The sequence below is a fragment of the Mercenaria mercenaria genome, unplaced genomic scaffold (assembly GCF_021730395.1).
Source record: "Mercenaria mercenaria strain notata unplaced genomic scaffold, MADL_Memer_1 contig_3237, whole genome shotgun sequence".
NCBI lineage: Eukaryota > Metazoa > Mollusca > Bivalvia > Venerida > Veneridae > Mercenaria > Mercenaria mercenaria.
Window position 1 is genome coordinate 1 of NW_026461358.1, and position 63952 is coordinate 63952.

The following is a 63952-nucleotide window of genomic DNA, read 5'->3' on the forward strand; positions in this document are numbered from 1 at the left end:
AATAGAAAAATACAGTCTCTATCGCATACAAGGTTTTCTTTGATTTGACCTAGTGACCTACGTTTTGACCCCAGATAATCTTTATTCAAGCTCGACCTAGATTACAGCAAGGCAATAATTCTGATCAAATGTCATGAAGACCAATTGAAAAATACAGTCTCCATCGCATACACAAAGTTTTTCTTTGATTTGATCTAGTGACCTAGTTATTGACCTCATACGATCCATGTTCAAACTCGACCTAAATTTCATCCAGGCAAATATACTGACGAAATCTTATGAAGATTAAATGAAAATTACAGCCTCTTTCGCATACAAAAGCTAAATATTGACTGACAGACGACAGACAAACGACAGACGCCGGACATCGAGCGATCACAAAAACTCACCTGAGCATTGCTCAGGTGAGCTAACAAGAACACCGCAATGCAGAGCAAAATACATACAAAACAAAGTCATATGAACTTTGACCCCCAAGAATGACCTTGAACTTGTAGACATGCGTCCTGCACGTCCCCTCGATGTGAAGTACACTTGTGCCAAGTCCCTTTGAAATCCTTCAAGCAGTTCAAGAGATACAGAACGACCAAGAAACAAACTCATATGACATTTGACCCCAAAGTGTGACCTTGACCTTGAAGCAAGCCATCAGAAACAAGCGCTCTGCACGTCATCTTGATGTGGTGAACATTTGTGTCAAGATTCTTCGAAATCCTTCAAGGGATTCAAGAGTTACAGAGCGGACACGAAATTGCTTACGGACGGACGGACAGACGGACACCGGGGGTATAACATAATACGTCCCGTCGAGCATATAAAACACTTTAAAATCCGCGTTTTACTTTTAAAATTGAAGTAAGAACAGATTAAGTGGACACACAAAATACATATAGATTAACTGGACATATTAGTTTGTATATTTGTAATTTATCGGAATGTCATTCACAGAACGAATATCAAAATACAGTGGCGCCTGCGTGTTTGTTCCCCGAGTTTGCGTGATAACGCGAGCAACTCGCGTGTTGAAGGCGAAACGTGAAACGTGTTGCACGGTTAGAAACGCGTGCATAAACGAGAAATAGTTATTGCGCATGCTCAGCGTGCAGCGTGCGCTGCCGCGCAAATAATGTCTCCTGCGCATGCCCAGCGTGCCAAACCGAGAATGTTAAATGCGCATGCCCAGCGTGCAAAACCGAGCAGGTTAAATGCGCATGCTCAGCGTGCAATGGATTTAAGTGTTTTAAAAAGTATATGGATTCATCGTCTTACGGTTCTAGTTTGAAAGATGATATTTCTTTCAAATTTTATTTTTGATCTGAAATTTAACTTTTTGATCATTTCCGTAAAACATTTTTTTGTAAACAGTATAGGCCCTGCCAGTAAAGTAGTGTAGACAGGATCTAGTAGATGTTGTCTACGTCATAAAAAGACGACAGTTTCACTGCATATCAAAGCGGCGACACTGAAATTCTATATCGCCAAGACTTTGGATTCGCCTTCCATCAGTAAGTGTTGAAATGTTACTATAGTTACGCTTGATTTTATTGAGCACTATGTACAGTATGATAAACACAAATGTAAAATATTCTTCAGTGTATCTCTCATAATTTCGCGTATTTGAAAGATGCGCAAATGTAATTACAATCAAATTGACTAACAGTGGTGACTTCCCTTTAATAATTTTACACCATTTGCTGTCAACGAAGGTGTTGTCATCAGCTGTTGAAAATATGAAATATTCATGTTGGTTCTACGGTAGGTACTGTACCTCATTTTACTTTTTCAATGTGTGTATTCCATCCGTCATGATGCTAAGCCTCCTAATAGTAATACCAGTGCTAACAGGGGCGTAGATATTACTCTAAAGTGTCAAGGGAATCTGTTTTACAGAACTTCACCAAGTAGAGCACAGTGACACACAGTAATTAACAGATCATATATAAATCAGTATATCGCCTGTAAATTCATATATCTACACATCTTTTAATCAATATTTCGGTAAGAAAAATTGTTTACAGGGCTCCAGATAAGATGTGTATTAGCGTAAATTACGCCACGTTTCATCATGTTCCTGTCCAGCAAGTTTGATGAAGAATGAAAATATAACACTGGAAAAAAATTATATAATGAAAGAATTACATGTTAGTAAAAAAGAATGTTAAGGTCTACTTGCATCATGTTGAGCATCTTTATATAAACAAGTTTTACATCTATCACTGATATTCGACGAAGCCTTTCTTACTAGATTATTACAATTGTTTAATTTCCCTTCCATGTCTTTTGCTATTGACAAGATCGGAAGTAAACAGTGTATATTTTTCGGATCACATTCATACGTTTTGCAACAATACGCTAGAAAACAGAAGTGGTATAAGCACTGAGTCTTATCTATGAAGTCGAAAAACTTAAAAAGCGAATGTATAATACCGATAAATGATATCAGCACGTAATACTTCAAACGTAAACAACCTAAATTGAGGCCGCAGTTAGCTCTACATATAAGGCGGTAAGAAATCGCAAAATAAACCCTGTAAGATGTCTTCTTTATATTGCACTTTGTATTATGTTCGTTATATATTACATTTTCCCATCAGAATCGTAATTATTTCAAATATATGTTATAGACATTTGTTAGCACGCATATTTCATCACTCACTTATTTGCATGTCTTGAGATGGGGTATCGATATATAACAATGCCCCGGAAATTTCTCTTAATTCATGGTTTCTCAGCTGAATCAATTGGACCGGATTTTCAGTCTCGTACATAACAACAGCAGTATTTGATTGAACATTCAAAAACGTAACTTTCTCCAAAAATGTCGTACATATAATTTGTTTCTATCTATGTACAATAACTGTATTTGTTTGAAATATTCTATAGTAATATCTATTAAATTACAAGGAAAGAGGATATCGAAAACATTGAAAAGTTATCAACTTCAAACTTCCAGAATCTAGTAATTCTTGAAATGAATATCAATGAAAACTGCAAAAAATAACAACACTTGTACAGAGAGTTCTCTAGTATCACACCATATTATAAGGTTATTGCGAACTAAGGCGTATTATTCCGGCATTCAATTAAAGCGATTTAAAAAAAAAACAAAACGGTTACCTCTGTTTACTTGGTAAGATCATTAAATTATAGAAATGTAAGCTTGGTCCAAAGGTTAACTTAATTTTAGCTAGTATATAAAACAAATTCCAAATTAATACTTATCATTTGAATTAAAATAACATCATACAAAAAGTTGAAGAAAGACTACCAATAAAATTATTAACTCAACATTTTCTTTAGAGTTTCTGATATGAGTTATTTCCGACAGAAATTCGGTAATCTCTTAATATGTTGGCGTTATTCTAGGTCTATATTGAAAGTATGAAATATAAGACAATTCATGCACTTTTCTTTCACTTAACAGCTACAATAAAGGGTTCTAAATTAAATGGAAATTATTTTGGAAGTAATTTATTTACTTATATCTAATTGCTCCACGTTTTAGATTTGTACAGGAATTTGACATTAATGTGATGAAATCAAGTTACTTTTGATAACGTACATAATTTGAAAATTCGGATTTGTGGGTCTTTTAATGTTAACGCTACATACCCCGTTGCATATATACGACTGCGACTTGATTGAACGTTTAATACTAGATCTAGGTTTCCTTTACTTTCAAAAATAGTGTGCATTTATTAAACAACCATGTACGTTTATCTTTTTAATCTTATGCGTAACGCCCTTAACCTTCGCGTATACTATTTAAATCTTGCGCCTTTACTGATCTAACTTTGTGCGCATTCAAATCTTTTAAAGGTAAAGGTAAATTTTATTTACCGTCGCTTTGTTAAACAATGAACATAAGCTTTGTAGAGCTTTTGAGCAACCTTATTTTAAGAACAGTTAAAACCAATTATACCTTACCCCTAGCAATTTGCTGGTACCCATTTATAGCTGGGTCGACTAGAGCAATCATGATAAAATGCCTTGCCCAAGGACATGTCGCAATGGGAATAGCCAGGAATCTAACCCGGGGCCTTCACCTCCGTAGGAAAACGCCTTAGCCCTCTCGACCAATGCGTTAATTTTATTACGAGATATAGACCAGGTGCGTTTAGTACTTATATCTTGTTAAAGGTTTGGACAGGCTTTAGTCTAAAGAAATAATCCGGTGACACTAATTTCAAGGATTGGGAAAATCAAAAGGTAAGATTAGACTTCCTGGAAGCAGTGAGCACATCAAACAAATAATGCGATATTCGAGGGGCAGTCACTAAGTCCCCAGACTGTCAGTTTTAAAACAAAAAATATAAAGCATACGCAAAAGTACAGTCATATTTATGTTTGAACTATCGAGTTTGATTTCATATCTTTTATACAAAATACGTGAAATAAGTTATGTTGCAATAACGACAGAGCACTTTGCAAATTACATTTAATAAATAATATCTCTAACTGTCGATAGGTCTAATTTTCTTCACCGAAATTCAAACAGTTCATGTAAGACGCACTTTTAATATTTAGTCTAAGATATCATACCAGGACAGCATGCAGTTCAGTAACATTTGTAAGACACCATGCACTGCAGACACAACCAAATCATTTAGAAGCATCAGGTTTTTTTTCTTTTAGTTTTATTTCGAAGGAGATCAACGATCAACGATCAAAGACGAAGGATGATTAATTTATACGTGGTTTTCTAGCAGTATGGCGCATGTTAATGCAGTCCAATGTGAACATGGTGAAGAAGTAAGTCCGCAATGCAAGTCATATTGCGACTTCACGGTTTTACACGATGGAAAAAGATAACAGATACGCTTGATGTACAATTCAACATCAGTCAAAGTAAATATCTGCTGTTGTCTAGACCATATCATTAGAGAAGGTTATCCTTTATGTATATAAGGATTTCTATCATTTTTTTTTAAAATATGAGTTTGCTTTAGGAAAGTGTGAAGAGTAGATCAAACAAGGATAACCATGAGAGTTGTACGAGGGGCGGTCGGAAAATATCCGGATTTTTCATCCTCCTGTCTTAATTTTATCGCCTATAAATCGGTTAGTTTATTTTTAATGAGAAGTTTGTATACACTAAGTTTGATCATTTAAACAGGATTGGTGCTAGGACCACTATGGAATCTAAGCTGGAGAGACATGAATCTGTAATAAAATTCTTACTTTAAGAGGGTGAAAAAAATGGCACATTTTACAAAGGGGCAGACAAGATTTTCTAAAGACTTCATATCCCGTTCAACCTTTTATAGATGGATTTCATAGTTTAGGGAGTGATGATTAGCCTAGGCCAGGGAAGCCCGCTGAGGTAGCGGCCCCTACACTTATGGCAAATGTTGAGGATTTTTCAACAAAGATCACAGTGTGACATAGCAGGAGGTAGCTACTCAGTTTAGGGGCGGTAAAGCGTCGGCATATCAGATTTTACACGCAAAATTATATGTGCGCTGATGTCTTACTATACCATTCAATCTGTTATTCAATTAACTATTTTATCAAATCTGTAATTCAGTTTAGCAATTAACCAGTAAACAAAACTATTTTAAGGACTGGTCAATTGTTTCTAATAATAGATAGATTTTGTTAGCGATAAGGGGAGAATTGTAGTATAGATGTAATGCTAGATTAGTTTTTCTGCAAACAAGTAGTTCCATTAACTGACATCAAAATGTTAACATGAACTCTTCATGAATAGACATTTACGTGCAACTGTTGTGGGACTAATTTGCATACTCAACACATTGTTAATTTCCCTTATTCGTGCAGTAGACACTGCCATCACATATGTTGAGTTATATTTTTCTTTTTCTCCTAAATTTTTCTTGTACAAAATTTGTATTTTAATAGTTAAAAATTATATATTTTGCTTGTAAAATGAGCAAAAATCGTTTAAAAATGCAATAATACTAAAATTACATTTTTTTCTCAGAGGGTAGAACGTAACTGGTGTCTTTCAGTGGACTACGTGAGAAAATTGTGTTTATCGGGTAAATATGGCGGATTTTGTTGACAAATAGTCACCCGAGGGAGGATATTTTGCAAGGTGTGTGAGTTTTTCTTTTACTTTGAAAACATTGCACGCGTGCATTCTGTGTCCACGCTATTTATCTTCTCTCAACAATTTACCCTGAGTCTGTACCTGGCGCCGTAAAAATGTTATTGAACGCTTTCTACGGAAATAAATAGTTCAAGTCCTGTTCAAGTCCACTTTTCCAATGATTTTTATAAAAAACAGTACAGGTTCGACCAAATTTATGATAACCAAGGCTTTAGAATTATTAATTCTTAGTCACAGCTACATAGCACAAGTGCAACAACCTTTTATTGCCGATGTTTTCTTGTTGAAGCCGATTTCAGTATCTTACGGGGAATTCTAAAACAATTTGGTATCTATTCGGGTCACTCTGTACTGCGTTAGGGTTACTGTATGATACCATTCCAATGTACAAGGAAAGTCATCACAAAACATTTCAATAGCCGAACTGATTTCAATTGTGACATTTTATATTTGCAAGCTGGCAGTTCATAAGACAATTTAACAAAGGGTGATTTATTTTATTGTGTTGTATTGAATTATGTGCGTCAATGTAAGTACATGCTAAATGCAAATAGTAATTGTGAATAGAGGTTCAATGTTATAAGCTGGAAAATGACACTTAAATATATGTTTCCGACAGAACATCACGGTCGCGTAATCACATTTTACTATTCTAACGTGTACTTCACAATTACCGATTGCATTTAGCATGTACTTACATTTACGCACACTTTATGTATTCTGTACAACACAATAAAAAATAATCCTTTGTTAACTTGTCTTATGAATTGTTAGCTTGCAAATATGAAACGTCGCAATTGAAAACGTCAATATCTTTGCTTTGATTATATAATCATGGAACTAAGTCGAAAGAATATGACTGTAAGTATAAATATACAGTTTTGGAAGTAGCAATTTATACCCCCATCACACCAAGCTCGTTTACAGTACGTTCTAAGAAATGTAGCCGAACGGGCTCAAACTGTGTGGCAACGGAGCAGACGTAGTAGCGACGTTCTACTGTCTGTCTAAGAACTTTATGGACTGGCTCGGACGGAGCTGAACGGGAATGGTGTTCCAGAACTTTGAGCCTACTCAAAAATTTCTGCCGATCATTCCGTCCTACAGTTAGACGGACTGACAACGTGATGCGATCGGGGGTCAATTTAAGTATGTGTGCACACCGACCGGATCCGTTTGTAACTCGTTTAACCCGTTCACAGAAAGACTTTACTCGACCGCATTACATCCTTAGTGCGTCGTTATTCCATCTGAATACGATCAAAATAAAATACTATGTTTGCAATACGTTTCAAAACAGTTCTAAGAGTTTACAATACGTTCTCAGTACGCTCCGCACGTTTTTAGTACGTTTAGTACGTTTATTCACAGTTCCTACAACGTCGATCCCGTCTGTAGTACAACTACACAAGTTAGGGTATAAATACATGCCGTTGTCGTACAGATTCAAGATTTGGGCACACGGTTTAGCCAAGTTTATGCCTTTTGGTTTCTGACTCTGTCCTTCATCCTCGGACTTGGAGACAGAGTCGTCAGAAGGTGCAGGGAATATATATATCGACACTCATCCTCTCGGCTTTCACGTTCAGGGGCTGACTCAGGAGACTGTATCGGCATTGGTCTTTTACTGCTTTAACACTTTACACCCTATCTCTGTTTGGCTTCACTTTTCTTTGGAGTCATATTGATACTTGCCTATTGCTGTAGATTTTTTTGTCTTGAGAGGTTGAAGAGACAAACAAGAATGAGAACTGGGCGAAACGTGATGGCTTTTAATAGTCATCGGGCCAGAACGTGATTGCAATTTATGTTCTGAACGTACTAGGGAGAGATTAGGACGTAACCAGAACGAGTTAAACTGTCTGTGAACGAGTTGGTCGAGTTAACAACTAGTTAGAACGTATTTCGACGTGCTCTGAACGAAGTAGGACTAGTTACAAACTTCTTTAATCTGACTACAGACGGACTTGGACTGCCTACAAACGGTGTTCACATGAGGTGAACGGGCATTATTTCCGACCTGAACTTACTATAAACGTACTTCAGACGGGATAAAGACGCAATGGACGTATCGAGAACTGTTTAAGAACTAACTATGATCGCGTTATGGATATTTTCCGGCCAAATTTCAAGCGTTCTAGCCAGATCGCAGCCCGTTTTACAATATTTTAGGACGGGTTGGAACGTTTTGAGAACTAGTTTGGTGTGATGGGGGCTTTACAGTCATTTTGCACAACTGCTGTGTTTCACTATTTCCTACTCGAGGTAAATGCAATGCCTTTATCCAGGCTATCCATTTGTCAAAAAGGTTGTGACGTGCATGTATAACAGTTGCTTGTCAGAATCTTTAATAAAGTGTTTAACAACATGTTTTCCAGGGATTCCAGAAACGAAAAGAAAACAACAATGTTAAATATTATTCAACTGTTTATATTATACTAGTTATTAAATGTATCATTTACTTTATCTATGTAACATGCATTACAAAAAAAAATTGAATAGCTAGAAAGGCTAACTAATGTCTTTTAAAGTAGCTTATAGCACTTTATGAAAACTTATGCGAGATTTGCTTTTAAGATATGTAAACCTACACATTTATAAGACAAAACTGGTAACAATTATCGTTGCTACAAAATAATAAAGGTCACTAAATGGAATAAAGTGTCTGCCCATCTTCAATATGTGGTCAAGTGTTTCAGCTAATGGAGATCATATATATATAAAAGTGTTACTGTATTTTATGCAGTATTCAGTATTCCCAGCTTGAAAGTTACTTAATTGTGATATCCATCTTCAAATCAATTTAATGTCCCATTATGTGTTGTCAAAGAGGTTTAACCCTATAACCATATGAAAATGTCGTGGAATTAAACAAAAACCAACAATTTGTGACATGGTTCTATCAAGCAAGGAACAGTGTATAGATCTAATGCAGTAAATTTATGGGTACGGGAAGGTACCCATACTAGAAGCTTTGTCCAAAAACGTATAATGGGTAAGACATTTAATTTCTTTCAGTGACATATATCTTTTTCTATGTAAAAGCTATGATAAATTTTGTTTGTTTAAAATACCGTTTCAAAGATGTATAGGTTAATGTATTTTCTTAACATAACAAAACAGATTTTAACGTTTAAAGATTTGGCGAAAACAATTCATTTAGCGTTATACACGACCTTGGAAAAGGAAAAAGCTGATATAAAATAATAACATATAAATACAAATATTAAATGTACGACTGCATTTTCAACATTTACTTGTTTGAAAATATTTGAACATAAATGTATATAACATGTGCAAAAATTAAGTATTCTATTAGTTGTCAAAATAAAGCAGATACATAGTATTAAGTGGATGTCCTTTTTAAGTACACAACATTTGACATTGCAGTTTAAATAGTTTACATTTCTCTGCAACATACAAATTCTAAATAAGCAATATCAATTAGTCATGCTCATATGGCTTTCGACAGGAATAATATCTCGTATGCATAATTGTTAGTACGATACACACATTTTGAGAATTCAATCCAGAAACTAAAAAAATAGTGTTTGTAACTGAAATAGATACTTTGACATATTTTCGTATGAAAATTGTGTAAAAAATTCTATTCCCTTTTTTAAAACCGAAGCTTTTTTTGTATATTTTTTGCATGCACATTACTTGAGACATTACTCAAGACTGTCTACTAGCCTGTCTCAACCATTATATCATCATAAATCATAATATCAATCAGTCTTCAAATGTCATTCGTTGAACATATCCACATGCTAAATGAAACTGCTGATTTAGAACCTAAACAGTTGAAATTCTACAAACTGGTGTTGCTATGACACTACAGAAAACACATCAAACAAAAACGCGATAGACATAAAACGAAAAGTCATAACCTTATGGCAATCGCATAGCAGTTATGAATCAAACATTAAAACACGCTTCCTATTGTCAATGCAATAGTACATTACTGATAAAGTCATCGTCAATGTTCCTTACAAACATGCATCATTGCAGACTCAAGAAAGGTAAACGATAATGAATAGCATTCCAGCAATGATAGTTACTTGCCTTACGTATTTTCCAATGTTATATTTATGTTTTATGCTATGGAGCTTTGTTGTAAAAACAATATCAAAATCTTTTTACTGTCCGTAGCAGTATTTGCATTTTTTTCATGTAATAATTGATAAAAATTGCAAAACTGCTAAACTGTGAAATAAATACACCGTTAAACAGTCCATATATCAATTTCTCTAACAACCAAGGAATGCTGAAAATTATACGTATACTATACGTTCCATTTCATGCATAACTGTGCTACACATGCTTTCTTCATGAAAAGATACACTAAACCAAAATGTCGTATTTTTAGTACCGAATTTTTTTCTCATACATAGTTTAATTAAACATACAAACAACAGGTTTGTATGACATTGTATTATCAGTACCATGCAATATGTTTAAAATAGTATACACATGATAGATATATGGCTAAACCCAGTACAAATAGGTACTACAACTAAACAAGAGCGCCGCAGTTCGGAGCAATATACGCCCGAAGGTATTTAAATCATGCGCTCTAGACATCGTCTTGATATGGTAAACGTTTTGTGCCAAGTTTCTTTAACATCCTTCAAGCAGTTCAAGAGCTACTGAGCGGACACGAAGCAGTCATATGACTTTTGACCCTACGTGTGACCTTGACATTGAACAGAGCCATCGAAAACATGCGATTTGCACGTCGTCTCGATGTGGTGAACAGTTTTTTCGACATCCTTCAAAGTGTTCAAGAGTTACAGAGCGGACACGAAATCGCAAACGAACGGACGGACGGGCAGACAGACACCGGCGTCATAAAATAATACGTCCCTTCGGGCGTATAAAAACTGGAACTGTTTTTATAATCAACTTATCTTTTTATATACAATTATTTGATATAATTGGTTTAAACCTATCTATTTATCAAGATATACGTGGCATATAATATTCATACGTATACGTATAACATTCATACAATACAAATATCAAGACAAGTGGATTTAATTCAAAACTGCTAGACAGCTTACAGTAATTCTCTCCACTTGATTTATTTGTAAAATTAAATCAAATAAAACATGAGGATTTGCTAAATTTGAATTAAATATATAATGATAAGATATTTTAGTGAAATATGGATATTGAATATCTTTAATGCTTATTTCAATAATGGTATGTCAAAATATTTCATTTAACACTCTCAGATTCTAACTATCAGAAAATACAAATGTATATTTTACTCTGTATATCCAAATAAGTATTTTTCTCTTTAGTATACCACTACAAGAATAAAGTTACATCACAACAAAGAAATATTCATCAATGACATTGAAAACGTAGTATGCAGTTATATTTATTTCATGCAAAAATATTGTACATAACAAATGACATTATTTACTAAATCTAACGTTGCTCATCGTGGGTTCAGGATACGTAGGTTTGGACATATTTGTTATTTAATTTTCATTGTTCGTACGTGTGGTTATTTCGTTTCCTGACGGCGGGTTTATTGGTATGCTAATTGTTTTTCGCGTGTTGGTCATGGAGCAAGTCACGTGACAGGTTTTCGATCCTGTACAGATTTTTTTATTCGTAGATGCGTGATACACTAATACTTTATTTAAATGATAAATCATCTATTTATATTTATATATTTTATTATTTAAAAAAAAAATAAGAAAAAATACTTGGGTCACGTGTCAAGTTTCGGCCATTTTCGTAACACACCGTAAGTTACGACCTTTTCGGGTGACCGTGACCTAATTCACACGATCCTTTTGTTTACATTTTTATTTCTACAGTTTTCGCCTTTCATGTGGTACATTTGACTTAGATACAAGTATTTTATAATTTGGTGGTGATGAAGGATTACCACGATTATCGGAGATTTGTGGAATTATGTTTTTTTCTTGATATTAAATTGTAAAAACAGGTTGATGTGTATGACCTCATCAATATCTGCGTACATAACATGTAAACAATTAACCAGCTGTTAAGTGAGATGATAACCTTTGATATATAGAGATATGTAAAGTTTGTTTCTTCTGGTTAGGAAAGTGTGGTTAGTTTGCATAAACTATAGATATTAGAATTTTTTAGGATATAATTTAATATATTTAGATTGCCATGACCTGTAGATGACCCAAATTGTTTTTGAGATCATTAGCTCACAAAATATTGCTCACAATAAAAAAGGCATTCATTATGACTGATCTGAAAATACATTTTTGGCGGCGGGAAAACTTTTGACTTATTCTAGTAAATGGCTTACTACAGAAAACCTAAGTGTGACTGTTCTAAATTCAAACAGTGGTAACATGTTCGAAATTGAAAGCCAAGTTTGTATAAATGTTTATAATGTTTATAATTTCGTTGAGTTAAATATGTTAACTGGTATACATTAATTATATGCTATCAGTTTAATCAGAAATATGACTTCACGAGGCAAAACTTAAAAACATAAATGGGATATAATATTTAACAAAATGATACATTGTGAATACAAAATGAAACTACATGAAATATCTATTCTTTATACAAAAGAGACTCGATATAAAATCTTTTCTTATGTATACACAAATACGTAGCATACTTTCATCTTTTGTGATCTAGTAAAATTGTAAATTGACTTTTCTATATCTTTCTATTATCTGCTGTAAAATTCATTACTTAAACATATGATTGGTTCAGCATATCTAAATATGTCTCTGTGGACTCAAAGGATATGCTTATTTGAAAAAGAGCTTTGTATCTGAAATAAAAAGACATCAAGTTTGCTGAGGAATGCATATCTTATAATTAGTTTACACAAAAAGTTGAATTAATTTTTTGTGTTCCGTACTTTGGTTTCATGTTTAGTAGTCAGTCTGATAAAGTCAAAAATGATAATAACCAGAAAATGTTTTGATGAAAAACACTATCGTTATTGAGTGTAAAATATATACATGTTATATATCAAACGAAATTCAAAAGTGTGCACAATAAGATAACTCTGTCTGATAACATTTCATCTAGCCTCCTACAAGTTTCTTTCATTTCTATTGGTCAATAGACGTCACGTGGAGACAGGATATATTCCATATCCTGCTAGTACATTTCAGATATGAATTTTGATTAAAAAATGGCTGCCGCTTTGTTAATTTACAAAGTATTAGATTATAGTATGTAAGTAAAGGGAAGTCGGCAAGATAAAATCGTTACACAGCTTGTTGGTGACAGGATACGGGAAATACGTTGTCGAGGAAAGCCATATCAGGCGATTTCCACGACAGCGTATATCCCGTATCCTGTCACCAACAAGCTGTGTAACTAATAATTTTTACAGATGTGTATAGACAATATAGGTATACAAAATGGTAACTCATATTTTGTGACACCTTGTATATGACGTTTCCCGGAATCCGTTTTATTCTTATTCCTAAAACGCCACTATATGCACTAAGACCTCGTTCACCCTCAACCCTCGAATAAGCTCCTCTTTTCGGCATTGTGATATATTATTATTTACATAATTATACAATACATATCTGTATATTAATAGTAATAGAATCTGATTATTAATGAACATTTTTATAAACTGTCAGCCATAAGGCAATACTCGCCAAAAGAAAAAAACAAATCGTTAGTATAAACACTATTGTCTTATGGCGGACAACATCGAATTCTCCTTGTCTTTAATACGTATGTTGCCATGACATTATACATATCATGTCATATTACTACAAATTATGTATCCATAAAAAGTTGACGATGTTTGTTAGTTTCCGTGGTGTGTTTATTAATTTAACATTATAAGAACGAATTTAGCACGCAGATTGAAAATATCTGTCATTTTTATGGAAGACTTGACAGAACGGACTATATCGATTCTGAGAATGTACAATTTAAAATGAAACAAAACATACCAAGTCTAATGCACAAAACATGTTTATTGTTGTGTTTCCTTAGAATGTAGCAAACAACAAGGAATATACCATGTATACTGATATCGATACTGATATTCAACATGGTAGCCACTGTAAATTGTCATTATTGTATACGTGTGTTAGCTCTGCGGTCAATAATTAAAATTAATATTGGCTAGCAAAGCAGCAAAATGGGAATAATCGGCGCATGATAAATTGAGAAAATGTCACATTTGTGAAACTACTTTTAACAAAAAAGGTATTAAAGTACTTTTAAAGAGAGGCCAATCATTTATGTCAAATGTAACATATTACTATATTGTTTATACAAAACGTACAACACAAATATTTTCGATTTAAAGGCATTCTATTTAACATTGAGTGGCACCACTTTGTTTTGGATTTAAAATGATATAATATATTAATATAAAATTATATACAACAGTATCATTTTTAAACAATGGGTAACATTTACTTTTTCAATTCTAAAAATAATTATAAAAATAAGAACAATCGTCTACCAATGAAGGTTTTGAAATTTGGATTCGATATGATATATTTATCCACTTACAGCATTTCTATGAAAACTTTAGTACTATATCATCTAGCGGTGTCTTGCATACTTCTTGTCTAAATACATTCATTGCAATGATCAACGACAATAAGTTTTAGGGCATAATAAAATAAAGTTCTTCAATAAATTCAAAAAATCAAAGTATTGTAATTTCAATATCATGAGATATTCTTTTTGACAAATTTTTACCTTCAAAGATATAGATGTTTTTCCTGTATGACAGTTCCATGTTTCTTCTTCTGAATCATCTATTTCTACATACAGTGTGGAATACATACAAATTAGTAGACCTGTAATGACACTCGGCAATTTCTGTGCGATTATGTATTTTCGTTACGTAATTCGGTATTCTTTAGGCGTAAAATAAATACCATTTCGTAAAATCCCGAAAAATGCCGCTTTGAAATACAGAAAATACGTTTTTGCTGATTGTCATTACGGGTTCACTACCTTGGGAATATTTATATTACTACTACTATGGTGGCTGCTACCTAATCTGCAAGCATATTCTACATGTGATCAGTGGAACTACAGTTTGATTAGAAAAAAAAAGGCATGTATACATTCCATATAGTGTACAGACCAAACATTGGTGCAGGTTCCTATAAAAAAGTGGCCGTGCCTTTTGATAAAAATGTAAGATTTCATCATACGACATGTCTGCTTTCAAGGCAACATTTTCTTTCAGGACTTAAACGGTAATTCCTGCTGATATAAGAAAGAATGATGTTTCATGATTTCGACATAGTTTTACCTTGTGGAGTTTTGTAATCAATATCAGGTTGCTAATTTAAAGAGCAGTCTTTCAAATAGATTCTGTTTCAATTTCGAAAACTTACATTTAATCAAACGTACAGTGTTCCTTGACGCGTTGCACGGTTGCATATGCACACAAATTATTTTGAAAGAAAAGAAAGAAATGTTTGAATATCATGTGCATGTGCATATTTGATATCTATTTAGTTATATAATACTCTACACTGTATTGTTTTCTGTCGTTGTCTTTACATAGTCTATCAGTTTGTCTGTATCCTTAATATAGGTGTTCATTTGTTCATCTAGAAATTTGCTGATTGCTTTGAATGCAATTTTCTGCTGTCCAGTGAAAAATAACTTCGTTTTACCAAGAGGTTTCTTGCCTTCTTTTTCAAGGTAATATCTGTACTTTTCTAATAAAATGTTACTTATTTCTGAGTCAGACAAGACTGGTGCATTCAATTCAACTGTTCTCCTCAGGTCTTGAACGGTAACTCCCGCTCTACAAGCAACCGTGTTTAGGCCAGTATCATCCAAAGAGAGTTGTTCCTTGTAGAATTCCAATTCGGCATTGATAGAAGGAAGCCTGGTACTTACGATCTTTAAACCACTGGGGGTTTCGGGCATGCAACTGCACGCTTGTAGTGCAACTTTCTTCCGCCGGTCACTAAGTACCCGTCTCTTGTAATCCAGTAACGGCTGTGCCAAGCTGTTCATTCCAAAAGCTAATGAAAACCTTTTCTCGGCAAGTGCATCCACAACTAACTTCACTTGAAGGTTTTGGAATTCGTATCTATTTGGGAAATGGCTTGATAAAAGAAATAATTGAAAGGGTGTACTATCGCCCAATGCCTTAAACATATCGGCTTTGACTACTACTTGAAAGTCTTGAAATGCCTGCCTTTCATCAAATATTTCGTTTTGTAGCATTGCTCTTCTTCTACGACTGGCCATATCAATGTCGACTTTGGACCTGATGAAGTAGCATCTGTCTCTCTTCCCTTTCTCCATTAGTTCCTTTGCCAGCCAAATGTCCGCTTCAAGGAATCTTTCAGAAGAAACAATAAGAAAATAATCGTAATACCTATAATTGATTTGTTGCAAATATTTCTTCTTTTCAAAAGTTTCTTTACTGCATCCTGGAATATCCCAATACATAATATTATTATATTTAGGATGGCTATACGGGGTGCATTTTCTGGTTGTTTCCTGCTCTCCGACTGCAGCTGCATCTTTATCTGCTTCAGTTAAACCTCTGAGTGCATTGATAAGACTTGATTTCCCTTTCCCGCTTTGCCCAATGACAGCTATATTTACCGACTTTCTTTTCCATGCTTCAAGGCTGTCGTCTAAAAGGGATGCGATGTTTCTTGTACCATGTCGAGATAGATGATCCCGAAGAGCCTGGTCTAAGAAAACATACATATATTTGAATACCGGGAAAGGTAATTTTAAACGAAAATATTACGTTACATTTAGTAAAACCACATAAACTAACATATCAATTTAAACAGAGCTCACGTACAAGATATATAAATCTTTAAAGTCAAAACCATGTCCCATCGTTATTGATGGAATTCAAGAATTTAATACGATTTAAGAGCTTTCGAAGTAAAGAACAAAACCAAGTAATGTAAAAGCAATTCGGTTTACTGGAGTCTGTTAATGAGAGAAAAAAACGGACGTTTAATGAACAAACAATGAAAACCATGATCTCAAAGATCCAGGCATATAATACATTTTTGTTTATCTATTAGGTTTAAAAAGAGAGAATTTTGACGGTAACTTCTCAGAGGTTACACTGTTAAAATATTTAGATATACTGCTGGTTGTTTCTTGAAAATCATTTTATGACAGATCAATGACTACTCATTATATGCTATAACTTTCGTGTAAGAAAACGTTTAAAATAAAGATTTCAAGAACAAAAACAAACGCAAGCAAACTATGATTATGAATAAAATCTGTGAAAAGATGATCATTTGGAAGCATGGAACGCAACCAAAGAACATACTAGCATATTCGGTTTGATTGGGTCTGATATATACATGTATATGATATATATGCAACACCGCTCACGCTGATTTCTTTTTATAGTAAAGTGAATGTACTCAATGATCCCGAATAATGAGAATTTAACAATACTAGCCATATTTTCAATAAGTGACAAGCAGAAACCTTTCTATTTCATCTTGATTTACATTGACAGTTTTACGTTTTACATTTAAACCATAACAAAAAAAAATATTAGAACTATCAACTTATGTATGCTCCCCGACTATATCATGGACACTGAAAGTAAAACAGCATTTGCTTATAGGACATGAAAACGGAAGATTTATGATTCTTTATGCTTCTCAAAGTTATGACTTAGACAAGCCCTGAAATGACATCTGACCTTGAACCTAAGATTTACGCGCGACACTCCGTGTCATTGAGTTAAACATTTCTGTCGGATAAAAGGTGTTTTTCATGCATCTCACAGTTACTACCAGGACAAGCTCTAAATGACACTTTCAAATAAGTGTGACTTGACCTTTTAAATCTTTGGTTTGCAGCGAGTCTCCGTCTAATTAAGGTTGACATTTTTGCTAAAGGCAAGAACGACAGCTCAGTGCATCAAAGTTTCAGCCTAGACATGTTCTCAAGTGACTTTTGACCCATACGTGTGACCTTGAAGCACGGAGATTGCGCTTGACACTCTGTCTCATTGAGATAAACATCTATGCCAACTAAAAACAGATAGCCCCATGCATGTCAAAGTTTCGGCCCGGAGTGCAAGCTATCGTAAATGGTCCTTGGATCCTAAGTAAGTCCTTTGAGATATTGGTCTGGGGTTTTTGTGTAGCTATATGTCTCTTAAAGCAAACATTTATTCATAATAATTAAAGACAGCCAAATACATGACACTTTTATGACACGGAGCAAACTATTAAATACCATTCGATCTCTTGAAGTTTTAGATAGGACACTGTGGTCTGGGTTATTTCGGCAAACATTTCTGTCAAATGGAAATGAGGTTACCCTATGCCAGTCAAAGTCTAATATGACACTTGACCTTTTTAAAGTGTGACATTTTACTTTCATATAGTGATCTGGGATCTCTCCGTCTCGATAAGGTAACTATTTATGTCAAATACCAAAAAAAAAAGATTGTTCCATGTATGTTGAAGCTGTTGTCCGGACACAATTTGAGGAAATCACAAAAGCACTAATGCACATATACTAATAGAATTTTGACAACTTTGTCGGGCTCACTAGTAGAAGGGAGGATGCGTTAATTAATTTAAGTTCGAGCGTTTATACTAGGTAAATGTTAATGCATGTATATCCGGACAGTATGCGTAAGTTCATTTAATGGGGATTCAGTTCTGTTGTTTGGGATAAGGCCTTTGAATACTGATACAGGGGTTATTTGTATAAATGAATATTCAAAGGGACATAATTCTTAATCAGTCAAGGTACTTGTCCTGACAATATGTGGAAGTTCACACCGTAGTGATTCTAGTAAGTTTGGACATACGGCATTTATTGCCATCCCAACTCCAAAAAAAGAAATCGGGAGCATAATATTTGCAATGTCTAAAGAGTGTGTTTTCATTTGAATGCAAAACAAATAATAGTATGAATTTGAAACGGTATCATATTAGTAAAAATAACGTTTCGCAGTATGAAAAGCATACTCCAAATTCTTGCTATTATAATCACTAAATGATTAAAATAAATAGCCACATGTGTGAAAATTATTAGATATTTCTTAATCTATAAATCACCGGTCCGTAGTGTGTGCTATTGACAGGTCCACAGTTCGACACTGAATTTTGTTGGTCTTTAGTCAAAAAATAAAGATGCAAAAATTTAATTCTGATATAATAATAAAGCACTTCTTGAATGGCGTCACATTCGGTCCTTGGCAGTTAGCTTGGCTGTTGACTGGCACATACACTTATATACTTGATTTTTGACATGTTTAATACTGAACATTTGTTTATATTAGGAACTGTTTATGTGTTTATTACAAAATAATATCCAACAAATATAAAAAATGTCCAAAAATGTTTTCAACAATTTAATATGGATTAGGAACTATCACCTTTCCATACTTTATGTTTATCGGGTATAGCAGCATTTTTGTTAACCACCTAAACGTATCAGACAAATTGAAAATAAAGGTAAATATATCAAAGAATGGAAGCCGCTGTTATTCTTCAACAGAGAAATATTTGACTGTCTGATGTTACAAAGACTAACAAATATACAGTATTTTAAACTGAATATCAACAGTTTGCTTACCATCGTTCCATTCGAACCAAAGGATATCTTCTATGTATTCATCACTTCCAATACTGGTATCGGCCGACATAAAGCTCTCTGGAAAAATACATAGTTTTTGCAATGTTTCAAGGCAGCGAGTAGAATACGTAAGTGACTCATACATATGACACAATTAAACATCATATTATGTAAGAGAAACCTATTAGCTAGCTTTTTGAATACAAAGAATTGGTAAACCCAAATGATGCTCCCCGATGCATGTGTTTGTCCCAATATGGGGAATTTAAAAACTAGGAAAGGTAGAGTTATGGTTCTTTGACACTGCACTTTCCGTCAATGGCCTGTATCATTTTGTGAAATTTCAATGAAATGCTATTAATACTTTTCAAGTAATGCTCCGGGCAAGCCTTATTTTGTATAATAAAGGAAGATAATGCAAAAACTAGGTAAAGTAGAGTTACGGTTATGGCTGTGAAGTTTCAATCAAATGTCATTAATACTTTTCAAGAAATGCTCCGGATAAGCCTTTTAAAGGGAGATAATTAAAAAACTAGGCAAAGTAGAGTTATGATTCTTTGACATTGCACTTTGTCTCTATGGCATCTATGTGTATGTGAAGTTTCAATCAAATGCCTTTAATACTTTTCAAGTTATATTCCGGACAAATCTTATTTTGTATAATGAAGGGTGATAATTCAAAAACTAGGTAAAATAGAGTTATGGTTCTTTGACACTGCACTTTCCGTCAATGGCCTCTATCATTTTATGAAGTTTCAATCAAATGCCATTAATACTTTTCAAGTTATACTCCGGACAAAAGTGTGTCGGACAGACGGACGGAAGGACGGACAAAGCGGCAACTATATGCTTGCCCTTCGGGGAGTATAAAAATGCATAATGCAGTAGTATAAGCAATAGATGTAACAAAGTGTCACAAACAAGTGCAATATTTAAATACGAGTATTTCGGGTTTAATAACCAAACTGTTCCTATATACATCGTAATTAAAACAAGCCGAAAAATCATAAAACTTGCACTTAGCCTAAGTACAGCATAAAATTTTGTGAAAATAGTTTTGGGTAGTCTAGTCATGCGACTGTTTATTTGGTAATAACTGATTCTACTTACGACTGTCTTCACTTGATTCCGTAGTGCTCAGTCGTTGTGTTTTGGCAATAATGTCTGACATACTTTGATCCGCACCTGTTATAACTAAATGATAAATGATAAATACACTGTAATAACTCAGTCCTTACTTGTATACTTCGTGAAAGATCTGCTAGATTATAGATACAATTTATTAAGTTCAAATATCTATATTTACGGCTGTTTTAAGAGTGCATATAACCTACAATGTTCTATATTATTAGACATTTTCGAATTAAGACGAAGTGGAATGTGAACACCTAGGACGATCGATTTTTTATGGGGGCCATCTCAACATAATTTGATAATGTTATGTGCGATAGGAAAAATACATATAACAGATTGACTTGGCTTTTTATGCCACCACTTTGCGGCGGGGATATAGATTTGGCTTTTTTTCTGTTCGTCTATCCGTCAGAAAAAAAGTGTTACACATATCGCAAAAAGTATTAACGACCGTCATGAAATCGTATAGGAATGTTATTCAACATTAGGAGTTGCGCCCTCGAGTTTTCAGCACGCCTTGGCACTAAGTGCTCCAAGTGAGCCTGTATTGTAGCACTGTGTTCGTCGTCCGTCTTCGTCTCTAGTTCACATTTTCAAATTTCATTGTAACACTGTAGAGGTTACAATTTTAGTAATGAAACGTAGAGTGTTATATTAAGAAAATGCTGGCTAATTTTGAAAATGTGTCATCTTAGCTCAAACACCATGTGACAAGGACAAATCGTAAAAACAAACCATGTTAACATTCTAGATTCCATTTTTACTATCGGATCAATACTAGACCTTTTCAGAATATTTGTCTAATAAAATGTACATCAAGGCTGAAACTGAATTATCTAGGGTCAAAATTAATATCACTAGGTGCAGCTCTAGAAAAACATTGTTAACAAACTAGATGCCTTATTTTCGATCATTGTAACATGGTCGCTAGGTTAAAACATAGAAAAACTTTGTTAACCATATAGAGACGTAAGAGCCTACTTTTGTCTCGTTTTCGAGCTCGTTCAATATTTGTTAAGACAAATATTCAACCAAGTTGTCATACGACTCGACCATAATTGTGATCTCTGGAGTTTTCAACACTGGATGATAAAGAATGACGATTGGCACTGGGAGATCACAGTAGGTCACCTTGACAACCATGCCTCAGATGCATAACTTCAAATGTTGAAGAACATTTCAGTAAAGTGTAATGACGGTGGGTACAAAGGTTTTGGCTGTATGTATAACACAAATTTTCTGACGAACAAACGGATGGACGGACAGACAGACCATATCGTATTATCTGTAATAAACGCGACTGCTGATAAGCCTTAACTGAAAAGGCGAAAATATTGTAACATTGCTCGTCAACTTCCGTAAATTTACGTCCATCCCCAAAATTTAGCGGAGACCCATTTACTATGTTTTCAATAAAATCGATATTTAAATTGCCTTAAGCTATATTTAATTAATGAGAGCAGTGGTCCAGTGGTAACACTGTTTGACTAGTTTGACTGTCAAGCCCCCGCTTCTCCAACTAAAAATTACTTATATTGGGACAAAAGTCTCGTGTTAGGGACTTTACATCTGACACGATAAAGAACCAGGGAAGCTTCTGGAATTGGAGCGTCTACTGTATCTTGCAATAAGAAACAAATTTAATTAATGGCTTAATGGACAATATTGATTTTACTACTATGAACTGCTAGTGGTGGTACAAATGTAGGAAAATGTCAATGAATATCTAATAATTATATAATATTTGTTCAAATTTAATTAAATTAATTTAATGCCGAATCATATTGATTCGTTGTTTTTATATGTTTACTTTATAAAACAATAATTATTGGGTCGACTTTTTGAATCCACTGTTAATTTTTACAGTATAACTAAAATAACTAGATATTAACATTTCTTCTTCTTAATGCTGGTTTAAAACACGTCATCCACCTATCACATTTTTTTCTTATTTGTAAAGAAATGCAGTCCCTTCTACCTGAATAATTCTTCTTTTTTTTGTTTTTGATTGATAAAATCACATAAACTGTCTGCGTGAAAAAAGATGAAGGTTTATCACGTTCTAGTTTTTGCACAAAATAAAGTAAGTAATAAAATTGTAGCGTCTAGCGCACAATGCACATCAGAAAACAAACTACAAAATTCATGGACTTTAAAGTCAATGATGTTTTTAAAAACATATGATAATGACAGAAAATTATTCACTGTACTTGAATTCTAACAATTAGATTTTGGACTTAAACTATTGTCTCCAATTCTACCGTTCCATAGAAACATATTGCTTTTTACACAGACCAATCAATTGATTTTCATAATGGTTAACAATAGTATTAGAACTATTTCTATTCAAGGGAATGTCATATAAACAGAAATTTTTCATAACCCAACTGTTCTCGTTTTGTAGATCTTGTAATCATACAACTCTGATATAAATGGATCAACATTTATATAATCTGCAAGATTACTACAACGAGCATTATAATCTCCAAACAACAAATAATCTTTGCTATTTAAGAAATATCTGAACATTTCTTTTTGAATCTGAAACAATGGATCATTATGTGCAAAATAGAGCCCGAGGTCGGTATATATACAATTCCTCATTTCAAATCTTCGCCATATGAACTATTATCCAAGCTGTATAATTCTTTAGATATAGTAAAACATTTTACTAGACTACATTCATTATTGTCATCAACTCTGATATATTGAGCTATTTTATCTTAAATTAAAAGTGCTATACCGTCTGATAGGTAATTTGTTAGCACATATAATCAACGAAGCCAGGTACACGAATTTCGCCGGTTGTCAGAACAATTTGTATATCTGATATATTGATAACGTAATACATAAGCACAGATAGTGCTTGACCCCCTTTTTCATGTTATCACTGCTATAATTATTGTTGAATTGCTGTTAAGAATAGGATTTGGGTCATTGGTGGCTGATTTGGGTTCATTATGTTGATAGCTGGATCCCAGCATCACACATTATGTCATATACAATAGCTAAAGGGAACCAGATATTTGTTAGAGCAAGTACTCGTTGTAAAATAATATGTATAAATTTGGACCAATCAGATACAAGTTCTATAAATAGCACCAATCAAAGCTTACGTCTGCTAAAGTATAAATAGGTAGATGGATGACAGAGAGATTATTCTGTATCCAGCGATAGAAGAAGACACATCGAGGATTCAACTAATAATTTATCCCAGTACCTTGATGAGGAAGTTATTGCAACTACACAGGGCGGATTAATTATTAAAAAGAAGACGTTTGAAGTTCATAGACTGAAGAAGAGTTGCAGGATTTCAACAAGGTCTCGAGCTATAGGGCCAGCGCATAGGAGTTTTACCTTAAGGGTAGTTGAATGCTATAGACGATAGCAAATATAGGCTGAGCATCGGAAAGCTGAGGCAAAGACATGGGATTTGGGTGATCTACTGAGAAAGTAGTAGAGTTCTAGCTTATAGACTAGGTTCAGCGTTATTGGCGAAGTACAGCCAAGGCATCAGTGTTATACCTATATGGTAGTTGAAAGCAATAAGTGATAGCATATAGGCGCTGAGCACCCAGGGCAATCTTATTGAGTTGCAGCTTTAATTCAGAGAACATAGGCTGAACATCTATGCGATAGGACTCGTACGTTTTTGTTCAAAGACATTGTCTGAAGGGAACTTCGACACAAAGACCAGTCAAGTATAGTATCTCAAGCCTATATGAGTTTAAGCTGCTGATTTTGAGTTGAAGGTTGATAGTTGAAACATTGAATGATTTTTGCCTGATCCCTGAAATTGTCTAGCTCATAACTGAAATCATTTACGAATCATTGGTACACGAATCATTTAGGCAAGGTGGCCGGAGGAAAATTTTATATATTCGAGATATACGGTCTCACCAGCTATACGTTTTAACAAAGGACAATCTACATGGTTTGTCAGCTAGTCTAAGACATAGTCACCTTAGCGATAGGACCCATTTCATTGTTCAAGATACTAAAGGCGTAGGCACTTCCCTGAGTCATATAACTCATATCCTGACACCGGTATCATCTGTATTGGTTTCCTGTCACCCTATAATATTATAATTGCTAATAAAAGAAATAAATTCAGGGCATCTTAACTTAGAGACAATTCCACAAACTTTCAATCATGACAAAATTTTTAATTGTTATTTGCAAATATTCTATCATGATTTGGGCAGTCAAAACTGTCCGTGTCATCAAAACCGTTTCCTTATACACGCAAATCCCATTCACGGCTGACCTGTTGATCACCCCCCGCATTTACACGTGGAGAACGGGATACATGATCATTATTGCTGTCAATAGAGATTTAATCATCATGTATCCCGTTCTCCACGTGCAAATGCGTGGGTGATCACGTTACTAGTATCCTGAATTTCCTTCAAATCATTTCTTAACTGTTCAAGCTTTTCAATGTTTTTCATTTGGTTCAGTTTCCTCTTAATTCTGAATTTGTGACTAAATTCAAGTTTCATTTCAACTATTTGATTTGTTCTTATATGAACTATATGATATACATTTCCCTCTTATTTCCATTTATAATAATATATTCATTTTTGTTTTGAAAAGGCTGTTTTAAAACCAAACTTTTGTAAATTTTCAGTGAGTCTCTTCTTGGGAACAGATGAGCAAATTTTTAATTTAAGCTGGCATAACCGGAACGAGAGTCATCTGGTTTAACTCACCAAAAAGGCCAGACCGGTGTACAAGAAATTGACATCTTGTTATTTTATTTTAGGTTATGGCGATCTCAGATATTTGTCACATGTTTGATTAACATTTAAGTTGAAAGTATTATGCAATCCATTCATTTAGAAAACCGCCCTCCCTCGGGACCCAAAGAAAAGTCCGGTTTTTCGAAGTTTCCGTATTTAGAAATACGAAGTGATTTGGACAAGTACAACGGCATACCATAAGCCGGTTATGTTCAGATTCGCGAATTTTTTAATTGTGTTATGTAGAAATAGATCAGTTGTATGACGTTTCAACGGTGTCTTACTCATTTTCATTCGTAAAATGACGTTCGTTTTAAGGATTTACTTTTATTTACTTACCTGCATCCAGTTTGAAGTTGCGACAATTTATGAAACTGTTTGGCCAAATACGATCTCAATTCATTGTCAGAAATGAAATCTTTAATCAGGTTAATTAAGTGCATGCACGCTTTTGATGATACCGCAGTTGTTAAAAGTCTTGAAAATGTTTAATGTAAACATAAAAGTTGCATGCGCTAATAATTTCTTTACTGATAGACCATTATCAAATTATCACGATTTCCGCTGTTTTGAGCCTTTGAGAAGTTTTTCGAATGCATGTTAAAATAATCGGTCACTTGTAAACAATGAAATCATAGATCCAATTTTCTCCAAGAGGTCGGAGACATATCTACTTGTTGGTGTTGGCGGTATTTTGGAAGTCAATTTGTATTGAAATATTAATCAAATTTTCCAAGATATCGTTCGGTGTTCAGAATTTTCAGAGTTCCACTGTCATACGATAAGAGATGATATGCTTGGCTTAATATATCGAAACAGTACAATTACTGTAAAACTGTAAGACAAAATTTTATCTTCCTTTGGGGTTAACGCTTTCTCTCAAGAATAATTAGGTTCTGGTATAACCTCTGATAAGGACGCCTCTGAGGAACAAAAACATCACTATAAAATAAGATTATTTTAATAGTAGCTCGATCTGGGATGCTGTATTCGGCTTGAGTGGATTATACCTCCACCTTTTTGTTTGTTGTTTTGCTATTGAACAAAATCTTTAATGTTTATCGATGTTAAAATGGAACTTTGTGAAGTTTGTATAAGCGCTATTTATAGAACTGTGTCAGGTAATGCATTTTAATGAAGGTAGTCCGGCAACATACAATACAAAAGGTACAATACGGATTTGTTTCTGTGTGTTCATATTTACTTGTGAAATACATAAGAATTAATCTACATAGGCATATAATAAAGACAAACATTTTCTTTTTCAGTCGAAGTAATTAATTGTAAATTAAGTTCTCAAGAGCAAAAACCTCTGTACAACAAATTTCTGTCTTCTTAGTGGTGTACGCTCAAGCGAGATTGCATTGTACATACATCGTAATGAACAACATCTCGATGTTTTGATGGGTTTAATCAAAGCATGTTCTTTTTATACATTGGATGTTAAGTGAACGTTAACAGTTTTGTTGGAGTCCTAACCCTAAGTTACCAGAATCCTACCAGTATCAGCAGCTACTGTATATGTTATTCTTTATTCTCTGTAAGTTCCGAGCATGAATCAGAGGTGAAGGACGAATGAGCACAGACACGAAACATGATATATGATATTGTCTTCAATATAAATCACCATGTAGACCATACGTCTCGACCGAGATCTAAAGTTTCAACTTCCTGGTTTTAAGTATTTTCTTTTTTTCCTACTAAGCCAGTAATGATAAAACACCACTTAACCATTTATTTAGAACGGATATGGTATTATTTCCATTGTTTCATGTTTCTTATCCGAAGCATGAAAACATAGTTCAGATACGCCGTATAACTTTGATAAGGTGGTTCATTAAAATGTAAGCACAAAATACATCGAATAGAAACTAAGTATTAAAAAGTAACTGTGTTTGATTTGAATGAATATAAACTGTTGAGCAAAGTATGTGATGTATCTCTTCCAAAGTTCTGCATACCTGCAGGAGATAATCCCTTCAAACTGGAAATGTTTATGTGCATGTGAAAATTATGTGAGAAAGAAGAGAATGAAAACCTCCTGTGAAGGTACCTTTATATTGTCACTGTCGTTGGAGTCTGCAAACAACTCATTTTTGTGAACGAACTGCCTCGGTAGCCTAGTGGTAGAGCGCCCGCTTCGAGTGCGGGAGGTCGTGGGTTCAGCACGATAGGGACAGTACTAGGACTGGTCAGCCCGGTTTCATTATAATTTGACTGGATGGGATATGTGTTTACGGAGTGATATTCCAGTGAGGCAGTACTACACAGTTGGGCATTGCGCTCACTGCTACAAGTAGACACCATTGTTTATATGTTTGAAAATATTGTTGAAAAAAAACACACGCTTATCCTGAACACACACACAATTTTGTGAACAGAAAAGCCCGGTTATCATACTTTACTTGAATAGTCTTTTGTTCCCAAAGTCGTTTGGACATGAAAACGAGAAACATTTATTTATGTAAGGAAATGCCATCGCAATAACTAACAGACGTTGTTTCAAATATGATAAAGATAGATGTAGTAGCCCTGCATTTTCTGGGGAAAAAAAAGCGACGGCTTTTTATAGTTTGCACTATCAACCCGATGATCCTTTTTGATGTGAAAGTTACAAAGTCATATTGTATACAAAAAGAGAGTTAAATTTATTAAGCCTTTTCATTTCATCATTTAAAAACTATTTTTCTTCACATATGCGCCATTTTCGAACATTTTCTATGAAAATAGAGAAATACATACTATTTTTATAAAAGTATATGTGGATCTTACTTTGCAGATTTTTTTCTGTGCTTCATTGCGCAAGCGCACTTTCGTTCTGTCTAAGAATGTTTAACTTCATGCGCCATTTTTATTCATTTTTCGTCTCATAAAATGTATACATGTGCTGATATCATTTTAGTTGATTATTTATAAAAATGATTATATCAATAAGCCTTTGTTTGCCTAATTCTTCGGAAAACAGTGTTATAACTTGGGTAAGTCACGGTCACGTATTTGAAGCTGAAAACAATACTATATTTAATAAACACGAAATACAGGGTATGATAGACTTAAGGTTAGGATAAAAGTCAAATGAAAAATAAGGTTTCATATTAAAGTGCTTATTACTTGCTCTACAATGTATTACCCCAAAAGTCACAACAGTTGTTAACCCTAAGACAGGTTTCCAAAGAGTGAGCATAAAATAGGCAGGACGAATTATGGTTCTTATACATAGCACTTCCTGTCAATGCCCTCTATGCAGATTGAATAAATTCCCTTCACTATTTTTGAGTTTATGCCCTGTAAATAACGATGTTTCTCCTTAAAGATCCGGTGGAGTCTTCTGCGCATGTCACAAAATCACTATTATCGGAGCACACGTCAAAAATACGCAGAATTTTGCATGTCTGCACACATTTATTGTATAATATGTATAATCTACTGACAAAAGGTTAGGGTTAGGATTCCGAGGGTTACAAAATATATACAAGATATTCAAATCGCTTGAATCCGGTATCTGTAATATATCATAGGCGCACCAGATCTGTTTTAGTCAGAGGCTATAAATAAAGGGAGATAAATGACAATAAAAGTCCACTTCCCATATTAAATGTTCTGTTTCATTGTGTGCAGTTTGAATCCCCTACAGTAGTTGTAGCCCTGGACAAGAACATTCAGAAGAGGAGATGACTAAAAAGAAATGAGGGTAGAGCTATGGTTCTTGTACAGATACATCATCATGTCATGCTAATTTGGGTGCCAATTTTTTTCGAAATCTATCAAATTGAATGAATGACAAAGTTACAGACCGAACAAGAAATCGGAACGAGCGAACCAACGAACGAAAGGCCGGACGGACGGAAGTACGGACGGATTCTTCAATTACCATATGCCTGCCCAAAGTGGGGGACATAAAAGGAATGTACGAGATTTTAGAAACTTGTACAAAAAATAGTCAATTCAATTTAATATACGAATTCGTCTCATGATAATTTCGCATTTTTCTATTTGGATATGATATCGAGTAATTTCGTAGAACATGTGATATTAAAACTCTAAACGGCTGAGTTTTTCCCACAAAAATTAATATACGGTGTTTTCGGTGTAGGCCGACGATATGTTTTCACTGTTGTCATATATGTATGTATCCTTGTGTGCTATGGTTGGCTGATAACCTTAGGAACAAATAAATTTTATCTTGTATGTTGAAGTCCACTCCAGTAAATTTTGCCAGGCCCTGACCTTGCGGATTTTGATTTCTGTCAATTCGTATCTTTTGTGAAATACAAGCCACATTTTTAACAAAATATTTCAAATTATTTATTGTTACATATAGATGCATTTTCATTCAAAGAACAAAAACAACAAACGAATGCAGGTCTCGTTTGTGTGTAAAAGTTTACTAGAAAGACAATTTCAAAGACAGTCTACGACAGGTTGGAACATTCCTTGAATAAAAACCGTGAAATGGATAACATTTCAACATAATACCTTTTTGTCCGTTTTTTTTATATAAAACTCAAATTGATATCTTATCTTTTGATTATTACTAGGTTTCTTGTAGCCTAGGTAGCCATCACTATACTTTTTCGTTATTTGTTCAATGAATTTCAATATCTTTATGTTACGAACATCTTAATTTGATATTTCTTCTTTTAAATTCTAAATTGCTATAAAAGTTGCACTGTATAAAGTTTGCTTCGGTTAGACGTATTGCATTTAAACGACTGAAATTTATCCATTATGTCGGCGGAAATTATATTAAAATTTACATTAACGTCTCTTGTGTGGCATCTAAAATGACTTCATGATGTACTTATAACGTTGTTACGTTGTTTTGTTTTCATGACCATTGGAATAAAAAAAATTGTCTTTGAGTTGTGGAAAGAATTTTTAAAATTCAGACTTTGTATTTGCTTGAAAAAAAATATTGTGGCTTCAACGTATTGAAAAATTTCTGACTACCAAATCACTGAAAAATATTCTGGCTCCAAGTCAATTCTTTAAAAGATATATTTCCATTATTCTTGAAGCCATATGTTTTGCTTTTAATAGCTTTTAGATTTGATATTCTATAATAACGTAATCAGGTTAGTATACATATATATATATATCGTAACTTCTTTTCTTCTTTATTAAGGAAGAGTAGAATTTCCATCAACGTATAATATTGAACGCTGCTGAAGAGTAGTGCGAGATTGGTTTGAAAGTATTAAATTTTATCTTGCCTCCTACAAGTTTTTTGCATTTCTATTGGTTAATAGACATCACGTGGAGACAGGATATATTCCATATCCCGCAAGTACATTTCAGATATGAATTTTGATTAAAACAAAATGGCTGCCGCATCGCTGGCTTAATTGAATCAAGTCAGATAATTAATTAGCTCCAGCGATAGTATCGTTTCCGAGAGAAAATTAAGTGTTTTCTTGCCGTTTTCATTCTTAGTTTAAGCTCGTGAAGTTTGACAAAAGTTAGCCGTAAAAGCGGAAAAACTCTATATGGGAGACACGGACGTTGAAATTTTGTTTTAAGTTAAATCATCGTAAAACAAAGGAATTGACATATTTGTTACTCAGCAGTTTGTTGTAGGATCATTTAATGTATGTGCAAGATAAACGATTTAACAGGAAACGGGATGAAAGCCGAAGTTTCAAGACTTGTGACATCGTGAAATCTGGTGATTTTCGAAAGGATGGAACAGAAAGCATTTTTATGTTTCTGATCTAAACAAGTTCATAACCTGTGTAAATGAGCTTTTGTGTTTTGTGATTTAATCAAAACACAGGTCATTGTGCATTTTATGGCTGGTGTAAATCAACTTAAAACGAAACTTGATGACCAAACAAGTGATTGCAGGATTCCAGTCTGCACTGTAAGTAGCTTTCTTAATTTACAAAATGTGTCGATTATAGCATGTAAGTAAAGGGTAGTCGGCAAGATAAATTCGTGACACAGCTTGTTGGTGACAGGATACGGGATATACGCTGTCTCAAAAATCCATATCAGGCGAGAGCGTATGGATTTCCTCGACAGTGTATCCCATATCCTGTCACCAACAAACAGTGTAACTAATAATATATATCCTTCTTATAATTCTCTGTTTATTCGATTGCCAGAGCGTGTAGTCATGTTGAGGATTTCAATGAACGTTATCAATATATTACAAATAAACCTCTTCAGCAATGCTACCGTTATCATAAATTACGTAAATATTTTGCTAAATTCAAGTATCGTAATTCAGATCTGGTTTTAAAATTCAGTAGTTATTTAAAGACACTTCTGCGAGCACAATTTCTACTACGCTTCCTTCTTTGATTGTGTCTGACGATAGGGAGAAGGACTATATGATTATGATCGGCAGTTTTTAAATTCCACTGGAACTGAACTTTTTTGATATCTGTATTCTGACCTGTTCCGTCGGGCCATTAAGAGTGTTCCTCTTGATATAAGATGCCTCCTGCAAACATATTGAGTACATGCGTTTTTGATTGTTAACAAATTTGCTGAGAGATATATATTACTGTGCTCAAAATTAGGAACTATTTAGGAAGGATATTTTGCGTCATACTCTTCTTATTAAGATATTCCATCAAAAAGACTTTCATTCAGCTTTTGTCATGTGTACTTAGCAGGTTTATTAGTTTTGAATAACATAAGTATAACAAAAAGTATTTTAAAAAAAAGAAATTCTGTTTGGTAAAATATCCCGACTTTCGAGTTCTAAAAAAAAAGACTCTCATAGAAGGCAAAAACAATTCTTGGCTCTAAGTAAAATCCCAGCTGCAGACTTGGACCTACCCCCACCCCACCCCAGAAGTTCAAATGGTCGGCCCCTTATTTGCATCATATTGATCAATGGGTCAACTGTTAAAATATATCGACTAGAAGACAATGTCAAATTTCTTGTTTTATGTATAAAAACGTTTTAATCAGTACAGTTTTGATCTTTTGAATGGCGCGGCAACAATTGCCGTGCTAAAGATCATTAAACTCAGACTGACAAAGCATAGCATTCGAATTTGTATATTGATACAAGTTTGTGAGTTTCCTGTACGTACCTGTAATTAAATTATGTCCAGCTTTTCCGTTTTCACGTGTATGTCCGTTCACTATTAAAACACTTCGAAAATGGTTATCTAACTGACTATTCAAAACATATTATAGACTCTTGACCTACTATACACGCTTCGTAAAAACAAGTCCTTTTGTTTAGGTTTTCCAAAAAGAGTGACTTGTCCTGTATGTAAGAAATAAAATTAGGCTACTATTATTTCTTACTTGGTTGTTACTACACATAAACTACATGGAACATAAACATTGACAAAAGGACGGTTAGATGGCAACTCTAGAGTCAAATAATCAAAACCCGTTGGGGACTAAAGATAATTTCCGTTCTTTCTGGTTTAGTTTTATTTCGTAATAAAAAGTATTATAGTAAATTTGTACCTATGGTATATCCTTATGACACCTGGCATTCGCAAGGCATGCGTATGTTTTTGACAATACAAAAAATGACGTCAGACGACATTCAGCCTTTCCCGGAAGGAAAATAAATGAAAACACGCAGGCTAAATTTGAGAAACGAAAGTCGCACTTTAATTGGTTTATATTCAGGGTTCACGCGCAGGGTCCACCTGGTAGAAAAGTATGCGCATGGGATTTTTAGCACTTTTTAGTAGGCTCAAGCACGACATGTCAGACTTTATCTATGAAAGAAATATTTGCCCTCGGAAACAAATACAAATCCCACAGGGGTATGTAACGGTACAAGGGTATAATGGAGATTTGTGGAAATTCGACAAATCGTTCAAAACACCATTTTTGATGTTTTATGAGGTGCCAGCATATGACTAAGATATCAGATATTTCAATATTTGAGAGCTGTAGACCTAGACATTTCAGAAATATTTTCAAAATGACATTTGGCGTTTGTGAGCTATTTGGAAATATTTAGCGACCATTCCCCCTAATGTTATTCCCTGTTGCTGCATTAGATATACATTTGCATCAATACAAGTGTTGTTATGTACAATGGCTTCTATGGAAGACCATTAGTTACAAATGTATTGAAACGTCATCGTACAATGATAGTAACGTGACCTGTTGCATTTTTAACTTCACCGCAATTCTCGAGATGTAATGCTAGATCAAATGTCTTCGAAATTCATCTTTTCTAAAATCGGAATTCGTTCTTAGGGCTTGCCTAAAGTTAAAAGGTAGAATGAACTTCAGCTTTTCCAAAATTTGATAATTCCATTCTCGAGCTAACTTGAAATTCAATGCGATTCGACGTTTTGAAAAATTTAATCTTCGGTATGTCGAAATTCAATGCGAGATAAAACTTTTGCAAAATTTGTTTTTGAGCTAGGTCGACATTCATGCTAGCTAGAGCTTTTTTTTAAAATGTATCTTCAAGCCGATACCAGCTCGATATTCAACCTCTTGAAAATTCAATCCTTACTCGATTCGCGATTTTAAAACTTGAATTTCGATTCCCAGCAGGCTGGTAAGATTCAAAACGAAACTGAATATCGATCTCCGATGACTTGTCATGACTAACGATTTGAAACAAAAGTGCAACCACTGTTACCTGAATGATATATATACAAGATGGTCATGATGACCCTATATCGCTCACCTGTTAAACTTGGCATTGGAATTACCAAGATAAACATTCGGACTATGTTTCATGAAGACAGGGTCATGAATATGTCATCTACAGTGTTAACAAGTTTTTCCTTTGATTTAAGCTGGTGATCTAGTTTTTGATCCCACATGACCCAGTTTCTAACTTGGCCTAGAACTAGAAATCATCAAGTTTCATGAAGATAGGGTCATAAATGTGACCTAAAGAGTGTTATTAACTTTTAACTTTCATTTGGCGGGTGACCTAGTTTTTGACCTCATATGACCCAGTTTTGAACTTGGCATAGGAATCATCAAGATATACATTCTTATAAAGTTCCATGAAGATAGGGTCATAAATATGGCCTCTAGAGGGTTAGCAAGCACTTCCTTTGATTTGAGAGGGTAACCTAGTTTTTAACTCCACATAACCCAGTTTCGAACTCCGCCTAGAAATCATCAAAATGAAAACTCTGACCAATGTATGAAGATATGGTCATAAATGTGGCCTCAACAATGTTAAAAATCCTTTCCTTTCATTTGACCGGTTGACCCTGTTTTTGACCCCACATAACCCAGTTTCGAACTTGGCCAAGAGATCATCAAGACAAACATTATGTGCAAGATTGTGTTAAATCAAAGCATAAATGAAACCTCTATATGGCTGAAAGGGCCAATATAGAAAATTTTGGGCAGTAACTCTAGAGCCCATGACCAAATCTAGCCGGTTTTCAAAAGGAACCGAGATAACATTGTGATTTAAGTTGTATGTAAGTGTAGTTAAACTCGAATGCAAAATGTCACTTCTGTCGTGTTCACAAGGTAAAATGCACAAATTTTGGCTCTTTCAAGGGTCAGTCATAATTGGATCTACCGGATTCATCATTGAATCCAAGATCTATTGTTGTTGAAGATATTTTGCAAGTTTGTATCAAATTAAACCATAAATGAAGTATGGCTGCAAAAGTACAAAATAGCAAATTTTGGCCTTTCAAAGGACCATAACGCTTGAACCCATAATGGGATCTTGCCATTTATTGAAAGGAACTGGAAAGGAACTGAGATATAATGCCAATACAAGTTGAGTGCAAGTTTGATTAAAATCAATTGCAAAATGTGCTCTCTATTGTGTTCACAAGCCAAAAAGTAGCAAATTTCGGCCCTTTAAGGTGCCATAACTCTGGAACCCAAATGGGATCTGGCGAAGGGTGATCACAAAAGCTCACGTGAGCTAATAAAAAAGTATTTTTCTTTACTATGATTATGAAGCATTAAGATTTTTTCTGAGCTTTAATGATAGAAACTACTTTTTCGCAAAGTGATTATTGCAACAGCTTTAGTTTGTTGAGAATACTGTTATAAAAGTTTGCCTATTCTGGTTAATTCACAAAAACAAAAATTTTGGATTCTTGTTCTTGAGGTCGATATGTAAAAGGTAAAGGTGACAGTTGCCATTCACCGCCTCGCTTTGAGTATAGGTCAGTGATTCTTAAAATATATCCGACCGTGCCTGATATAATGTTTAGAGCGGCACCTTGGGCCTTCCTCCACCATATAAAGCTGGAAAGTCGCCATATGACCTATAATTGTGTATGTGTGACTTGAAGAGGTACATCCCTCATCCCCAGCTAGCAAACGCATAAACACTTTTCCTTCTATCGTTAAAAAATGTTTAAACTTCAGTTTCTTGTGTTTCTCGATACATATTTTCATTCCCTCCAACGTAAACAATGATATTCTGTTATAATCAATGGATCAATAATTACAAATTATGTCATTTAGTTTTGTTTAATGTTTATAGTATTAGTGCTCCAGGTTCACTAGGTTTCCTTTCTAGCCCCTTCATCATCAGTCCTCAGTCTGTTTCATCTAGAGAAAATTGCCGATGATCTAGAAAATGGCAAGCATACACAATCCTACATTTTCCTGTTTTCTTTCTAAACATTGAGTGTCTGAAGGATTTTGGTAATGTTATTATTTGTAAAAAGCTATGTTTAGTTGATATACTCTGTACATATTATACTACTTGTACAAATATTTGACTGACACTGAATTTTAAGGAGATACATTTTTATGTTTGTTTAACTCAATTGTCAATATTATGGCTTTTCTCATTTTGTCTAATATACTTCGTATTTCATATGATTCGATGACCTTGTTTATACCCATGGCCAATTACGTTATTATATTCAAGTAAAGTAATCGATTTAAATTTCAGACACCTAGAAACAAATACAATTTAGACTATTTCATTCTCACATAAAAAATAAACATGCTTGAACGTACACTAATATCTTGGCCTACTTATCTCGCCTCACGTATCCAAATGTTTTTCGTAGTAGTACTTGAAAATGTTTTTCGTAGAAGTACTTGAAAAGATTTGTCTTCATCCGTTACAAATAATGACCTTGAATGCATGCATTTTCGTTCGATTTAACTACTATCTAACCTAGATAGTATTTAGATGCGTGATATTGAAATGCTCTGATTTAGCATTTGTGTCAACAGCAAGTAGAAAGGATCAGATAAACACATGACTGGTATAGTGCTTTTGTACAGTTTTTGTTTCATAATTATTGTAGTTCTCGTAAGTGTTATGTTTTGTCAGCAGGTATTTATCATAGGCCGTTCAGTGGATACCGATATTGTCCTATCTAATGTCCTATCTAATATCACTTAACGTTTATTCATTTTTTGTCTCCTGACCACAGTTTCGGTATTTATAACAGTTTAAAAAATCCTTCAAGTGGAAGTTGGCTTCAAATTATGTTTGACACGACCGGTTTTACAAGTAATCCATTACACTGGTGCGGAAACGTATAACTAGAGTGACAGGTTGGGATTAGGTTTAAAAAAGCTGACCCGCTTTGTATTTCATGAAGACACTGCTCATTATCTTAGACATGTCGGACTGATATATTTTCTCGAACAATCTTTGGACAAAAAAGTTTGTTTATATATTCATTCATACAAGTTATTCATGACATATTATTATCAGTTTGATTATCTTATTCTGCAACCATGAGATCATAGAAGGTATTTATTTGTTTCATTGTAAGATCGAAATTTATTTCAAAGAGTGAATAGTATTACCATAATGTAATATATTCATGAGTAAGACTTTAGTTATGGTGTTCACGAGTAATACCCTGCGACCTTACACTGAAACAAACCAATTTTATGTAGTTAACATGAAGGGATAATGAATGAAGGTTAGTGCATATTTAGAGGGATAAAATATGGTGGTTTTTGCCATTGATCGTTCCAAGGACGTGTCCCACGGTGTGCAAATTAGTTAGTTTCGGCCTTGTTGTCTCAAGGTTTCTCTACTGTCTTTTATTTGTTATATCAATCGTATTGGCATCGGTTCTATACATACATATACAGGGTAAACGTTCCATGGGGATTATTATGTTATTTATCCTTGGTATTGTTTTACATATTTCCGTTTATATTTATCTTTATAATATTTATATGGAATTGTTTGCATATATGTCATACAATGTGTTCAGTCAATATGTTGACCGGTTCGCGTTGCTCATTTGCATGCTAAAATGTATCCGCTACGAAATTATCTACGAACGGCATTTTATCTTGTGTATATGCATCTTTTTTTGTTTTACTTTGGTCTCGTGGTTAAAGATCTTTTTTGGTTGCATTCTATGCTTCTAAGGGATCTTTTTATAGATTTTATTAAATAGACTAGTAGTTGTACTATTCTAGTCAAAGGGCGTTTGAGTTGTTCGAAATAACGCCACCACTACAGTCTATTTTCTTGTAACTTTCCTTTTATAATGATGGTTGTTAACATTAGTTAAACCGCTATCAAAAACTTTGACATACATGTAATGCATTCAAATAGAGACAGTACTTGGCCTGTTCCCACAATACATCTCCAGACATTTATTTCTATTTATCATTTACAATAGTAACATTTTGTAAATACAAACATTTATAGACAGAGCAGCTGCACATTCAGCTACGATAAAAACTGAAATGTATTAAATCTTTTATTATCCTAACGAAATAAAGTTATTGAATTTAACCTCTCGCTTTTGACTGCTCAACAACCAAATTCTGTTTAATACCATAAGGCCGTGACCTTTTATAATAAGTTATTAAGTGCATGTTATTTTAAAAAATATCACGAACTATTGCAAGAAATACAGCTAACATGAAATGAAGTATAAAAGTTATAACACAATATAACACATGACATAAAACTTAGTTTTTAGGAAATGACAACGCTACAGACTCCATTGTTATACCAAAGAGCTAACCCGCCATTTGATTTGTAAGTAGTTTAAACATTACTGGAAGTACTTTTCTCATATTAAGGGGACAGTTAGATCGATCTATTAAATTAACATATCAAAACATCAATAGTATTAAATTACTCAAACATATAATTTTAATCATTTTACTACCAAAGTCAGGTTTTAAAAAATCACAAAAATACCCATGAATGATGCATTTTAGAAAATGAATATGTATAAAATTTATAGAAAAAAGGAGGTGTAGATTTTGATTTTTCACTAGGATATCTTTGAATTTCACACACTTATGATGTGCTCTTTTAAGATAGGGCATGACAACTCCGTTATTCTGTTTGTGTTGTCATTTTTCCATCATAACGTTTTTCGCTAGTAGGTAAATTCTTGATGTTTTAGTGTATTTCTGTGACTTACAGACAAGTAATTGGTATCCCGATGGGAACCAACTGCGCCCCCTCATTCCTATACTGTTTTGAACGAGATTTTATGCTTAGTTTATCCACTGAGACACAATTTGAAATTATTGAAGCATTTAATGGAACCTCAAGGTATCTTGATGATATTTCAAATATGGACAACCAATATTTTTCAGAAATGGTGAAATATATTTACCCTAAAGAGTTACAGCTTAACAAGGCTGATACTTCAGATTTAGAAGCGTCATTTCTGGATTTAAATTTAAGAATTGTGAATAATAATCTAGAAACGAAAATATATGATAAAAGGGACGATTTTAATATTGAAATTGTCAACTTTCCCCATCTTGATGGAGATGTCCCTCAAGCAACATCATACGGTGTTAATGATTTTAATGACAGAAATCTTCATATCACCAAGAAATTGTTACAACAGGGTTACCGTTATCATAAGGTACGGGAAGCTTTTAGTAAATTTAACTACAGATCATCTGAACAGTTCGAAAAATACAATACGACCCTTAAAACACTTTTAAAACTTGGACTTACACACCCGAAATACTATGGAGATGTAGTTTATAAAATTCGGAAAATTTAACATACCCCTTATTTTAATCATTGTTTTTTTTGTAAAATTGGTTAAAAAGTTTATCAAAGGAGGATACGATGCGAAAATCGTTAAGCACAGTGCATGTTTAGTGATTGACCCCTCTACAGTTAATTGCTACGCTTTCCTATTTGATGGTGCGATGACTAATAAAGTGTAGGACTCCATGATGTTTTTCTCCTAAATCCTACATATAACGGACGGAGGGAGTTGATTTTTGTCTTACAGTTTTCTTAGTCGTGCCCTTAAAAGTTAGGCTCTTGTTGTTCTGACTTCAGACAAGTTGTTGAGTACATTGGTGTAATTGTACCTTAAATTTACCTTAATTTTATGTTTTGTTTTATTTATCTGTTACTTTTGCACTAATTTTAAAGCCTTTCTCAGCGGGGATTTTATTTACATTGTGTTGTTTAACTTGTTGAAAATAGGGTAAGTGCGAGGTTGGCATGCCCTAAACGCGTTTAAATCCCCCAGTTTCCTTTATTTAGGTTACTGACCGTTCCAATGCGGTGCCCCTATTTTGAACTGGTTGTTTTGTCTGTCTTGTATTGTCTGTTACGTATGTTTTCTTGTTTGTTGTAAGCGTTTTTCCTCCGCCCCACTCCCCCTATTGCCCTCTCCTTTCCCTTGAATTTACGCTACTTTTTGCACCCCCTCCCCCTTTACTTATAGTAAGTTTTCGTGGGTCCCCTTTGTTTTGGCATCCGAATCCCAAGACGGTACTTGATTGTTTTTTTCCTACTTGTGTGGGTACGTTTATATGCGTGTGAGTCTATAACGGTTCCCTACTGTTTTCTTATGTGTTGCTTGTTCGTTTTTCTATGTTATTCAGTTGATCGTGGTTGTGTGTTTATCTTTGGTACATGAGTGTCTGCGCTATTGTGGTTTACATTGTAGTGCGACTGTTTTTAAAGAACATGGCATTCCCTTGTATATTCGTCCTTGTTCAACTTTCCCCTTCGGATTCCTCCCCTCCACCCCGACCCCATTTCGTCCCTTATTATTTCCTTCCCCTCCATCAATATTTAGCATAAATTAATATGTACTTGTTGGATGTTTGAAGAAACCCGTCTGAATTTTTTTCCATTACAGCTTCTTTTTGTTGTGGGCCTACTATGTAAATGCGTGGCTCTGGGGCTGCGGTTTTGGTGCTCTGTGCTTCCGAGAAATCTACCCTTACCTATTATTTTTTCAAAGATGGGTTAAAGTCGTAAAATGAGCGGATTAATATGAGAGCATAATTGTATTTTATTGAAATATTGAAAACATATCAGCAACATATTGTTCTTAGCGTAGACTAAATTTCACAATTTTACGTTCAGTATTTCTTAAGTTACTGAAAAAAGAACTAATGGCGGGTTAGCTGTATATATTATATTAAGTATATATTCTTAAATCATACAAACCAACACGGTAAAATATTATTTCATATTACGTTTGATCTATGTGTATAGTATTTGTACTGTAAATAGTGTGTGAATGATAGTCGTTTACTTCGTTGCATTTTATGCTTCCAAATGATCTTCACATAGAGTGTTTAGCATAACAGCAGTCTTTAAATACCGTGTGGTGGGTGTAAATGTTTCCCCGTACATGGATTCGGTGTTGTTATATTTTCTGGTCCTTTGGAATCGCGGAGTCCATTCATTATCTGTTAAATAGAATCAATTAAGCTGCTAGTGGTCAGGAAGGCGTTGCACTTTTCTTACCCCTCATGAATAGACTCAGTCAAACCGAATCTGCTATCACTTTGCATGGTAAAACTTTATGCTTCCACAGAAAGTTCATTTATCAGGCTCTAACCTAACTGTAGATGTGCTACAATGGCTATAAACATAGAAAAGGTCACTACACTGCCAGTCAACCTCACGGAATCGGCTGACGACTCTGAAGGAGAATTTTACTTTGATCATGTATTTACAAATCAGTAATTTTATGCATTAGTTAATTTTTTTAAAACCTGACTACTTCTATGAGATACGCGATTCAGTCAATTATATCTTCAGTTGCTATGTAGATATTATTTAGATTCCATTATCGTAGAAAAAGAACAAGAGGAAAAGCAACATTCCGAGAACACAGCTTCCGATTCAGAAATCAGATATAGAAATTTCTCTTTTAGTTCACCATGTACAACAGTATATAAACATGGATTAATCCATCAGCAAATGTAGCATTCATTGCTTATAATGCCTGTATAATAAAACACCGATATGTATCATCTGCATATACAATGTAACATTGCACGGATTAATCCATCATTCAGTCAAAATGATTTCAAACAATTTCAACAAAATTTTAAAACAAAAGAATCTGAAAAGCAAGGTTAAATCCATCATGTAGTAAAAAATAACATTTATAAGCAAAGCAATCGATCGAAAACAAGAATGGTTCCAACCCTGTTCCATTTGAGTTTGAAAAACTGCGGATGTTTCTAAATTGATTTTTGTACTTGTTGCAAGTGTAAATGTTGAGTTCTGCTCAACCCGGGGCTACAGGGCGTGGACGGAAGCATGCATTTCCACTACCGTCCATGAACAGGCTCAATCAAACCGAGCCTGCAACATTTTCGTTTTTGTCGTGTTGAGCGACGGGTGGAGTTTCAACTTTTTCTATTTATGGCCGTAAAAAGTCTCCCCGTACATTTAATCAGGGCTGTTATATTTCGATCTTCTTAGGTCGTTCAGCACGACTTTTAAGTCGTGTTATTAGTACTGTTTAGTTATCAGTTTGAACATTTCTGCCTGGGTGGTTCCAATACTCCCTCTTTCATAGCTTTGGGCATTCTATAATCACCCCTTGGATGTGGCAGTTCATGTGATAGGCAGGCTCATTAACCTCAGATCCCCTTTCTAAATTCTAGTTTGTTTAGTTCTGCCAATTGTTTTCTCGTTTAGGGCAAGCCCATCATTTTCACTGGGGACCATATGCCGCCTTTCATCGGATTACACCTAGTGTATCATTACACCGCCGTAAGAATACATCTGCGGATGTTTCTAAATAATTTTTGTACTTGTAACATGTGTAAATGTTGAGTTCTGCTCAACCCGGGGCTAGAGGGCGTGGACGGTAGCATGCATTCCCACTACTACTACGTGAACAGGCTCAATCAAACCGAGCCTGCAACATTTTCGTTTTTGTCGTGTTGAGCGACCTGTGGAGATTCCACTTTTTCTATTATAACACATACATTTGGACTGTTATAAAAATATCAATACTGACAATGAAAATAGTCACCGTCGGTTTATCTAAACTGTATACTGTAAAGTTGTTAAATTTCATGGGCATGAAATTTCGTGGTTTTGGTTAAAATGGCACTTTCGTGGGGATATAAATTCGTGGATTTCAACTTTTGAACATAAAATGAATGGGAATTTTACTTGTTCGTTGGGATTAAATTTCGTGGATTTAATCAACCACGAAAATTAATCCCCCAGGAATAATAATGATTTCACAGTAATCCATGCATTTATTTAAAAAGAATCAAAACTTCTACTAAAATGCTAACATTAATTATAAAAATAAACATGGATAAATCCATGCCTATTTCTTTGGTGCAAGGAAAAAACACTATAAGACAGTCTAAAGAATACAGTTAAATACATTGATTAAGCCGTTCATTCTTTGTACATGCTTTAAGACTTTGTAATTGCCGGGAGCAAATCTGCACTATTCTATGATATTTGGTTATTTTGTCCTCTATACAGAGCGACAACTGTGACAACTCAATTCGTGGAAAACATATCATAGCATTTATTTGAAATAATCATAAAAATCTTGCTAATATGTTAATTAACTTTAATTAACATGTCTTTTTATCACTATAGCTAGGAGGTTACTCTTAATCATTTGAATGGTATATGTAAGCATTACCTTAATTAATTTCATGTATCCTTTAACTTATTTGTGTAACGTTTAAGTGACCAAACAGTAAACGGTTACCTGATTATTTCATTCTGATATTAGTACGTGAAATTAAAACAAATAAACTTACATTTTAACATTTAATAGTTACATATTAAATCAATTTGTTGAAGACACTTAAACCGGGAAAGAACTGAACAGAAGATAATTCTTGAATAATTTTCATAACAGCTATATCAACCCTATTGATATGACCTGTACAACTTTATGTTCTTAATTGCCCTGCAAGTTTGGAAAACCTGAGCTTACATTTTGATTCGGTAAAAGGTACGATAACAGCTTAATGCCTACATCTGTTTTAATACAGTTAGATTGTAACGAATTGCGAAATGGCATATAGAGTGTTAACAATGTTTTTTTTTCTAGTTAACCTAGTGACCTAGTGTTTAATTTCCGATATCCCAGTTTCAAACTTAATCAAGAAATATTTGGGTTAATATTCTGACCAAGGCTTTATATCTATAGATCAAATAGAAAATGAGATATCTTGAGTGTTAATAGGGTGTTACTATGATCTGACCTAGTGACTAAGCTTTTGAGTTTCTATCTCGTTTAAAATGTCGTTCAGGCATATATTCTGACCAAATTTCATAAAGACTGGAACAAAACTGTGGCCTCTTGAGTGTTAACAGTGTTAACGTCACACGACGATGCACGACAACGGACACATGGTGATTACAACAGCATTTTGTGCTCAGGTGAGCTAAAACATAGTAATAGTATTCATCATCCATATTTGCAAATCAGGAAAAGCTTTTATCATATCAAGGACAATACGTTTATTACTGATGCTGAAGTATCGAGTAACATTTTATTAACATTTTTCTCATTCTTTCTTTGCTGCGAGGATATACACATTAAAAAAGTAAATACAAACGGATCAGTAATTAGCTAAACTAAACTAAATTAATTTTATATTTTGTAAACCTTTGTCTATGAATTACAGGACAAGCCCTGCTTACATTGTTTATGTTCTAAAATGTAACAAACAATATTTGCCTACATAGGCAGTGTTAATGGCAGATAAAAAATATTTTGGGAGTTTCCTAGGATTTTCTTAAAATGATACCGTTTAAGCCCGTTCAAGGAGCATGAGTGGTATTTAAATTTTAATTACGCTTCATGAACTGACCGTTCTAAGCTTCCAAAAGATCTTCTAATAGATTTTTGTCCACAGTCACAGCTCTATATTTAAGTGTAGAGGTCTTACAAAAGTTACTGTACTTTGACTCCGTGTTGATATATGTTCTGGTCCTTTGGGATCTCGGGGTTCATTAAACATTTTGGTATAATAGAGTTCAAGTTAAGCCTGTGCTGGGGGACGTGCACATTTCATTGCCTATCAGGAACAGACTCAATCAAGTTGGCTATTATCTTTTTGGATGCTTCCATAGAAGCTTTTATAATAGATTCTATTAAATGTGATCTTTCGTTCAAAATATCGTTGACGTAAACTTTTCATTTGTTCTCTTTATAATATAGAAAACTTATAGTGATAATTCACCATTGATAATTGTTGTAACCCGCCACCCCCATAAAAAAAATGCTCTTCACATACTTATTCTGCGCCTGTGATCAAATCAAATGTCAATTATTACAAAAACGCATGGGTTCCTTATTATGCAGTTTGAACGTACATGCTCCAAAGGTTTGGTGTTTATTGTAAGGCAAATGAACACTGTTATCAACTTTATAATAGAGTTTTATGTAAGAAAGCCAAGTCAGATGTTTATTTTCTCTTTAAGTCTATAGCGTGATAGAGTCCATTCGATGTATTTTAAAGACGACCGACCAAGAGGTCATTAGGGGCGTTGCACTTGGAAAGCTTCAAAAAATTTGGTTTATTACAGTAATTCATTGTATATCGTATAAGAAATATTACGTTTATTTCAGTTTAATTGAAGTATTTGACCACGTTGTTAATATTGCAGTAGACATGAACAAAACTAATTTATATCCATTATCAGCCATGTGTAAAGCGTTAATCGTTCATTAGTCCAAAGTGATAAATGTAGGAAATTATTTTTACTATCGGAAATGTATAGAGAGTATTATGTTGGCACATTTTATTTGAAATTCACTTGAATCTTTATCATCGTTTTTATTATTATCTAAACACACAAATTGCCCTATTTTGTTGATAATCCGCTTCCAAACTTTTGAGATAATCAGCTCTATAAATAACATACATATAATGTTTTGGATTGTTAAAGCCCTGCTCCGCGGCTATTCAAGTTCTATTGAGTGTATGCAACCCATGATTACAATAGGTAACAGTTAACGGCCACGCGCCACACTTTAGCACGCAAAACCACAGGTATTTTATATAGAATTTTATATAAAATAGACTCTATTTCGACAGGCGTCACTGTTCAAAGTCGGGATTTTCATGCTTTTTCAGTAACAATTTAAGGTTAAAACGTAGGACTGGAGCAGGTCTTTAATGCTAATATTTCATATTTTCTAAAATTCTTTACCCTTGCAAATATATACAAAGAGCAATCAACTCTACTATATACCACGATCGAATCAACTGAACAACAAGCCCCCACCCCCAGTTAGCACCATAGTTGGCACTTATTTTAATCGAGATGTCGCGAGTTCGATCCCAAGATGCGGCGTATGTTCTCCTTGCTGATTTGACAGAAGACAATTGTGTCTGAAGTCATTCGTCCTCAATCTACGTGTCATGTTGAGAAGTTGTCAGTTTTATGCAGAGAAAAAAAGTCAGTAATGTAAAAATAATACTTTGTCAACAGTCCTAATGTTTATACATGTACATGCATACGATTAATAGTGGACGGCCATTAAAATGTCAGTGGGCTTGGTAGAAACATTATGTAAATAAATAATTGATCTCAGTTTCAAAGTATTTAGATAATTTGTTTTAAGGTCCAGTTCGGATACCAAAGAATCATAGAAATAATTCCATTATTTTCCATGTCCTACAATTTCCTAATCTTACCATCTGATAAATAATAAATAATTTATAATCTGGCTCCAATTCAAGGAAATATATCTCATACGTTTTAATTTGTTACTCTATTTACTAGCAATGATGGTTCAATGTTATTTATTATACAAATACTGTTTACAAAAGGGGTAAAAACCACATAAGACAGGAGAGCGAAACAGTGACTAAGGAAAGTATAAGTTTATCAGTCATAGGGTCAGTTCGTTTAACTCAATCCGGAACATGCCGGTCACGTGAGCGGCAAGAAAAAGAAAACATTCTAGCTGGTTTATTAATAAACGAACGCTTCGGCATACGCCGGCCACGTGAGCTGCTAACAAGAGATATGAATTTCAATTTTTATGATTTTCTATTGTGGCCTGTTCCAAATAAGTTTACAAAATATTTCTGGTATTAACCCAAAATGTCCAAAAGTTTACCCCATTTATTTAAAATATATAATTTGCCACTCTGCCTATCTCGCAACACCGGCGCACATCGGCTTACGCGGGATAGACTCGGGCAGTGCCGGGAAGTGCGGTTACAGGCGGTGAAACGGCTTACGCCGCAAAAGTGAAAAGCTTCTTTGTGAAGAACAAACAAAAGTTGTTACTAAAATATATAAAACAACCCGATGCAATGCACGAGCGCACAATGGTATTTAGATACTAACCTTCTTGAATCGAGGTAGTATTTGGTTACCAACCTGCAGTAGTGAGCTTTTAAGGTTGATACGACCGATATCAACCCTATACAAAACAAACAAGTTACCGGTAAGTTGGGTGTTTCTTGCGGTGATCAGCTGACTATGTTAACTGGCTAAACAATGCTGAAGAAAGTCGTTCAACACAAAATCAGACAATAGAACTAGAACAAGTTTCTGGTCCGTTTGTTTATATGAATTAAACATGCAAGTGACAACTGTTGGTGGTGAAAGTCCTGTCCTCTTTAGCATCGTCACTAAGAACATATGCCATTCCTGGCGATCACACGCTTAATGTCCGCTTACAATGCATTAATGTCTCTTTGAGGAGATAAGTTAAAAAAAGAGCCAATGATACTTCCGAGGAGGCGCTAATGACCAGAACTTTATGCAGAATGTAAACAAAGAAGAAGGGTGAGTTGATTGTTTCCTTTCTCAGATAAATGTAAGGCCCTATTTCAAAAAATAACCAATGTAGTTCCACTCAGAAATGATTATATTTTTTATATATGCATGCCATTTTGCAAGGTAAATGCATTTCTTGACGTGTGAACTTTTGAAAGTTGGAAAATAGAACAAGTCAAAACCAAAAGTAGACATTTTCCCATATATTTCACCCTAGTTTACACAAATTTAAACATTTATAGTCCCTGCATCAATCTTGCTGAAAAGCATATCTTATAACTGCATAACTTATGTGGTTTACTAGCGTGTTTATCCCGTACATGTGCATTTATCACCATGTGGAGGAGCCACCGCCGCAGAGGAGGCGCTAAGAACCGGAGTGGGAGCCAAAGCACTTTGAAATTGAGATTTTTAATGTATCATCAGTTCTCACATACCAGAGCTTTATCATAATTCCCTAAGGCTTGGATTGTGACAAACATCTGATGGATGATATTGTAACAAGATCCTATTCATTTCCTTAGAATGTATTCTGAGATATCTGCACTTCCGTTTTCTTTTGCACTTGTCTAATGATGGGCAACCATGGCGTTATAAGTTGTATAATTATGATATTTTCTACGAAAGGGACATTTCCTAATGCACAACGGTTTTCGTGTCCAGCGTATTTTGGATTTTTAATAGTTAGTGTTAACTTTGTGGTAGTCTTGAAATGCAATTGCAATATGTACTTCCATTGGTACTTTCAAATGCTAAATAAAGATATGAGCCGTGCCATGGGAAAACCAACATAGTGGGTTTGTGACCAGCATGGATCCAGACCAGCCTGCGCATCCGCGCAGTCTGGTCATGATCCATGCTGTTCGCTAACAGTTTCTCTGATTGCAATAGGCTTTGAAAGCGAACAGCATGGATCCTGACCAGACTGCGCGGACGCGCAGGCTGGTCTGGATCCATACTGGTCGCACACTTACTATGTTGGGTTCCTCATGGCACGGCTCATATTTGTTTACTTGTAAATTGCTTAATTCGATTACATATTATATGAAAATGCTAACATTTAAAATACTTCTCCCAGATGTTCTAACGATAACAATGAAACTGAAAACGTTAAATATTTATTCCCTGGCCGAACCGCATGGATCATATAGCTTTTGTCATATCCTTGTCCGTTTGTCAGTCGTTCTGCAGTCAAAGTCATATTAAGTTATTATTTAGTACTGGGAGTTTGTAAATAGAGTGCCATCTGTTGAGGCAATATTTGCTGTCAGACTTTGTTTTTAATTAATGCTACGTAGTAAGAATAGGTATTGACCGTTACTGAGCTTACAGTTACAGCATTATAAACACAGTTTTCTAATTTTACTTAAAAACGTTTGTAAGGAAACATGTATGTTGATACCTAATATTCATTAATTTTCCGATCCTATTCTGCGGACTACCGAAAAAAATCATTTCTTATATTTACGTTATATAGTATCACTGCCTTACTAGATTTTATTTATGCTTTCAAAGAAACTCTTAAAAAAAATTGTTATGGGTAAATCTCCATTTTTGGTTCGAACTTGCCCCATTTTCCAACTTTCAAAAGTTCTCACGTCAAGGAATGCATTTACCTTGCAAAATGGCATGCATATATAAAAAGTATAATCATTTCTGAGTGGAACTACATTGGCTATGTTTTGAAATAGGGCCTTACATTTATCTTAGAAAGGAAACAATCAACTCACCCTTCTTCTTTGTTCACATTCTGCATAAAGTTCTGGTCATTAGCGCCTCCTCGGAAGTATCATTGGCTCTTTTTTCAACTCATCTCCTTAAAGAGGACGAGCCAGTGTTTACAGGCCGTGAATGTAGGTTGGTATTAAAATACTGACCAACTTGAATCGTGTTAATAATTGGTTATCAACCTGCGCTCATGGACTCTTAGGTTGATATGCCCAATACTATTCCTATATACAAACAACAGCAATAACAACAACATGATATTTGTAAATTTATTTTTATTTTATTTTTCTCTTGCCTTTTGTGTATCCAAAATACTTTGCCAAATTTATATATTTATATAGATTTATCAAAATAACATAATTATTATGACAAGAAGTGCATGTCATCCGCATTATGTAGGCTGTCCGGTATAATTATCGCATTTCATTATCAACCTTGTAACGTGTTTTTCCTTGTTTACCAAAATATAATGTTACTGCAAATATCGGGTAGCAATCTACTTATTTATCCGGGTTCAGTTTGTATCACGATTATATGCTGGATGAATTCTTAAGTTAGAAACTACTTTGATATATGAAAATTCTGTCCTCTTTCCATACAGACCGAAAATTGTACCAGACATATTTCAGTGTATCTTTTCATGGAAAAGAGAAAATAATCCCAATGCTTTTCTTTGAAATAGATAAAAATAGCAACGTCCCGACATTTATTTACTTGTTTATAAGTTTGTCTTTTTCATTGAAAATTATATCACTTCCCAGAAAAGAAAAAAGAAAACAAGTGAGATAATTAATCCTAAAAGTTGAATCAAACTTATCATAAATCAAATGTTAGAAGCATAACACGCAAATACACTAAATAGTAGCACACTCTGTTTGCTTGAGTCAGTCCGTTAAAGATTATCAAAACATGCCTCTAGCTCCGGCTTAAACTGACTTCTTCAATCTAATATTAAATAACTTTATGAGCAGAATGGATCGGGAATAACAACACTGTCCAGATATGGATATTGAGACAGCCACATGACTTCTACCAATGATGGTGTGTATATATACACAATCATAAAGTTGAAATACGTTGTTTTTGCCAGGAAAAACAAATACTTTTTGAGCTAATATTGATCTAATGAGTATCTTGCAAAACCCACTTAATTAGTTATGCTAATACCATGTTCACATTTTTGTGTCCCTCTATTTTTCGTGTTTTTTTTTCTTTTTGGCGGGGCTTGTCCGTATGTCTGTCCGTCCTTCCGGACTGATATCGTGCATATCTCAAAATTTATTTGACTTAGAGTGATCAGTCATCACATTTATTCAGCATGTGAAGTTTTATACCTTGGATATGTTTTGGAATTTTAGTCAGACCAGACTTATGACCATTGATAGTCAGGAGTCATGAAATATTAAGAGGAGTGTTTCATACATGTGAAGTTGTGCACCTGGGATTTTGTTTCAAATTTCACAAAGCCAGACCAGAGTTATGCCCTCAGAGGCTGTCAAAAGGATCTGATATAGCGTCATGTACCCATTTTGGAGTATTATTCAGCGCGTGAAGTTGTGTACCTAGGGCCATTTATAGGGTTTAAGGTCAAATTCCGGTAATATTCTCAAAATATGAACTTGTCAGAGCAGTCAAAACAGTCCTGAAAACCCAAGCACTACCTTCATTGAGTCCAATGACACCATTGGAGCAATTCTCACGGCTCCCCGGGTCGGACCAGCTTAGTCTTGGCCACCACCCTACCGTATAAAACAAGTGTAATCATTTTCTGATACCTGTCCTGAGCTCCGATGGCATCATATAGACTTGTAGGTAGCTTAAATGTAAAGCCAAGTCATCGACAAACATATTCATATATATATGGTAAAGGTAGGTACCTGGGGTGTAGATACTCGAACAAGGGTCAAAATCTAACAATGTCATTATCAACTGAAATTCAGTATAAATTACAATAATAATAATTAAAAGAATATAGAACAGATATCAGAAAATGATCAAACTTGTTATATGCGGTAGGGTGCTGGCCAAGACTAAGCTGGTCTGACCCGGGGAGCCATGAGAATTGCTCCAATGGTGTTATTGGACTCAGTGAAGGTAGTGCTTAGGGTTTCAGGACTGTTTTGACTGCTCTGACAAGTTCATATTTTGAGAATATTACCGGACTTTGACCTTGAACCCTATAAATGGCCCTAACAGGATTCCGTAATGCAGACTTAATTCATTTACGTCTAATATTTGCATAATATGTCCATTGTACAAATAAATGTATAGCCGATATTAATGTCCTCTGTACACATCAATTTGTACAGAATTTATTAATGTCCTATACCCTTTAATGTTAAAATTTCTATTTTGCGGATTTTCGGATTTTAGTACAATTGTAAAGAAAAACTTTAATGCAGTATTTCTTTCAACAGATTGTTTATGTGTGTTTGCATGTAATTTAAGGAAGGTATCGACATAGTAAAAAGTAACTGTTAAATACTGTTTTGTTAGCGTAAACGGTGCTTTTTGGATGCACTGTAATGAAACCTTGTGGTGATCTTTTGCATGGATAAGAGTATTACTTTGTTTAGAAGTAATACACTTTCAAAAAATATTTATAAAATCTAAACATTTTTTTCCATAAAACTTTGTTGCGTATACGGTAAACAATCGATTATTTATGGAAATCTGATATGTCTGTTTTTTTTCCATATATGTGATGAACCGATTATGGGCGGTGAAATATACAAATTTTAATTACCTAAAGTGTTCATGATTTATGAAATGAAATAAGAATGACTACATGTTCATCTTAAACAAAAAATGAAACTACGCAAAACCTTTTCTGCCTCTAACATGTTTTTTCTCAACTCTGTTTTATAGATTATTTATTCAAGTTATATGAACTTTAATTAAAACAATAAATTAAAAAAAGAAAAAAAAAACAAAAAAACAAAAAAAACTCTGTGACACAAAAGTACATTAAGATTAGTGGTTCGTGTTTCATTACCTGACATAAAAGACTCAGTCTAATGTATTGTTTCTTAGAGACTTTATACAATCGTGATACAGCACATAAAGACTATTGTGAAGTAAATTAAATATATAAATACACTTGAGCATAGAGCGCACCAACGAAGTATATTTCAAGACTTGGTTAGATCGAGTGCAACACCTACCGGCTTATGTAAAACTCTATCATATAGATACATTGAATGGACACCTTGGTCCAAAATGCGTAGAAAAGCCTGTTCGGCAACTTGTCCCGGTATGAGATCGCCTAAACTAGCGTTTTACATTTCCCTTTTGTATAGCTTCTTGGCATGTCTGGTAAAATATAAGGCAATTAAGGAACAGCAGCAATATATAGGGGTCGAATTTAAAAATGAACATCTACATTTATGCAAATATTAAACAAGATTTTTACATCCAAACTTCTGTTGATAAATATCTCCGCTTGTGTACTAGTAGTTTGACATGCAAAAGATATCTTACCGTCATATGATATACACTTCCTGAAATATAAAAGGTTAAACGATGACATCACGCATCTCCGTAAACATCCTGATTCGTGACATATATGGATATAAAAAGCATTATTTCAACGAAAATGTATATTTCACTAAAATGTATGCTTCAAGGAATTTAACATATCATATAACAAACGCAGTTCACTGCGGTGTTTGATTATTGCAAGCGTTCTTCATTGTTTGCATTTAAATGTAGTGTTAAGATCGCCGAGTATTTGCAGACACTGGGTATTTTTGGAAGTATGAATTAAAATATTCTAATACTTACGTTTTTTCATAGAGACATTCTGAAATGTGAAACACGACCTGAACTCATTACACCAATTTTAAATTCGACTCATAAAAGCAACAAAGACAAGTGCAAATAATACCACCGAGTCCAAAGAAAAGCGGAGTTGCTATGTTTTGAAAATTTTCTTTGGTAATTTGTTACATTCCGTATGGTTTTAAATGAATTACATTTCAAACTAATTTCCATCTCAAATGTAATTCCACTGGAAACTTGGTTTCGGTTGAATTCCATCCTTTCATGTATGTCATTACCAGACATAAATAAATCTCTACACATAAATGATTCCGTGAGTAAAAAGCCTTTCTAAGTCTCGTGTAACTCTGTTATAAACTTTTCGTGAGCATGAGACCCTACTGTTGAAAATGAAAGTAGATCCTTAAAATCCGACACTAATTAAAGATGGTATAGTCTTTTATTCGGCGCAGCCCGATTGATTAGTTTTAGCCGGTGTGTGCCGGTTTACCTCGGGAAGAACAATCACAGGTTGATATAGATTCTATTTTGAAAACTTGTTCATTGATGAACATAATTGATATTCAAGCTCAGTTAAATAGTACTAAATATAGTTGCTTGCTGGATTTGTTTTTGTTTTTTTTTAATATTGGAAGCATACATAGAACTCGCGTGTTCATGGATTGATCTAAAATGCGTCCACTATGTTATGTAATAGTATTGTTGTTTTGAGTCCAAAGCTCCTTTAGGGCTTCGTAGTAAATGTTCACGTAGCATATTAAGTAAATTACTGTCATTAATCTTGTAGTAATAATGATTTTACTGCAAACCCATAGAAGTCGAAGACAGAATAGCTCAACATGTTTATATAAAATTTAGTTTGATCGGTGTTTTCGTACCTTATCAAATTGAACGCGTGATATTTTTAGAAAAAATTTAGCATACTCTTAAAATGTTGTTTGTAAGGAAAGGACTAGCCTTGCTACCTGGTTGCGTGTTTATTTTTTTAAATACTGCAAACCTTTTATAAGTAAATTCTAAGCCTCTGAAATACCACATTTTATCAGATGGCTAAACTAAACCTATGTTCAGAGCCAGGGTCAATAAAAGAAAATGTCAATACAGAAATAACATGCAGGAGTTACTTCCACTGTTAATAAAGGAAATTTATATATGAGAAATATGATAGAACAAACATAGGACGGGAGCTAGTCTAGAAAAGGACAGTTAATTATTCTATAGTCTGACACCAGTACTTGGTTGCTGGCGAAATGCCAATGAACAGAAGCAGATGTTCTTTCTACACCAAATTCATGTTCCTTTGACTGTACCGAAGTGAAAATGAGTAGTGTTCCGGAATGTTTAGAACGTGTTCTAAATAAAACCTGGTGCAGACAGAACAGTCATGTTATAAATGTTTACGACAATGGAAAGCAGGTCTTGCTTCCTAACAACTACTGATGATCTCAATAGTGCTGGGTACCACAGCAGAATTTTGTACTGTTTTGTTCATTTGACAACAATTTTGTATTACCCTAGCAAACAATATACAAAAATGTAGCTTAGATTTAAATAACAAACAGTCGAACTAATTATGAATTGGCATGTGCTTTAAATGGTAGGTGCTTTAATTAAGTGCCTTTTCAGTGATATTTAAAAGTCTGGAAATTACAAAATTGAGTTTCTCACGGAAACGGAAAGAGTGTTTTCATGATCGACTGCAGAACTTTATTTATTTATTTATTTATTTATTTATTATACGAAATTATTAATGAATTCAAACAAACATTATTTTGGCAGACACCTTTCCAAGCGCATGTGTACTTGATTCTGTAAAAATATTGTTGAGAACAAAATATGTAATTGCCTAAGAATTTGTTCAAGCAATTATTGTTGACTTGGTTGCGACAGACACATGTACATTGGTGAAGTTAAAGCCATATGAATAGTGTGTTGATTTGATAAATGTAGCATTAAAACTTGATAAACATTTGCAATTTGCCAATTTGACGATGCTGTAGGTACTTTGTAAAATGTTTACTGAGTAATAATATTACAAAAGAAATAGTGATGAGGTGGCATAGCTTTTATTCTGGGCAGGAACAACGGCTGACACGTTTTGAGAGAATGGTTTTCATGTTGACAGTTTTTGTTACGACATACCATGACTGATAAGAAGAGAAACCCGTGCTCTTATTTGTACTGTTGGCAATATTCTGTTTTGTCAATTTTAATATTTGTATTTTGGGATTAAAATATTGTCCAGCTTAGCTTACATTTCAGAAATATTTCTTTTGTATAATTTAATTTCAGTCAAAAGGAATATATTTTGACTTTTTTCTTGTAGGTACAGTTTTGGAAGTTTAAATGCTATTCGTGTACTAGTTATATTTTGTTTTGAAATTAGTCAAATATAGCTAATAGACGCCATTCATTAATTTTTTGCCCATCTGCACTTACCTTCATTTATTAAAAGTCGATGTTGTAGTTATAATTAGATTAATTGATGACAAAGGCTTTATTTACCTAGTTTGTTTTCGGTTTCGCTACTACACGACTTTGGATACGAATGGGCAACCATCTTTCATCGTTTATTTATTTATTTATTTATTTTTGTTTCATTTAATGTTAATCCGTATTTTTATTGATACATGTATATTAAGTTGTATACCAAGTATTTATTTTCTATGTTTGTACATATGTTCAGAGGAAAAATAAAGATATATCTATTAGGCGCCTGTTGCTGCATATCTGTAATACTGTGGTATGTAGAGTTCGTAGGCGGACAATTATAAAGTGGTGTGTAGAGTCCATAGGTATTCAGTTTGCGATGAATAATACAGAAATAAAATAAATTCGTTCTCCTTCAGTGAGGCAAAGAAGTTCAGGTGCAGAATTTATCAATTACCAAGTCATTAGTTTCAGACGGAACACAGACCTAATCTTTCCTGCTCGCTAACAACTCCCTCACCATTCATTTTTTTAAAAAAACGAAAACAATATAATTTTCAAAAACAAAATTATGCAGACTAATTTGTGAAACTGCTTCAGAATCTTTTTACGTTAGGTTTTCTTTTTCTACTTGCTAAATTACCATAATCAGTTATCCGAAATACAAAATTTGTAATTTAACTATCAACTTTGTAAAAACTTATTCATGCATTTCGCCTCTTGAACATTTCTCCCTCAGATAGCACAAGCAATGTTCACATCATTTTGCTAGTGTTGTGTGGTCATGTGTATTCATATTTTGTGTCTTTGCTCACTAGTTATGGGTTGGTAGGTATAGTTTCGATATATGCCAAGGTGTATGTTTTCCTAAATTAGTTTGCCAAAGCAATAAGCGAAATTATACGAAAAGTAACAACGAACTACTCGCATTAAGTTTTGTTTGGAAGATTCTTTGACAGAAAACAGATAGACGAGCAAATGTGACGTAGATGTTCTTGCTGGCAGAAGAATCGCAGAAAAGCTTGGAGTCAGTTTTCTGGTATGAAATTGTAACTGTTTTACATCGATTCCGTTTCATTTTTCAGGATTGATAACGTAATGAAATATAAATTGAAGCCTATATTCAAGCATGGGAGAAAAACTCATATCCATTGAAACGCGGTATTAACATCACTCGTGATTTCGCATTGCATTATTGCTCTGCCGTCCCTAAGACCTAAGGACTATATCACGAAAGAACGATTGTGCATTATTAGTATCGCACTTTCGTATCGTAATACCGTAATTTCGCCCTTAGTTGAAAGAACGACATTGCGATAATATAATGCAAAACCGCAAACTCACGATGCAAAAGTGCGATATTGATATCGCGCCATCACATCGTGTTTCCGCGTCTTCGCATCGTATCATCGTTCCATCGCATCGTATACTATCGTCTTCGCACAGATTTATCTCATTCAGAAATCTGTGACTGTGACTCTGTAATAAAATATCCACGGTATTAAAATAAAGACATAGGTTTGCTCAAAGTGTGTAACGTAACACAACATGAGTCTGACCGTTTTTGGTGTTTATTTACACAGTAGAATATTTTAAACATATTTTGTAATTTCTTGAGTCTGATCTTAACAAGCGTCATATCTAAAAACCTAACTTTCTCTTAATATCTACGAGACCCATTGCCTAGGTTTCTGCTCGGACAACGGATCCACACCCGGACTGTCATAGACCCTTCTCTCTGATTATATAAAATATCTAAAACAATATATAGTCATACCCTAAATTAGCTGGTGCATTTTCTGACATAGTGACATGTAAAACGTGTTGTAACTTGACAGATGTGGACTGGCGTGTACAGTAATCATATGTCAATGCTAATGTACTTTCTGACCTTACATATCAACTTTAACAAAATATAATAGAAGTAGGATGTTCGGATAGACAAAAAAGTCGTCCCAGAGACTCCATTAAAAGACATGTTTTCGGCTCGCATCGGTGGGACGATATTACAGTAGGAATTTTATATGAAAATCTACGATAAAGTCGCATTATTGCGTCATCACATTGTATCTTCGAGTTTTCGCATCGTATTATCGTTCCATTGCATTGTATCTTTTCGTATTCGCAACGTTTTATCTCATTCAGAAATCTGTGACTGTGACCCTGAAATAATGTATTTTCGGTATTGAAGTAAGGATCTAGTTTTGCTCAAATGTAATGTCAGTAGGATATTCGGATAGACAAAAATTTTGTCACAGAGACTCCATTAAAAGACATTTTTTTGGCTCGCCTCGGCGGGGCGATATTACAATAGGAATTTTATAATATGAAAATCTACGATAAAGTCGCATTATTGCGTCATCACATCGTATCTTCGAGTTTTCGCATCGTATTATCGTTCCATTGCATTGTATCTTCTCGTATTCGCAACGTTTTATCTCATTCAGAAATCTGTGACTGTGACCCTAAAATAATGTATTTTCGGTATTAAAGTAAGGATCTAGTTTTGCTCAAATGTAATGCCAGTAGGATATTCGGATAGTCAAAAAAGTCGTCCCACAGACTCCATAAAAAGACATTTTATTGTAAGCATATCCTGATTAAATAATGTGGAGTAAAACTTGGCTTGAGCGATTAATTAACTACTCGGAAACCAGTTGATGATTTATGTAATATGTACAATGCACTTGCGTAACTTAAACGCCGTGGCGATCATTTATTTCCGTACCATCGGTCAGTTCATCCGCTGGTATCAGTTTTGGCACTCAAGAAAGAAACAAGTACGAAAAACAACAAAAGAAGCAGTGCATGTAGTACTGATAGATAAGGATGTGATATAACGATGCTGGTGTCTTTGTTGCGGACCCTACAGCAAACAGACACTCTAACGCGGTTTCATTAATGTTGGACAAAGAGGCATGAAACTCACAGTTTGAAAGGAAAAAACAATTTAGTTATTTAGATCACCAGTTGGCATAATGCATAATTTAACCTTGAACTATTATGCCATACAAAAGTAAAATTAGAGACGTAAATAACGTCTTTGGTGAAATTCACATAATTTTTTGAAAATGCTTAGAATACATGTCAGGATTCAATATTTTATACACTGAAATCATTAAAAGGTGGACACAAGAGAACAAATAATATTATCTTCTGTAATATGTTTGTTATAACATTAAACTAGTTCTTTTTCGACATTTTTGAAAACTTTTTCAAAGATAAACAGCTACATGTACATACTTTTGTAATAACATATAATAACTGAAATAGAAGATGTTCAGTTGTACTTGTTCTTGCATATGATTTTGTTTTTACGTTAAAGAAAATACAAAATTCTCAACGTAACGGTTCATTTTCAACATGTCGTTATGTTCAAATGTATCACAGTGACTTTAGTTTGCCATAATTATACACAAAAACACATTGATTAAGCGACATATATAGAAAACAAGGACTATACGAACAACTTAATGAGAACATTTATAAAGCGCCTTTAAACGGTCACCGGTTTATAGTGCTGACACATTTAACCCCCAACATAGTCACATTGTTAGATTTTCAATTTTCCCGCATAACCTCGGATAATACTGCAGAGAATTTGTCATAAAGTTAACTCTCATCGAAATACTGTTGGTATCGGTAAGATGTAAACATGAATCGTATTTCCAGTGAAACATGCATGTATAAGAATGTAGGATGAGAAGATATATATGTTGATATTTATCTAGTATTAAGAGGTCATAGTAACAATACTTAATGTAGATATTAACAGTACTAAATTTCATATACACTTACCAGTCTTTTAATGCATAAATGATAAGACAAAAAGAAATGTAGTTTCACGTAATTATCTCTTTTGGAAATGTAATAAAATACTCACATGATTAAGACATTAAAATTAATTTGACTATATTAGTTTACAATGAAACTAAATTTTGGTACAGAAATAACAGTTGCAAAAAGGATCTTAGTTTTAAACCTTTTGGTCTATGGTGGATTTATTATTCGTTTTATAACACAAAGATGTCATATTTATAACTTGCAAGCGTTTTATTCAATATAAAATATATTTTAGAATATAACTATGCAGATTAACTTATTCAGGCATTTGTGCAAAAAAAAACAACAAAAAAAAAACCAACAACATCTATTTTAATGACTTTTATGTTTTTATCTGATCTCTTTCTTTCGCTAAATCCAACAACAAGCTGTTGCAGCGTTAACAAGTCATTTTGAAAGCACAAAATGGATGATGGACATTACATAAAGTAGTAATGTTTCATGTTAAATCCATTCATATTTCTTTACAAGCCGTGAATGTAAAAGCTAAGTCGTTGAGCATCATTTCTAGTTTTTAATAAACAAAATGTAGTCGTGTTGAATTCACTGATTGATTAACCATGATTCTTTATCACTGTTCATAGTCTCCATAGTACCTGTAGTGAATAAATAGCGATACATGCACAACAGCTCCGGATTTTTTCATCAGATATAGATTTCATTTGCATAAACATAAAATTCGTTTATTTGCAATAATTACCATAAGAAACTTTGTTCTGTATTCGTTTTTATGTCGCAGTTTATCGTCCTCGATATGGGTAGGAGATGGGGTGCAATTCTGATGTTTCCATTGCTGAAATATTGCGCATGCGTTCCTGAATATATTAAATTCTCTAGCTTATCGATATGGTATGTCCTCTATATATTATTGTATGAAACGACAAAAACTTTTGCGCTGTTCAAACGTAAAAATGCCCAAACAATATAAACATCTTTGTACAAAGTAAACGTGTACATATCTAGTGGTGTTTCCCTTTTATTTCTTTATTATATATTTTTTTTCAATGTGATCTTTTATGTTATAAATATATGCAGCGTTTGGACTCTTGTTTAAATCTAAGTAACAATAAGATGAATATTTAATCAATTCTTACCAGTAGTTTCGGAAATGCTGTTGTAGTATAAAAGGTTAATATAAAATATGGTGTATTAGTAGTAAGACGTTTTCAATGTCGCTGAAAGTGGACAGATTGCAGATTCGTCAGGTGTTTTAACATGCAATTGGGTGATAGCTTTATAGTTATGGAATATATTTAAACGATTCAATATTGAACAATCGACCAGGTACTTCTCTCTTTGTAAGGTTTCCAAAATGGGTGAAGCTTTACAGTAATTGATCACGCAAACTAAACAAATATTCATTTGTTGTAAAAACAGTCATAGAATAAAAATGGATTTATTTTTATCATAATGGAAACCTGCTTTTAATTAGCGATCACATTTGGCTATGATCGTATTTCAAGAAAACTGAATCAGTATGTCGAATCAAATATAAAATTAGACATCTGACCGTTAAGTTAACATCAATGTTGTCAATAGTGAGACTGACCAAAGTAAGGCTGTCATTGTTAAGATTGTCAGAAAGAAAGACTGACAAGATTTTCTAAGTATCTAAAATATGAGTCGTTTTCTTTTATAACTTTATTTAGTTTTGGACTGATGTTGGGAAGTCCGTTTTATATACAGACGCGTTTTTGTAAGCTTCACTGCTAAGAAAAGGTAACTATGCGCTCAGTCAACGAATTCCGCTTTTGTGATTTAGATATACAATAATTTTATTTCGAGGAGCATTCCTCGCTGTTACCAATATTTCTTGTTTCGATAAAATTCTTTTTGTAACATTCAATGCAGTTATGATTAAGTTGCATTTCAAAGAGCGTTTACAATTAATAGATAATGATAGTGATTAAATATTTTGACCAAATGTAACATTAATGAAATTGCATTATTTTTTACTGAAGCAGAATCATTTGTAAGGACTTCTAACGAAAAGCTTTGTATAATAGTTTGATATTATATTAGGCAAAAAGGCCCATGAGGACAATCAATACATTAAATATGGCAAGACTGTGTACAACATATAAACGCAACATAAATAAAAGTGCTGAGAGGTTAGAATACATTGCATGTTAATATTTTGAATGAACGTCAGTGACTATCAAATTAAACAGTATTGAATTATAAACCAAAATATATTGTATATGATGATTGTAAATGAAATCGGCAAGATAATAAGATAGCTTTCACTTGGAAATGTCAAGCGCAAAAGGCATGCTTTGTTAAGTCATGCCAGCTTAAATTCATTGTAACTGAGCCTAATAAGCAAAGCTATAGTGCATGCGTTTTCTAGCTGAACTGGTGGCTGATATTTTCAGATCTTTGAATGTCTTGTCTTAAAATGCTGTAACTAATCAAAAAAACATTATATTAATTTGACCTTACAGGGGGAGTTGATTTGCCTTGCAGCTTGGCTACTCGTACACTTAACAGTTAGGCTCTTGGTGCTCTGACTTAGAAATTAGTGTGATTATATCTTAGATTGGCTCTATTCATATGGTTCACTTTTAATTTATATGATCTGGTATTTTGTCACTCATGTTTGAGCCTTTCTCAGCAGTGAGTGATTTTTTATACTGTCTTGTCTAACTTGTTGAGAATAGGGTAAGTGCGAGGATGGTATGCCCTAAATACGATTAACCCCCAGTTTCCTTTATATACATCTGTAGGTTACTGACTGTTCCAAGTCGGTGCCCCTGTTTTCAATTTGTTTTCTGTCTGTCTCGTATTTAATGTTGCGTATGTTGCTTGTTGTTGGCGTTTCTTCCTCGTTCTTCCCCAACCCCCATCGCCGCCTCCCTTCCCCTTGCATTTGCTCTCCTTTGCATTTGCACCCCTCCCCAATTACTTTGAGTAAGTAATCGTGCCCAACATAATTTTGGCCACCGGCCGTCCTTCAGCGGTCTACTTTTACATTTTATCTTTTAAAGATTATGTAAACCGTCTTTAAATTCATCTTGATCGTTTGAAAGATATTGCAAAACCATATAAAATACTTCCAAAACTGGAGATAATTCCAATATAATTCAAGAAATAGGTCCTTTTGCAGTTCATTTCCTTTCATTATCATCAATGAATATTAAAAGTCCCACTGTACTGCCTTTATTATTACTGAAGCTGTGCTATGTGCTACGGACAAGAAAAACAAAGAACAATTATGCTTCATAGTACAATATGTAGCAAAATCAAGGTGCCATTGAGCCAAACTTACTGAGGATATGCTCATCTTCTTCGGTACTGAACCCACGAAGTAACTTAGAATCTAAACATAAAGTCCGGAGAATTAATTTCTATGTAGATTTGATGTCTAAACTTCAAAGGGCAATAACTCATTCCACAGTAAAAGTAAAATCCGTAATATATGCGCAACAACGTTCCGTACCAATCATCCCTATCAAGTTCATTCAAATACCTATCTAATAGTAAAAGAGAAGTAATGGAAACATTTTAACCCAAAAAGGGTCATTACGCTGATGTGTTTTTCGGGATGTACATGCCTTTTCGGTATGTAGTTTTCAGTAAAGTGTTGCTGAATTCCAGTTGATGGTTGTTGTGAAATGCTACGGACAAGAATCTCGTGACTGATTCTGTGTAGACATTATGTCTAAAATTGAGGTGGTCAATAACCTGACAATAATTTCACTTTTTACTGATAATTAATCTTCCCTTGAGGTTTCGTTGAATTTCAGCTAGCGGTGAGAAAAAGCTCGGACAAATATGTCGGGACTGATGCTAAAGTCAATACTTAGTGAAAAATAATTCCTCCGTAAAATCTATAACGCATGCGCTTCATACCAATCATTCTATTCAAGGTTCATTCAAACTCCATTTGAGAACTAATACGGACAAATTTTGTTTTAAGCATTGGGCAATTACTCTGAACAAATTATCCGACCTAGAAATTCCGACGATGTGTGCATTTTCTCTTGGTGGGGAAGATATAATATGAAATTTTGATTAAATCTAGTTAGTGGTTTTAGAGAGGGACGAAAAATTGTTCGGGGAGTTTGCTAAAATTAAAAGCTTCTTTTTCCTTTTTTCTCTATATCATAAAATTGCATTTTCTGGTAATAACTTTTCGCATGCCTTACGAGACGTAATATTAAATAATGCATTGAGGGGCACCTAGGGTCTTCCTCCACCATAAAAGCTGAAAAGTCGCCATGTGACCTTTAATTGTGTCGGCGCGACATTAAACTGCACAAAATAAATACATAAATGAATAAATGAATAAGTAAATAAAATAATAAATAAATGTAATTACTACTTTCCCATGACATGATTTAAGAATTCATTAATTTTCATTTCTCAAGAATTGCCTATTCTAGAATTGGCTTAATTCATATAAACGTTTATGAGTCTATTAGGAAAAGTCGACAGTTTTTTTCAAACTTTCAATGAAATTTTGATGGAAAGGAAAGTTGTTCATTATACTTCTGAAATATGTAAATTTACTTATTTCTACGTTTTGAATAATATACTAGTATTCTTGTCCATTTTTTCGCATTTGCTCATTTGTGTAGAGGACCTCAATTTCACATGCAAACATTATCATTCACGAAATAGTGTTATCTTTTAGGACATTACTTGGGCATCCTTTACCTGCTGTAAAGTTTACAACATTTCTTACCAGAAAATACTCGTACTACCTCATGAATATGTTGCTGCCCGTCATTGTACTAGCAGTTATGGCACCTTTCGTATTCATGT

The 63952-nt window shown here is 34.1% G+C and overlaps 1 protein-coding gene across 1 annotated transcript; it reads right to left on the reverse strand.

The window, feature by feature from the left end:
• Window positions 1–8487: 8487 nt before the first annotated feature.
• On the reverse strand, window positions 8488–32729 carry LOC123536144 (T-cell-specific guanine nucleotide triphosphate-binding protein 2-like). The gene is made up of 4 exons (XM_045318987.2): window positions 32556–32729; window positions 20744–20827; window positions 19634–19711; window positions 8488–16749 (listed from the first exon to the last, which is right to left on the reverse strand). Exons 2-4 carry the CDS (start codon window positions 20802–20804, stop codon window positions 15560–15562), a joined length of 1329 nt encoding a protein of 442 aa, XP_045174922.2. The 5' UTR covers window positions 20805–20827; window positions 32556–32729; the 3' UTR covers window positions 8488–15559.
• Window positions 32730–63952: the final 31223 nt, after the last annotated feature.

What these genes read in the sequence shown, in the direction of transcription:
- LOC123536144 (XM_045318987.2), bottom strand. Translation starts at nt 20,804, where the DNA reads ATGTCAGACATTATTGCCAAAACACAACGACTGAGCACTACGGAATCA. An exon ending in GGAATCAAGTGAAGACAGTC is followed by an intron (nt 19,712 to 20,743) that starts GTAAGTAGAATC and finishes GTATTTTTCCAG; the next exon opens with AGAGCTTTATGTCGGCCGAT. An exon ending in TTGGTTCGAATGGAACGATG is followed by an intron (nt 16,750 to 19,633) that starts GTAAGCAAACTG and finishes ATGTTTTCTTAG; the next exon opens with ACCAGGCTCTTCGGGATCAT.